The sequence below is a fragment of the Hyperoodon ampullatus genome (assembly GCF_949752795.1).
Source record: "Hyperoodon ampullatus genome assembly, chromosome: 10".
NCBI classification, from domain to species: Eukaryota; Metazoa; Chordata; class Mammalia; order Artiodactyla; family Ziphiidae; genus Hyperoodon; species Hyperoodon ampullatus.
In genome coordinates, this window is record NC_136923.1 from 79,600,722 (window position 1) to 79,672,810 (window position 72,089).

Here is a 72,089-nt window from a genome sequence, read left to right on the forward strand (position 1 = left end):
GTTTTTCAAAAAGTGACCCTTCTGTTGTTGAAGGAAGAATGGGGATGCGGGTGGGGAATACCAAGAGGAAGAAGAGTTAGCAAATCCTAACTGGAAAGGGAAGGGGAGGGACCTTTAGGAAGACACCCAGAGTTGGCACCAGCTGAGGCTAACTGAAGTAAGAAAGGCAAGCTATTCATTTTTGGCTGGCGGTGGGGGGTGGGGGGAGGCAGAGTCTGACCCCAAGCACCTACCCACGTTGCCATGACTTTTCTCCCTTAATATCCTGGTCCTGTAACTGGGTCAAGTTTTCGATGTCTGCCTCCTGCCCAGAATTTGCCTGATTTGGAGCACTCTTCTCTGTCCACCTTGGCTAATCAGGAAAACTGAATGAACCAGGGATTAGGATACTGCCTGGTGGACCCAACATGTTTCCCTTTCCACCACCTGAAGGATTGACACCACCCACCCACCCTCCCACGGTTACTACTGGTAGATGCTAGGAGAACCACACCAGAGTAGGTCCTTGAATAAGAAGACGTTGCTAGGTCATTAAAAGCTTGAGTAACTGTGAAACTGGAGCTTCTTGAGAGAGGGCCCCAAGGGCTCCCTGTGTGGTTGGCTCTTGGAAACCCCAGGTTGAGTTTGTCTTAGACTATCCAGGATGGAAGTGCTCAGAAGGCAGGAGATTCACAAAGAAGTGAGGGCAGAGAGAACCAGAATAAACACCACTAAGATAGGACAGAGCAGTTGTTTACTTTTTTTTTTTTTGAATCTCTAAAGTCACCTCTGCTCTTTATATGCATCCAGAATAAGGAGTGAAAGGGGCTTGGAGGCTTGGAAGGTTAGGAGAAGTACTGATGAACAGATCTACACCTCTTGGTCACTTTGTGAAAAGAACATAGTGGATTTTTCAGTGTTCCACTGTCCTCCTGTACAAGTACCCTTCCAGGGTCTTCGTGATCATGAAAATTGTCTCCTATTGTGCCAGCTCATGTCTGGGCTCTGGAACTGTGTGCCCCACTGGAGCAGAACACACTCGATTTCATTCTTAGACAATGTACATACATGTTCTCTTAAGGCATATGTTTAATGGATTCAATCTCATCTCTACCTTCCTCTAAAGAGGAAGAAATGAGGAAAAACAGAGGGAGGAAAGAAGATACTATGGTTGATGTATATGTATATCCAAGGAAGTATTTTTGGTTGAAAATGCCCAAATAACTACAGTCCTTAACCATTCTACTTCACTTAGAATTATGCAAGCAATTTTGTAGGAAAAGTCTGTTCACGCAACAGGAGAACAAAGTCCATATAAAATCCATTTGGAGGAGCAAAAGAAATCCCAAGTAGGAATAAGAAGAAAGAGGAGGAGGAGAAACACATGTTTAATAAAACTAGGGATAGGCACTTGCTTGTTGCTACTTGTCCACAAAACTCAAACACGCACTGAGTGGCAGACCCTTTCCATGGAGATGCTTGGGATTGGATGAAAACTGGGGTGACCAGTACGGTAGCAGCCTAGAAGCCCAGGAAGGGACCTGAGCTTCCTACACCAGAGTCTGAACTGTAGGAAACCATTCAGAAACTCTCTTCTCTAGCTCTGGATCCTAACCAAAACAAACATGTTAGATATAAAGATTTCTCTGCTGATTCCTAAAGGGACTGCGGTGGAACAATCCCTCCTGGAGTGGAGCGTGGACTCAGAAGGCAGAGCAGAAGCGCTGGGTGCTAAGAGAGACCCTCTCCAGCTTCTAGGGTGCCGGGTTGGCAGGGTTGCTCTGTGCTTTTATGAGCTATCTTGAGTGCGCGGGAGCGGGCCCGGCTTCGGGCTCAGGCTGGGATGCTCACTGCCGGTTTCCCCAGGGAGGGAGCCCCAGGCGATTGTCACTGTGTCTCCAACTCACCGTGGCCAGTTAATTCAATTACACCTCCCGCTGGAGAATGTGTGGCCAGTCGCTCTCCCGGAAAGGGCCAAAGCAGAGAAAGAGGAATTAGCTTTGCTGAAAAGCCCAGACTTTGGGTCAAGCAGGATGGCACTTATTAATTGCTCAAGACTATTAATTGGATGGGAAGGGAAGATGGTGGGGGGGACTGTCTGACAGAAACAAATCCCGCGCGCGCGCGCTCATCACACACACACAGACCCCAAGCACAGCACACACCTGCCTCAATGAGTTTCTTTAGAAAAGGGGCGCGCTGAGCAACCCCAGAGCAGATGGAAGGGAGCTGCTGACCAGTATGTGCATATGGCGCTGATGATTTCCCCAACTTCTCTTTCACGGACAAACAGCTTTTTTTTTCTTTTTCTTTCTTTCTTTTTTTTTTTTTAAAGTTGGGATGAGGCGAGAGGGAGCAGTTGGCCAAATGGGGTTTCCCTACAGTTTAGACGCTGGTGTGGGAAGCTGGGGCACTGGGATGGAAGGAGAGCTTTCCAAAGAAGCCATAGACCCTGGCAAAGTAGACTCCTAAGCTAAAGGAGATGCTCTTTACCCTCCCCGCTTCATCTCCTTTAAATACAAGTTTTTTTCTCGTCCCTCATGATCTTTACTTTCCTCTAATACCACGGGGTGGGGGGGCGGTCAAGAAGCACAGTAAATGAAGCCTGGACGCCTTTTGTCTTGGTACCTAGAAGTCACTCGGGAAAACCGGGTGGGGTTAGGGAATGGAAGGGAGAGGTACGTTTGCCAGTTCTTCGGTGATGTCCAGAAGGGTTCAGACGGCCGGGACAAATGGAGGTCATTCTGTGGTTGTACTCAGCTCCAGGCCAGAGCTCATTATCGGGAGTACCAGAAGTGCGGGGGCCGCGTGTGAACCTTCGCCCCGACAGGGCCAAACGCAGAGGCCAAACGCACTGGGACAGCAGTCAGAGCAGGCGGCCAAGACGTCCTGAGCCTCCTGGTCGTTCCCGAGGGAGAGGGTTTTGCGTCTGCTGCCTGGACCTAAGCCGGGGAAAGAAGGTCCCTTCGCCTTCAATGAAGATGTATCTGACAGTAGGGGAGTTGAGGGAGGGGTTTGCGGCTTGTCTGAGAAGGGGCCGTCCTTTCCCATTTGAGCTGGGATTTACTGGGAAACCAACAAGAGCCACCAGGAAAAGCGCGTCTGGCCATTCCCCAGATAACCTGTGGGCCCTGTACATTCTTCTGGGGGGAGCTTTGTACCTCCGCAGGGGAGGGCGTTCCTGGGGCAAGGTGTTGGGGGCAGGCCCCGGCTGCCACGGATGCGTATTTTGTCTGTGGGTGGAATATGGAGGCCTCTCTCAGTCCTGGCAAACAAAAGATTCCACTGCAAGCATTTTGGGAGTCAGCCTCTCAGTGGCAATGGCCTTCATCTTACCCCTCCTACTTAAAGATCAAGTTGATCATTCTTCCTTTTCATCTTCGTTGGGCTGACTTCATTAGACCAAAATATGGAATTTCAAGAAGTTGGGAGGGGGGCACTTGCGCACCCTGAAAAGGGGAGCAAGTGTTGGCAGCTGATCCTTGCGCAGGACTGAGGCATCACGGATCTCCATTTCAGACAGTGCATTTCAATTCTTGTCGTGTGCCTTTGTCCATTTATATAAAGCAAAGAGCGCTGAGTGACAGCCCCAGTTAGCCTGCATGAGCAGATCCTAATAAACCCTCCCAAACCCCGACCTAAAAAAAAAGAAAAAAAAAGCCACATGCCTGCCTGTTTGCCTGCGGCTTATTATTAAGACACCTTCTCAGCTTAAACACTCAAAAGCTAACCAAATGAAATGGCAATTAAGACGAAATTACCCCTTCTATCTCTGAGATGAGTCTGGGGCCAGCCGGTTCTTAGGAGATAGGCAGGGCTGGTGTGCGGACTCAGCAGAGCCTCAGTATTGCGGGCCTGTAGCCACTGCTACCCGCTCTAGGCGCTAGACCACTTGATGCGGGAAGATGAATTTTGAATGAAGTAAAACTCAAAAACTGTTTGGAAGTCGAGAAATCCACCGAGGAGACAGAGATAAGTGTGCACTGCCTCCTTCATGCCCTCTCTTTGTAAAATATTACTTTCAAACATTTAAGGGTTTTGGGGGGTAATGGTATTCAAATACCTGGTGCCCCTGCTAAATGGTCCATACAACACAGACCCCCCCCCATTCAGCAGTCTTTTCGAAAAGGAAGTAGGAAAACACAAAAAGAGGGGGAAAATGGGTTGGGTTGAGGAGTGGAAGACAACATTTCACCTAAATGTAGAATCTTGTCACAAGTCTTTATTCTCTTATATATTTCTTAAATAGATTGCCAGTTACACTATTTCTTTATGATGGAAACTTGGGACTGTCCATCATGGTTATTTGTTTTAAAGCTGCTGAAAGTGTAAGCTACTGCCAGGTGTTGCCTTTCAAAAAAGGGAAAAGAACCCAAATTCATGTAAATATGGAAAGAGGAGTATTGTTCCCACTTGGGCAAAGGCAGATACCCCAAGTCTGGGTGAAATTGATTTGGGTACTCGTTGGAAAAAGCAGCTTTCAGCATCCAGGGAGTGGAACCAATAGGCATGAACACTTACTTGTGTAAAAGGAAGCTTTAATTAATATATATTTCTATCTCTAATATATACACATCGGGGCTAGATCTCTATCTTCACAATAAAATGTGTACAAATGCTCTCTGCAGAGATGAGTCCCCACCTCAGTCGGTATAGAAAAGCATGATAAAGGTTGGAAAAAATGGATAAAAATGTTGAAAGAACCTCCAGTTCCTTATTAGGCGAAGATACAATATTTATTCCTTGTCTCCTGGGATAAATCTCTTCTGCCTATTGTCCTCCCAGTTCTCAGTGCTGATGCTTAATTTTCAAAACTTCTATATTACCAAGGGACCTACGACATCAGCCAAAGAAATACTCAGCAAGTACAAAATCTGTTCCAGGGAGCTGCTTTTGTGCAGAGGGAAAATTTTGTTCCTACAGGTTTTTAAGTGGGTACGAGGCAAGGAGCTATCTGATCCGGGCAAAGCCATTACAATTTAGATCTCTATCTATAGAACCTTTTTTTTTCCTTAAAAAAAAATTGGAAAATACAAGAAGTTTGGATTTTTTTCCCGATTCTTTTTTTGGAGGGGGAAATTGCATCGTAAGCTTTCGGAGAAACCCAACATGTCAACTACCTTTCCGGGACTAGTCCACGATGCCGAGGTATTATTACTTTTTTTTTTTTTTGAGCGCGCGTGTGTGTGGCGGCGGCGGCGTGGCGGCGGCGGTGGCAGCTTCCCCTGTCTCTAATTTATATCGGACCGTTACGTTTAATTATAATCTGGCTTTCGGGAGGAAGTTAAGGAAGGAAAAGGGAGAAAGTTCGTTATGACATCTGTCGCCAGGAAGGGCAACTCTCTGCCACGTTAAGAAACATTTGGCATAATTAGGGGGAAAAAACATAATCCTAATGATAAAGAAAGGGAGGAGGGGTGAGGAGAGAGAGATAGAGCTGGGAAAAAGATACTCAGGAAGGCAAAGAGACTGATGGGGTGGGGGGCGGTAGGTGGACAGGGGGGTGGGGAACACGCACCCCTTTTGGAATGGGCTTATTCTAGGAGACTAAAGCAGAAAGGGGGGGTCGGATTCCCTGCCCCAAATGGTTAAGAAAATGAGCACGTTGGGCGATTTGCACAGACTGGATTTTTTTTTAATATATCGATAAAGATTTTGAGCAGCTCTGGCAGAATATCCCAGCGTGGACAGCCGCGGCATCTCGTCGTTGGCAGCGGGTTGCAGTGGCGAGGCGCTGCGCCCGTGGACGCTCTCGGTCTGCTGCCCGCAGCCCCGGAGTCAGTGGCAAACCTGGCTCCTGGGGCCGGCTCCCTGCGCAAGTTGGGCAGGGGCTGTGTGTGCGTGTGTGTGTGTGTGTGTGTGTGTGTGTGCGCGCGCGCGTGTGTGTATGTGTGTGTGTGTGTCACCCGCACCTATATAGGGTGGGGGATTTTTTTCCGAGCTCTCGACTGTGAGGACGAGGCCGCCCACCCCCAGTCCGCCCGCTCGCACAGGCTCCCTGGCGAAGGCGCGCAGCCCGGCTGCGGCTCGGCACGAGCCCTGCGCGCTCGCGCCCCTCAGAGAAAGCTCCCGGCTCCGGGAGAGCCGCGCCTCGGTTGCAAAATGACAAACCTCAAGTTTTTCTGCTCTCCCTTTTCCCCCTCTTCCTTCCAGATACGTCACGACGGATCAAACAGCTACCGTTTGATGCAGCTTGGCTGTCTGGAGTCCGTAGCCAATTCCACTGTCGCCTATTCCTCCTCCTCCCCTCTAACTTACTCCACCACCGGCACCGAGTTTGCGTCCCCCTACTTCTCCACTAACCACCAGTACACCCCGCTCCACCACCAGTCCTTCCATTACGAGTTCCAGCACAGCCACCCGGCCGTCACCCCCGACGCCTACTCTCTGAACTCGCTCCACCACTCGCAACAGTACTACCAGCAGATCCACCACGGGGAGCCCACCGACTTTATTAACCTGCACAATGCGCGGGCGCTCAAGTCGTCCTGCCTGGACGAGCAGAGGCGGGAGCTGGGCTGCCTCGATGCCTACCGCCGCCACGACCTGTCCCTCATGAGCCATGGCTCTCAGTATGGAATGCACCCAGATCAAAGACTCCTGCCAGGGCCCAGCCTGGGGCTGGCCGCCGCGGGAGCCGACGACTTGCAGGTAAATAAGCATGCGGCGAATTGGCGCCCTCCCCTCCTCTCCTCCCCCTCCCGCGCCGTTAATAATCCGACTGTAAGCCGTCTCCCCGCGCCACCACCTCTCTCTCTCTCTCTCCCTCTCTCTCTCTCTCTCTCTCTCTCTCTCTCTCTCTCACACACACACACACACACACACACACACGCACACACACCACTTAGGGAAAGTTATCAAAACAATTAAAGGAGGCGTGTGCCACTCTATCCCTCTCATTGGAGCAGGCATTTCACCTGGACGCTCGGGAGTCCAGCTAGCTGCGGGCCCCCCCACTTTCCGGCGGTCTGCACTGAGGTCTTTTGTGAATCCACGTTTCTGTCCCTGAGGCATGGGGTGGGGGAGATCACGTAGGCTGGGGTTGAGCCAACTGGACTCAGAGTAAGACCCGATGAGTTGATGACCAATCGCACCCTCAGTCTCGGCGCTTTGCTGCGTCTACCCTCGTGTTCCAGGCATTTGTCCTAGACTGAGCTTGTGGGGGCGCTTATTATGAATTGGGGGGGCTGGTTTGTTCTCAGAACATTTGGGGGACCCTGAGCGCCAGCGAAAATTCCACCAAATATCCTAGATTGTTGTGGACAGTAAAGAATCGCAAATGTAAGCCTCAAAAATTTACCCCAATGAAAGGCTGTGCACAATGCACTTGGCCGGGGTATGGGCTTGAGCCTGATGCTTGCCGCCTGAGCAGCACCCAATCCCGTCACCTGGCTGAACGATTCACAACTTTGTTTTTACTCTCCAAGCCATTAATTTTGAGAAAAGATGCAACTCCTTAGAAAGAAGGAAAGGAAACAAGGGAAGAGAGACGGGGAGAGAAAATGAATAGGAAGGGAGGAAGAGAGGAGAAAAGGGAGGGAGGGAGCGAGGGAGAAAGTAATAAAGGGAGAAAGAGAGGAAGGAAGAAGGAATTCAGATATGGTGAAGGCCATGACTCAATCAAATGATCTCTCCTACTTTCTCTCTTAATGTATTTTTGCACATTGTTTGCCAACAATAGAATATATGATTATGCAGACATACTGTCACAGCCACATTTCAAACAAATAAGTCCACACATGTCCCAAACAGAACCCAGAAGACACGAATTTGTGCATTCTTTTGGCTGAAAGTACAGCTCTGCCTGCGAGTTCACACGAAGGTGGCCACTTTCTCCAAGGTCCCCAAAATGAAAGGAGAGACACTGGAAGAGCACGAGTCGGAGACATAAGAGATCCCTCGTTGCGCACAGAAAATCTTTCCCCCTCACTTACCTCTGAGCAAGGGATTATTTAAAAATTAAAGTGAAAGCCCGTACAGTCCCAACAAAGAGCCCAAGCCACAAAATCGGTGCACGAGAAAAAAGATTTGGCTCCATAAACCTTGCTTTCTACATTTACATTCACAAAATAATTTTATACGCTCAGGGCATTTTTACATTTTTCACAAGGATCTCCTTATGTCTCAAGAGGAAAAAAATCTGCCATTCAATGCTTAGCTCAACTAAAACCTATTTACTCCTTTTAATAGCCACGTCTGCCGCTGATTTTTTTGTATCTGTACAAATTTTTTTCCTGTGCTAGGCACAAAGCCGGGCATTTTTCAAAAGAGGGGATTAGAACATTTGCAAGCACGAGACAAAGAGCGAATCCCGTGCAAAAGAGCACCGTAGTTTATCCAATTTTCGACTTAGTGCCATTCAACTGGTCATTTATGCAATGTCATCCGACCAAACAACATGTTTTACTTATGAGGGGGAAAAGTTTGTTAAGTGAAGAGACAAAGATTCATTTCCTCTAAGAAAATAAACATCTTAACGGTGCGCCAGAGACCGAGAGGGAAAGTGATTCACTTCCTTGGAGAACTTCCGGCCTCTACCTTTTCCATTTCAGATATTTTGAAAACTTTACTTTCATCCTATGTCTTTTAACATTCTTAACCTCCTTTTTGCCATTTTTTGCTCATACCGAGGGAAAATTCATCATGAGAGAAACACTCCAAGACACTAGAAGAAATAGAGGAGAATGGTATATGATATATTTATGTATCTATGTCTACAGAAGTGTGTATATACATTTTTGATATAGATATAGAGGCAAATTGTAAGTCTGGCAAGTTATTTTCTTCCACTCCTCCTGGACTTAGTTGTCAGAATGAAAAAGAAAAAGAAAAAAAGTCATAGCTACTTTTAAAAAGAGAAATGGGGAGGGGGTGTGTGGGAGAAACCCGTCTCTCTCCTTTTATTTCTTCCTTTTTAAAACATTCATCAGCATATGCCTCATTTCAAATGCAACAAATGTAAATATACTTTTCCCTGCACAGAATTTTAAGTGAAAGTCCAATGGTTTGGAGGGCGGTCTAAGTCTGCCTAACAGATGCAAACAGTCTTGTGGCTTCAGTTCCATCTTTGAGTCCCCTAAAAAGATTTGCTATGGCCAACAAAGGAAACTGTCACACCTTTTCCCATCACCGCTTTAATTTATGCTCAGTCTCCAACTTTTTTTTTTCATATTGATTTGATAATCACTTTAAGGCAGAACAGTTAAAATAAGAAAGAACTCGTGAGTAGGTTGAAAAGGGGGGTCTTACAGGCCTGCCTCAATATGGTGAAAATGGAGAAGCGAAAGGGAGCCAGGGCTGTAAAGGTTGTTTTGTAAAGTGGGTTTTTATTATGCACCGACTCTCTCCGCATTTACTTAACTCTTCACGGGCTGTTGGGTAGGTTAACACCCTTCAAGGCCTCTTTCAAGTCCAATACCTCGTTTGTTTGTAAAGGAAAATGAGCCTTTAACACATTTCGACTCAGAAAAAAGAAAGAAGACAGAGAGAGAGAAATTTTTATTTTTCTTAATCAAAAATCAGCAGACCTTTTCCTCCTTCCCAGCTCAAATGATCCCTCAATCCATTAGGAGGCTGAAGGTCTACAGTGAGTGACACTGAAGGTGTTTCCTCCATAAGACACACTTTGGGTAGCATGATAGGATGCTCCTACATCTGGGGTAAAACAGAACCCTCATAAGATATCTTGAATCCTGCGCTTGAAATAGCTCCTATGAGCTCCCAAGAAACCCACAGTGCCAGACTTGACACTTCTGGTGTAATTTGCTCCACGCAGAAAGTGCCGTGGAAACTGTCTATATATATGCTATGTGCCTTGATGGGGACTCAAAGGGTTTCTCATTCTCTTATGCCAAGATAAAAGGCACTCCTGTGCTTTGAAGTGTAATATTGTATGGTGCTGTAAAATGCATACCTTAAAATTTATACAACTTTTAGATTGTGGTTTTTCTGGCACTTTTTCCCCTTAAAATTGTGTGCACTGCCAAACTTGCTTCAGCTCAATGGTTGCATTTAAATGTCTACTATGGGGTTATGGGGAGACGGGGTTCGGGGTGGGACAGGTTGAAAGACTTAACTAATGTGTCTATTAGTATCTATATGAGTGACTTTCTTTCTTTTTCTTTTATTAAGGGCTCTGTGGAAGCCCAGTGTGGGCTCGTTCTCAATGGCCAAGGTGGAGTGATAAGAAGAGGTAAGTAACAACTTATTACAACTAAACATTCTTCTCTCATCTGTCACTTTGTCTTGAAAGTCCAGTGATGCTTTTAAACATCAGATCCCCATCTGATGATAAAGGAAACAATGACTCTTGGTCAATCACTCTTGTCCCACACAGGCATACCCACATTAGAAAGCTTCTCTTCCTCCACTGAGGCTTGAACCAGCCTGTGTCCAAAAGGCTGTGATAGAAGAGATTTGCTGCTCCTCAATGGAGCAGTGACAGAACCAAAGTTAGAGGCAAAAAAAAAAAAAGGGAAAAAATCCATCTCACACTCCCTTTCCCCATCACCACATCCTCGAGCAGAATTTCTGGTCTCTTTTAGCCCTAAATGTGCCAGCCACAGCCTGGGTGTTTGAGGTAATGGTGTTAGCTTGAGGCTTTGAAAGGTTAAATTCATTGGGCTTCAGGGAAGGCTAATGAAACACCAATATTGTAGCCGCCCTCGTTTTTCTAAGTGTCCAGAACATTTCTTTCTTTAAGGGAGGGTGAGAGGAGGAGGTGGTGTTAACTGTACCGGATAAAGCTCTCTTGTTCCCATCTGTTGAGGGAAACATCTGAATCCAGAGTTACCCATGGAATTGGAAGGTGGGGGGAAGGCAAGGGTGGAGAGCTGTTGATTTTGGCTCAGACACTGATGGGGGCTGCATCTCAAATATTCCATTCTGACAAAAGGTTTTGAACTATGACATTTTAAGGGCCTCAAGGCAGTGCCAATTTTGCTGGCTTCCCCACTTCACTGTACCCAGAGCCTCTGAAGCTTATTTTCCTAGCAAGCTGAGTAACCCGAGGAGCACACAAGGCAAGGCGGACCAGCTGTTATCCCAACTTCATACGAATTAATAAGATGTGGCCTATTCACTAGGACTAATTCCAGCTCCAGGGCCGCAGTTGTCTCTAGTAACCGAACCACTAAAAACTGAGTCACTTCTGATGGCACCAAATAATTGTCCTTCAGTCCTTCTCCATCCCTTTCAAAGCTTGTTAAAAGACTCCAGTGCTTTTCCAAAGAAAGAAATGCATCTATAGGAAGCAGTGGATTATTTCATGTTTAAACTGCAGGTTTTACAACCCAATGTCCAATGTGAAACTCCATTTAAATTGAGGTGGGGAGAAAACAGAGTTTTCCTTTGGGAAACTGACTATTGTCAGAGTGGATATTTGGAACTTCCATTACATGGAAAATGGCTATTTAAATCTGTTGCTTCACCCTATGGCGATTTGAAAATTATTATTTTTTAAACTGCCAGTGTTGCTCCACAGAGATTTTTTAAAATGGGCCGTATTAAGCTTGTCAGCCAGGCCAATACTCAGCCATTTTGAAATAACATGAAATAGGCCCAGACTAGTGAAAATTGAAATAAAATATACATATTATTGGAGAGAGGGATTAAAATACACAATGAAAGAGGGACCAGGTGACGTGCTGATCCGGGTCCGTTGGGGTGTTCACACTAAAGGTGAGGCCAAGCACTCAGGGCGCACGGAGATGTCGGTGGTGCTGAAGGACAGCGCCACTAATTAGAGCCCGGAGCTGCCTCCTCCCAGAGCCCGGCTTGCGCTACTGCGTTTTTGCGTTCAGTTCCGCACTTGCTCCAACATCACCTTCTCAAATGCTTGGCAATTATATCCGATCGTACAATAGCTGGCAGGGGGTGAGAATTATTTGAGGCCGAGGCGGAGAGCTGGAAGGGAGGAGGCTGTGCAATCAGTTGAATTTTCAGAAAGAGATTTAGGGGATAGCCCTCACCACCCGCCCAAGAAAGGCCAAAGCTCTCCCGTCACTACAAGATGGAAGCTACATTTTTATCCTCTCAGGGCCATGGAAATGGTCTTCCTTAGGTGATGTTTGATTGCTCTTGTAGAATTAGGTGTCATTCACCTAAAACTAGGAGCCGAATTTATTTTAAACCAAACATTGATCTTTTAGAAGAACAGCGTGGCTCCAAGGAGAGAGGGGAGGTAACTTGGGGTTTATGTCTGTATTGTTTGACTAAAGCCTAATCCTTCCCCCCTCCATGCAAAGGAATTCAGAATTTAGCTGCTGAGTTTATTCCATTTCCACATGTCTTAGAGAAAGGCCAATTAATTTAGTTGAGCCTCGGAGACCAGGGTGTGTGTCTCTGTGTGTCTGTTTACTCTGAAAGGATCAATGTTCATGACAATTTGTAAATGGATAGCAAGGAAGTCTTGCATTAAAAGGTGATGTTTGTCCTGCCGCCTGCCCAGCTCCGTCATCTCAGGACTCCCCGTTTTTGAAGAAACGCTAAGGAAGTCCTTTCTCTCTATTGTCACTGGTAGCACACAGGATTCTAACATCAACAGCTCGAGTCACCTTTGTTCATCAAAAATCGGGAGGGCTTTAACTCAAGCGCTCTGCTCTGTCGCCATATTGTGCAATAGCTCAGATGGAAAAGTCTGTTTCTCTTCTAATCCATGCTTTACAGGTGACTCGCCAGATGAAACATGATTTCTTGAAAAACAAAACTTTTTGCCATTTTTTCCTCTCCTGCTGAGCTCTCGGATGCACTTACATTTCTAATGATTTCCAGAATTTACTGTGGGAGGAAAAAAATAGATTTCACTTCTCAAGACCCCTGGATGCTATTTTAGAAAAAAAAGACAGTGCCCTAAATGCCCTACACGAATTCACCAGGGAGAGGCTGTCCTGTTTGCAGTGTGGTATGTGTGCTTGTCGGGGGGAGGTGTGTGTCTCAGTTCTTTAAATTTGGCCACTTCTGTTTGCAAAGAACAAAATACCATTTCCCTGACTCACTCTGGTAAGTGGCAGTTACACTGTTCTTGCCTATAATGAAGCCCTATAGCCAAAGAACGCGGAAGAGGGGCAGCGGCGAGGTAATTACCACCTAGATAAAATATTTGCCACCGCGTCGGAGGTGCAGCTCCCCGAGCGCTCACTCTCGGTTAATGGCGTGCGCGATTTTGCCCGCAGCTCCGCCACTCCAGCCATCAGAACCAATAATCTTTACTTTACCCTGTGCTCGCGTATCGATAGCTTCTCTCGCCTCCGGCACTGGCTTTGATATGTTAATATTTCTGAGTAGCAAATTCTGCAGAGATCATATTAATGTTGTACGTACAGAGTGGAGCTTTGCCTTCGTTGAATATTCAGATACTGGGTTTCAAAAGGCATCTCTTGAAGAAATGAGGCTTCTATTTACAGGAGTCGTCTGTGTTTTTAATCATTAAAAAAAAAAAGAAGAAGAAAAAGAAAGGAAAACCCACTCTTCTTTTCCCCTTGAATCTTCTGAGGCTCCCTCATGGCCCCTTCCCCTTTGTCAGATGCTCATCCCTTTCATTTCTCGCTCTGAGAATTTAATAGTAGGAGAACAATGTTGATGACGACGACGATGATGATGAAACTAATAATGAGAGGATCCAGATTGGAAATGCAGGGGTAGGGGTTCAGTTGGCCCATGGCTTTCAGAAGAGGATGGAGATGAGATGAGAAGACCCAGCTTTTTCATATTTGGGTGGAAAGTGACATTTTGGCCCTGGTCTTTTTTTGTGAAATCGGGATGGCAAACTCAAAAAAAAAAAAAAAAAAAAAGGAAGAAAAAAAAGAAAAAAGTGAAGAGGGGAAGCGCCCTTGTTTCGCTTTGTGATCACTCTGCCTTGCAGCCCCAGGCTAATTTCAGAAGCTTAAATACCGCCATAGCCTCTGGGCCACGCGGAGAGGGAGCGGACCCGGCCACGGGCAGGAAGGAGCGCTTACTGGATTGCCCGTGGCTACACAAAATACAAACTACTTTGAATCAAAACATTTTGGGGGAATTAATATGATCTGAACTCTGCACGTTTTAAGAGAGCTGGAGCGCGTCAGATCGCTTAGAGGTGACTGGCACGCCAGCGGAGGCATTTACGCTGCGGTGCAAACACTGTCAGATCTGATTTAATTTCAAAAAAAAAAAGCCTCCGTGAAGGGGGGCTTACCCTCAGTTTCCCAGTCTGCCATTAACCGGGTGGATGGACCCGACCACTCTTCCCGTCTGCAGCCTTCACGGCTGTCCACAGGCGGCTTGAGCAGAAGGATGAGATTTCCTTTGTTTTTTCGGGTTTCGCGAGGGCCCTGGGCTTTGGAACTGGAGTTAGAGAGAGACTTTGAGTCTTTCAGCAGCTCCTGGAAGGAGTAAGATTAAAGGGGAGTGGGGTGGGTGAGAACCCCTGGAATCTCTCTTTACTCAGATCACCAAAACTCATCTCTGTGGCTCATCCACTGTGAAAATATTGTCAGAAATACACCTGGGGCTTCGTTTGCCGTCTTAGTCCCCAAACACAGATGCTGCAGATGCAGAATTCAGTCTCCTTTATATGAAGTATAAAATTCATGTACCAAAGGATCTAGAGGCATGGTTTGTTGGAAATCTATTTTAGGGGGAGGGGAGCTACTTCTCCATAGCCTACTGCTGTCTCTCTAATTTCTTTATTGCTTTGAACATCACCAAAAGCCAAAGCAGACTCTGCACACACGTTACACACCCACCGCTACCTTAAACCAGTAGGTCTCTCCGTGCAGACCTCCCTTTCTTTTGTTCTGCGTGGAATCCCGACGTGGATAAGCGCATTCAGACTTGGTAACCCAGTAATACCTGAAACGACATATCCTTCCCCCAGACAGTGCAACTAGCTGCGGATACGGCATCCGAGGCCTATTTGATTGCAGTTAGGCCCCTTATCCCTTTACTGTTTGATTACAATTAACATCTGCTTTGCGTGGAGGGAGGGGATTACGTGGGGCGGCGGGGGGGTGGGGGTGGTAATTGGGGCTGAGAAGGGCGAGAGGCTAGAGAGAAAGCAGCCGAGAATGCTCCTACCCCACCCCGTTTACACGCGCACCTCACAGAAATGCAGCCGCAGAACAAACAGGGACAGGAAACTCCTGTAACCACTTACACATTTTTTAATGTGTCAGAAAAAAACGAGCGATCACTGGAGATGAAGAAGGGAGATAAAAAAAATCCCTGCCATTTGTATTTCTTTCATTTGAATTGTAAACATCTGTTTGGCTGTAAGGCGAACAGAACATTTATTTTGCTCTCCAGATTTGGTCTAATGATGTCGACGCCGAGGCGGCGGCGAGTGGGGCGGCGCTGCGGCTTTGGAGAGGCTGCGCGCACGGGCCCGCGCCCGGAAGCCCGCCGGGAAGTATTGATCGCACCTGCGGAGCGCGCGGGGCCTCTAGCCGTCCTCAGCTCTGCTCCGAGGCGGTAAGGCACCCAGAGGGGAAGAGTAGCTTAGAGGCAGCTTTAGGGGTTCCAGGGGAGCCGCAGTTCCTGGGAGAGGGCCCGGACTCTTTCCTCTGCCCTAATTGCCTGGAAGAAGAAGAGGAAAAGCGGACCCAGGCATTGGCGCCTGGCTTTCCGATTCCGTAGCTGCGTAAAAAGTGGGCGGGTCTTGTCGCGCTCTGCAGCTTGCATCCAGCGCCGCGGCAGTTTCTCAACACAATGGTAAGGTTGAGTGGCCTTAACTCGGGTGAACGAGCACGCGTGCGTCCGTTTTCCGTTGTACCTCCTCACAATAAATAAGGGAAATAACTGGAGCAGGTGTGAGCATCCCCATTTTTGAGACGGGCAGACTGAGGCCCAGAATTCCTCGCCTAAGGTCGCATGGGTCACCTGTTGGCCAACCTTTTACCTCTTTCCCTCCCCCACATCGTCCCCAGCACGCCAAGGCGGGTGCAGCCCCATCCCCGTGCTTTTTTGGCCCCACGGGATCTGACAAAGTCTGGCCGCTGGAGGATCTGCATCTCTGTGTTTTGTGCTGGTTTTGTTCCCCACACAGGCTTTGGTTGACTTTTCACTGTAGTTTTGGCAAAGTTATCCCTTTTATGATAGCCACGTCCTAACAAGTGACCTTGAGTAGATGATTTCTTATGCTGTTACTATAGCTACCCATCTGAGTTTGCAGCATCACTGGAAGTAGGAAGCTCTATCTCCAAATGTCGATTTTTAAATTAGTAGATCCCATGGAAGTATTGCGTCTGTGCACTATGAATGGAAAAGGGATGTACTCTAGAGAAGTTCGGCATGAGGACCCTAGCTATGGCACCAGAGACACCCCTAACTGGAGTGCTGGGTCTAGAATGAATATTGCATAATTTTAATAAGAGCTGACATGCGACACAGACACCAAGAGGAACTTCAGCTAGTGACACTGGGGAGGAACACTCTAAATGGCTTGACGTAGTTGACCCTTCATGACTTTCCTTCTTTGAAATCTCATCATTGCCGTCTGTAGTCTGGAGCCCCTTAGAGATGTCCCACCTTCATTCCAAATGCAAAACTCTGGTTATGTTGACCTATTACTCTTTTCTTTCTCCTTAAAAAATAAACCACTGGGAGGAAAGATATCAGGTTCCCCACATGCTGCTGTAAGCTCTACAAGTTGCCAAATCTTTAACCAGGACAAGAGAGTTCCCCAAGGCTGCAGCAATGCCAAGTATCAAAGTAACAGAAATTCCCTTTAAAGATGCTGTGACATAAAAAATAAAAGACTCTGGAGTTGATGGCTAATCCTGAATACAAAATAAATCCTCCAGGCAATTTGTGTGTGCATAAAGCATATTCTTAATATGCAGCCTGTGTGACTTACCTAATAAATGCTTATTTGAGCATAAGCCAGAAGGCTAACCTGGATGCAGGAGAGAAGACCCAGGGCCCAGAGAGTTCTCTCTTGGCTAGCTGGCAGACTCGGTGACTTCCCTGAGAGCAGCTGGCTTTCAGGGGGTTCACTTTGCCCAAAGGGGGCAGGTTCCCAGTTGGAGAAAGCCCAATATAACTCCTTCTTTTACAAAAATTATAATCTTCTTCAACTCCCTAAATTTGATTTTTAACCTACCGCAGATTAACAAAGATAGGAAAGTTCTAAAATTGTGCCCTTTCCTTTCCTGGAAAACAACACGTACGTTCATAATAAACTTGAGACCGGTTGGGTGAGATTCTTGTGTTCTCCACTGTGTGTGTACTGGCTAGCATGCAAGAGAGGAAGATTTATGTAAGAATATAAATTTGCTGATGATTCATAGTGACCATGGTTGAAAGCCCATTTTCAGGAGAAAATGTGTGAATTTTGAGTAAAAACATTATTATTTATTTACTTTCTTTTTCTTTTCTTTTCTTTCTTTCTTTTTTTTTTTGGCTGTGCATGCAGCTTGTAGGAACTTAGTTCCCTGACCAGGAGTTGAAGCCGGGCCCCCAGCAGTGGAAGCTCGGAGTCCTAACCACTGGACCACCAGGGAACTCCCTTATTTTCTTAATATTTTTGCTTCAGATGACCTTACTATTGCCTAAGTCCTAAAGCTAACGGGGTCATGATTCTTACAACATGACAATAAAACCCAGATTCACTGATATCTAGCTTACTTTCCTGTTCATCTCAACTTTTGACAGGTCACTTGAGTTTACTTTTAAAATACATTTTGCATCTAGAGGTAAAAAGTGAGAGTATCAGTGAAAGTATAGTGGTAGTTTCTAGACCAGAAATCTGCAGAAATTATTATTATTATTATTATTTGTTTAAAAATTCTCTGTGAGAATGTGCGGTGGGGAAGCACAGTTGAATTTGGTTTTCCAGCTCCTGAGGCAGGCATCTGTACGTTTTTTCACTATGTTGGCCACAAGTTTAACTGCCAAGAAGAAGATTTCAATTCGATCATTGAGACTATGACCTTTCAGGCTTCAAACTGAGGGCAGGTTTCCAGACACTAGCATTGGGAATTTAGCCAAGTGTACAGGACTCATCTTCCAGCCTGTAGAGAGCTGGCTGCTTGGATGTTCTCAATATCTGGTCTCATATTTTGGAGTAGGGGGCATTCAGGGTGATCTCCAGCCTCGGAATGCTTAGGGAGAAAGACCCGGGTCCTAGCACTTTCAGGGGAATCTTGGATAACTGTAGGACAGCAGGAGGAATTCCAGAAAGCACAGGGGTAGAAACACTTTAAGAGTGGGGCAAAGTTAGCCTGTTCTCTGCACCCAGGTCCAGGGCCCCTTTGTCCTTTTAAACATCCTCCCAGATTCCTTAGCCCTTGTGCCTAGAAAACACACCCGAATCTGAATGCCACAGACCTGATCGACATAACATTCCATCTGAGCTGCTTAGTCAAGGAAGGGAAGGCAGGTGATGAGTCCTAGACCAGTGCTTCTCAAAACGTAATGAGCACATGAGTCACCTGAGGGACTCGTTCAAATGCAGATTCTGACTCAGAAGGTCTGCGGTTGGGCCTGAGATTCTGCATTTCTAACAAGCTGCCAAGGAGATGCCAATGCTGCCAGTTGAGAACTACCCTTTGAGTAAAAATATTGGACAACACTCTCCTGCCCATTCTTCTTCCTCCACCTACTTTTTTCTCATTTCCCTCATAGAACTTGACTGTTTTCTGGAGATGGGTCTTAAGATTACCCATAACTGAAGAAATACAATGTATGCTCAGAAAAGCAACCTTTGAATTTGGACTTGCCACTGAGCCTCCAAAGCTCTGCCCTCAGATTGTTCAGTGCACAGGGGGGAGCCTTGGATCCTGAGGCTGTACAGCCGCTGCATTAGCAGCGTGGACACTGGCTCAGGATTTTTGCGTTATAAGGGAGGATCCGGGCAGTAGGAAACCCTCCCCACTGATGATCGCTTTGGGTCCTCGAGTCTACTCCAGCTGCCTGAGGTTAGGGGATGTTCTCTGTTATTCCTGGAGGAGAGGAAAGCTCCAGGGGGCTTTCTGGACCTTGGAGACGGAAGGCTTCTGCTCCAGGAGCCCCAGCAGGGTGAAATTGCTTAGTGATTTTTTTGTTTTGTTTTGTTTTTTTCGGTACGCGGGCCTCTCACTGTTGTGGCCTCTCTCGTTGCGGAGCACAGGCTCCGGACGCGCAGGCTCAGTGGACATGGCTCCCGGACCCAGCTGCTCTGCGGCATGTGGGATCTTCCTGGACCGGGGGACGAACCCGTGTCCCCTGTATCAGCAGGCGGACTCTCAACCACTGCGCCACCAGGGAAGCCCCAGCTTTAGTGATTTTGCTAACAGCAGTTAACTTTGCTTTGTTCTCTACTAGTAATAAAGATAATAACAAATACAGTAATATTATTGGCCATTAACATTTAATGTGTTACTGTTACTATGTTCTAAGTCTGGTGCTGTGTTTGATTGTGTGTGCTGATCCTGAAAGCTGACATATGTAGAGAAATTTGACCAATTATCCACTCACATGGGTTGAGAGTTTCTGGCAATGGGCACATGATTTTTAGTGGTACCTGGGGACTGAATGACTCTGGTGCCTATAGTTGTTAGTTGGACGAGGGGAGAGAGATGGCACTTCTCAAACATTTTAGAAATTAGCTTCAAAAGTTTTGTCTATATAGTAAGTCATGGATTAAAAAAAATCTATCTATTGTGTATATGCGTGCACATACAAAAACATACACACACAGAGCCATGGATATATAATACCTACCCTTTTTGGGTATTTACCTAATTGAAGTGTTTCTTGATGTGGATGATGTCAAAATTAACTTTGGTGGGCCAGCCAACACTCCACAGGATGCTAATTTTGGCTAAAATAGTTTAATTTTTATACCCTCACACATATTTTCTGTGTGATATTTGAAAGGAAAACCTTGAGTGTTATTTGAAAGGACATCTTCAGAGCAGCTTTCTGAGACGATCCAGGTGATAGATGTATAAGGAAAATTGTGCCATGTGTTTCCAAATCCTATGTAGTGTTGTGATAGTAAGTTTATCACATGTGTTTCATGTTGTTATCTGCTCACACAGTCACTAATATATAATATACTTTTCCCTCCAAAGGTGGCACCTGCGTGGTCAACCCCACAGACTTGTTTTGCTCTGTCCCCGGCCGTTTGTCCCTTCTCAGTTCTACTTCCAAATACAAGGTGACCATTGCTGAGGTGAAGAGACGCCTCTCACCACCTGAATGCCTCAATGCTTCACTCTTGGGAGGCATTTTGAGAAGGTAAGAAAAAGGTGTTTTCTGGCACTGCGGTCTTCTAACTGTACTGGCACCATGCTCCCCAACCCTCAGCCCTTACGTTTTCTGTCCCATGTTGAATACCCCATGTGGTCAAGTCTTCTCGTCATTTTACTCCGAATGTCAACTTTCAAAACCTAGCTTTTGTTGGTTTTCGGACAGAGCAAAATCCAAGAACGGGGGTCGCTGCCTGAGGGAGAAGCTGGATAGGCTTGGCCTGAACTTGCCAGCCGGAAGACGGAAAGCAGCCAATGTTACCCTCCTCACTTCCTTAGTTGAAGGTATGACTTTTTAGCTCCGCAAGTTAATGATGGAAGGTTAGCAATTCTTTGAAATTCAGGTTTGTTTGATTACGCTGTGTCATTTTTGTCTATACTGTTAAGATAGTTACAGGTGAATTTCCCAACTAATCATGATAATGAAGATTAAATTCGACTTAATATAAGGCTTAGACATTGATTCATAAACTATCATCTGATTTACTAATCTTGGCAGTAATAGGAAAGAAGATAACAATAGAAGATTTAGGTACTTAGACAAGTATTCCCCACATAACAGCAACAAAAAAAACTCTGCAATTGTCATTTTTATTATTGTTTATTTTAGCGTTCAGATAAATCTGGTTTAACTCATTGTTATTCAGTGCAACATGATCTACAGGATAAATAATAATCCTTTATAGAGAGTTCACAGGAGTCAAGGCATGGCACCAAGCCTGAGAGCACATTGTATTAATCCGATAGACATCTCTTAAAGTACAGTGAAGTTCCACGGCTTTATGTGTGGGTAAGCTGACTCACAGAAAGGTTAAGGTTAGCCAGTGGGGTAGATGCAGACGTGGAAACATACTCCCAGAAGTTTTTTTTTTTTTTTTCCAATTTACCTTTTCCCTTGTTTCTTCTGTAAGAACTAAACTTTACATATTCTCATTCAGTCTTCTAAGAGGTATTATTGGAGACCTTTTAAACTTTGTGGAAGAGCTTTTGAATTCAAAGGAGAGTTCTTCCATAACCTAGAATGCTATTGTTTTAAATATGAATGAAGAAGCCTTTTTGCCAAGCCTTATCTGAACACACCTATGACACTTTTCTTGCATTGGTTTCTCACTTGACCATAAGACACTGTAGGAAGTAAAAGGTAAGTGAAACATACAAACAAACATCTTGCCTTTTTTCCAGATTATCAACACACACTATTTACTGAACAACTCTGTGAAATAGTGTGTTCTTGACCTTGGTCTTGGCAAAATTGCTTTGGTGATTTTGGTTTTTTTTTTTTTTAAATTAATTAATTAATTTATTTAGGCTGTGCCAGGTCTTAGTTGTGACACATGGGATCTTTAGTTGCAGCATGTATGTGGGACCTAGTTCCCTGACCAGGGATCAAACTCGGGCCCTCTGCATTGGGAGCGCAGAGTTTTACCCACTGGGCAACCAAGGAAGTCCCTGATTTTGCTATTAACAGGTATCTTTGCTTTACTTCCTAATTGTAATAATGATAACAACCACAATAATATTATTGGTCATGAACATTTAATAAGTGTTAACTGTTACTATGGTATATATCTTGTGCTGTTTGCCTGTGTGCGCTAATACTAAGAGCTGGCATATGGTAAAGGGAGTTGACCCATAATCCATCCATGGGGGTTGGGCGTACTAAAGGAAGAGCAAAGTAGAAAAAAATGACTAATGGATTGATTCTAAAGAGAGACAGATTCCTGCTTAATATAAGTGAAAACATCATGAAAATTATAGCTATCTAACAAAAGAACAAAATATGTTCAAAATATAAGAGTGGGTTCAAGAATCATATGAATCATAGAACATGATTGGTTCTCAAGCCCAGTTCCACAGTAAAATCATGGGCCTGGGCCCCATTCCCAAACCACTTGAAATGCAATCTCTGGGGGTATGGCACAGCTATCTACATTTTTAAAAACACCCCCTGATATATAATGAGGTTTAAGGATCATTGACTTAAATGTTCCTTGAGATACTTTTCATGTAACTGGTGTGAAAAGTAAAGGCCCTAAGAGAGACCTTTATCCAAGGTGTCTGTGAATGTCCATCCAGTAAAACCTGAAGAACCCTAAAAGGGTGTAGTCAAAATTCTTCTTATTGATTTTTATGTTAGCCCAAAACACCAGAGCACCCTGTGTGGGAATCATTGATGGATGCTCACAGAAAGGATACAGGTTAAAACGTGAAATCCTAGGACCATCTCGTGGTCTTGCCAGCTACTCTTCCAGCAAAACTCTCCTATCACAAAAGTGCTTGGCTTGTGTTCACCTCTGCTCACAGAGGTGTCACATCAGCCTCGGCTGATGGAACTTAAGATTTTAACCTTCTCAGATGCATCTCACTTTAACTGGATGCTTTTGAAATCCCCCAAATATTCATGGTGTAGAGAAATAAATATTTTATTGTTGAATTCCAGGCATTCTGATGGAACTGAGGAAATGAGATTTAGGGGCAAAGGGACCTTTTGCATTCCTCAACTCCCCACATGTTACATTATGACCCTCAAATGTGTGCATTCTCTCTCTCTCACACACACACACGCATGCGTCTTAAGTTTCACTACTATGTACTATGTTCTATGGTATTTTTATTCTATTCCATATTTTTGTATTCTTTTAAAATGCTGATTGTAAACCCACTACTTTTAAATGCTGAATGTAAGCCCACTAAATTTATTTCAAGATTCACTGTTGAGTCATGGGTCATGACCCATGGTTTAAAAAACTACAAGTGGTCTTAGGACAAGAGGAGAACCTAATATTCTGTGACCTTCGTCCTCTTTGTGCTAACATGGATTTGATTCAGTTATTTCAAGTTTGTTTTGCTTATACCATTTTAGCTGGTAAATTAAAACTTTACCATGGTTACTGGTTGGTATTCATAGACCTTGAATTGACCATGTCTTTGGTAATATTTTTGCCCCTCAATCAAACATTTTTGCGGGAGCCAGTGACATTTTAGATTAATTTTTTCCAGAAATTCTAAAATGAGATTTCTAATTGTCAGAAATGGTCCATCAGCTTTCTTATAAACCTAAGGCTCTGTAGGAAAGAATACTAATCTTTTTCATCATTTAGAAACTTTTTATCTCCCTGATGGCCCAAGACATTGCTGGGGTTCAATCCAGCAATGGTTCAGTCCTTCCCCATTTTGGTACAGCACTTGAGACCAAGATAATTCTGACTGGCTTTATTCCTCATTGACCACACTTGGAAATAAATCTCCTTAAGGTCGACCTTCTGTGACTTTTTAGTACTTGTCTCGGCCCCTTTGTGGGGATGCTTTGAATACAGCCTTGCCATTGATGCTATTATGATAAAAATCCCAAAGAAAGAGTAGTGTATGGGGACACTGCTAGACTCTCCATGCAGACATGATTTACCCTTTGTCAAGATTCAATCAGTGAACAGTAAGGTACCTTATAACAGGGAATGAAATTAGCAAATGAAGGTATGGTTTTCAAAAACTACCCTTGTCACTAACCTCACAGTGGTTTCATTGTGATATTCCTGGGTTTCCACATTTGCCTTGGGTTTCCAATCATTTTGTTTTTAATTATTTTATAATCATTTCCCCCTGTATTTCTTTTAAATGGAGTCACTCTACTAATAGTGCCATTCTAGCATCGTTGTCAAATCAACATATTAGAGTCATTATTTTAGGGAATATTTTAGGAATTTATGAGAGGGCTATTTCATGCAAATTTATAATATTTAAATTATCCACAACATTTCTGTTACAAATAGCGTTGCGCCTAATAACCAGTGGGATGAAGAACTCATGACTAACTTTTTTCACCAGATAAAGTTGTTTGAAAAGTGAACATTTTAGTAAGGCACGTATTTAGAGTGGGGATTTTTTTTTGGTCCACATAGCACAGATATATTTGACCTACAATGAGATATGAGTATTTGAATTCAGAGTCCACTGAATGTAATACTAGAAAATATTCCTTTTTTACCCATATGTCTTCAGTTAATGGGGTTTAAATATATAACTAATGGTTGGTACACCTTCTTGTACCCACTTTATCATAAGCCTGGAGTTCTTTTTATTTTCCCTTGTTAATCACATTACTATGACTTCTCCTTTGTCCACTCTGGTATCTATAACATTAGAGAGTTGTCATTTTCTGGAAAATTCAGTGGATTAGAATTGCTTAACCCGATTCGCTGATCTTCCCGAGATCTTGGGATAATCCCAGACTCTTCCAGAGTGGGAGAAATTCTATATCTGGAGAACATTCAAAGAGTTTGACCAATATTATTGTTCTAGTTCTAATACTCTTGCTATGTATTTGTTATTTATGAATCACCAATTAGCTGCTTCCTCTATATTTTATTCCAGAATAATCTTTGCAGCGTTGGCAGTTGTTAAAACAAGTATAAGGAGTCAATTATGGCAGGAATGAGGAGTCATTCCTGTGTATCACTCCCACCTCACTTGAGGTTTTCCAAGATGGCCAAAGTTACGGAGTGTTGCTGGAGGGAAGTTTTGTTCACTTGAGTGGGGTGCTTTCCTGGGACAGTTCTGCTCAATTTACAGAGGCTCATATAGCATTCTCAGGCAACACCAGGAGTTCCACAAGCATAGTTAAGTCCTTAAACATAAATACCTTGGCTTTCAGTTTGTCATGACCAGGTATCAAATTCTGTTTATATATATATTTTAAAAACAGTATGGGGCAGTGAAGGGTATAAATATGCATCAACAAAAGAAAGGGGACCATTTACAAATATTGTGTGTGATATCTATTCACTCTTTTCAAATCTAAACCTTTTGTCCCTTTTGCCTCTTTCTTTAGTTTTCCCTCCCTCCTTCCTTCCTTTCTTCCCTCCTTTCTTGCCTCCCTCCCTCCCTCCCGTCTTCCTTCCTTCCTTTCTTTCTTTCTTTCCTTCCTTCCTTAATTCTTTCTTTCCTTTTTTTAAAAAAATTATTTATTTATTTTTGGCTGCATTGGGTCTTTGTTGCTGCGCGTGGGCTTTCTCTAGTTGAGGCGAGTGGGGGCTACTCTTCGTCGTGGTGCACAAGCTTCTCTTTGCGGTGGCTTCTCTTGTTGCGGAGCACAGGCTCTAGGCGCGCGGGCTTCAGTAGTTGTGGCACACGGGCTCAGTAGTTGTGGCTCACGGGCTCTAGAGCGCAGGATCAGTAGTTGTGGTGCACGGGCTTAGTTGCTCTGTGGCATGTGGGATCTTCCCAGACCAGGGCTCGAACCCATGTCCCCTGCGTTGGCAGGCAGATTCTTAACCACTGTGCCACCAGGGAAGCCCTCTTTCCTTTCTTTTTAAAGTAAGCTCCCAGCCCCTGTCCTGCACTTCTCACCTCATCCCTTGGACTAGTACCTCCACCTCTGCCCCCAGTAATAACACTTTTGACATTTGGCTGACTTTGGGCAGGTTGCTTAACCTGACTGAGCTTCATTTTCCTAATTTACAGATAAGGATCACACTATCTGTGATGTTTAGGGTAATGCTAGCTGTTATAACAGTTAATTTCCAAATTTTCAGTGGCTTAACACGATAGAAGCTTCTTTCTCACTCTTCACAGATGACGTGGGTGTTCCTCCCCCGGGCCCTTCCTTCCTCTTAGTCTCATTCAGGGACCAGAGTACTTCCACCTCTAGCTATGCCCTCCTCTAGGTCCTGGGAGCCCTATGCATTCAGCTCACAATAAGGAAAGACACGATGGTGAAAGGACACAGCTTCCAACCCACTTGGCCAGGAATTGGCCTACGTTGCTACCGTCTACATTCCATGACAACTAGTCCCATGGCTATGCCTAATTCCAGAGGCATGAGATATGCCAGAAAATGTAGTGCCTAGCTGGGCAGAATCTTCTCAGCAACAACTCTATAGTATAAAAGAAAGGACAAATCTTGGATGGTCCAGCTCCCATTTCCGCCACATCTGCTTTGTGTGTCTTTTGTAGAATTAAATGCATTCGCTACATTAAACACTTGACACCGTGGGGCAAAGAGGCACTTAATAAAAATTAGTACCTGTTCCCTTGTCTCTTTCTCCCTAGACAATAGTGTTACTTAGTAGCAGAATTTACTCAGGATCATAAAACTTTAACCCTGGAGGGAAATGGAAGATTGAGTAGTCTAAGGCAGTGGGACATAGCACACATGGTTAAAGAGTGTGCTTCCGGAGCCAAATAGCCTTGTTTGAACCTGCTTCTACCACTTACTAGCTGTGTGCTATAGGGAAAGACTCACAACCTCTCTGAGCATCAGTGTCCTTACCTATAAAGGGGTGTTAATAATAAGGTTGTTGTTGGAGTGAAATCAGAATGTTTATAAAGCAGTTCACAGGGTGCCCAGCAAAAAGTTTGTGTCGATAAATTTTAGTTATCTTTATTCTCAAATGAGAAAACTAAGGGACAGTGAGATTAACCATTTTGCACAGGATCAGGGGAGCAGCAAGGAGGAGAACCCAGGTCTTCTGGTTTGCAACATCACCATGTGTTTTCCACTCGGATTTATGTTAGTGGCATGGATTCTGAACGGTTGCATTGCTGAACTACTTCTGAATTTAACTATATATTTATAGTTAGAGTTACAACAGTTATAACAATATAACTAAGGAATAGAAAGAAGTTATCAATTCCTGAGCCTGTTTTTCACCATGGATTGGACATCCGTGCTGCTAGGAATCCTGGGCAAGCTTGTTGGGCTTTTCTGCATCCAATAGGACAAGCTGTTTTTAACATCCTGATGCACCATCTGCTGCCACTTAATCCTCCAAAGTTAGGATGACATTAAATCTTGCTTCTTTCTGTTTTTCTGGAATAAAATTATCAGTAGTGTCTCTTGTACTTTCAAAAGGGTGCCAGTCTAGTTAGTTAGTTAGGAGACTATCCTACAAAACCTTTTCCTTCCACTTCAGCCAAATCAACCTAAGGTAGGAGACAGGAATGCAATCACTTGGTGCTATTTCCCCCTTTGTCTTTAATCCTGAGCCTATATGATTGCATTTCCAAGAAACCAGGGAAAAGAACGATCAACTTGACAATGAACACTTTCCTATAAATGAGCTATTAGGGAGCAATTTTCTTCGTACGATTAGTCCATGGCTTTTTAATTTAGGAAGAGGTATTGTTCACTGCTTGAGGCTTGTAGAATTCAAATGCCAAAATCCTTTTGCCAAGCATCAGTGATAATACATGCACAGGGCACACTCAGCATTATTTGCTCTTCTCACGGAATTTAGAACAGAGGTGCTATTCCCCTTGTCTTCACACAGGTACCAGAGTGGGTTTCTCTGGGTGTGTGGAGCTTAGGGCTAATCTCCAAGGACGCACAGCATGGCTGTAGGTCTGAAAGGACCATCATCCCAACATAACTCCTTCACCAGCCATTCCAGACATCACATTTCCACCTAAGTCCCTCCTCTGGGATAAAGGTTTCCAGCTTTCTTCTAAAAATGTATGTGATATTAAAAGGGTCATACATTGACCCCTTGTTATATTGTTATAATAGTTCTAATTGGTGCTCACTTTAGTCACACGATAACCTGGAAGAGCCTAATCACTAGGGGACCCTGGTGTCCCCTTTTGCACACAAACACTCTGGCATTGACAATGTCTTCTTGGGCACAGCTTTGCATTTCAGAGCTGCCAGTGGAATTGGACTCAATAAGTAAATGCTAGTGCAGTCTATGTTAGTCAGTCATCTTAAGGTCTTTCTTGGAAAATGGCTTTTTTTTTTCAGACTTATAGGTATTATCTGTAAATTTCTTATTCTTTTTTTTTTTTTTTTTTGCGGTACACGGGCCTCTCACTGCTGTGGCCTCTCCCGTTGCGGAGCACAGGCTCCGGACGCGCAGGCTCAGCGGCCATGGCTCACGGGCCCAGCCGTTCCGCGGCATGTGGGATCTTCCCGTACCGGGGCACGAACCTGTGTCCCCTGCATCGGCAGACGGACTCTCAACCACTGCGCCACCAGGGAAGCCCCTGTAAATTTCTTATTCTAAGTCATGGAATAGTTTCTATCGAGAGACCCTGCTTTGATAATTGATCATTAGGTAGCAATTCGATATTGTTGTCTAATATCTGAGAACTCATGTCTATCAGAATTTTCAATAATTGATCTCAGTATCTTACAATATTATGGATTAATACACATCATCTCAGAGGAATCTTCTTAAATCATTTGCTTACTTCCTAATAGTGCTCCCCTGACCTGCATCTTATGGTTTCATTCATTTTCAGGGAGAAAGGTGTTTACATGTAGGGGGTAGAGGAAATAGGCTATTGCACATATGCCCTTGTGTCTGTCTGTGTGCTTGCGGCGTGCTTAGATTCCTACTCCTATTCTGGCACAAAAAAACAGATGTATCCAAGCCTGTTTGGCTCAGTCCTGCCTTTGCCCCTTTGGTCCAGCATACTACTCACTCTTGCAAATCACAAAGCTTCCTTAGAAGCACGTCTCTGCATGACTTTCCTAGGTTTTTTCTTTTTTCTACTATTCTCTCTTTCAAAGTTCATGCCAACTAATGTGCTTTTCAAAACTCAGTGTCTGCGTTTTTCCATTGTTTACGTTTGTCAAAATTCGTCGGTGTTCTAATAAAATTGTAGATTATAATTATTCCTAATGATGTCTAACTCCTACTGAATAGTAATGAAAGTTTTGGAATTGCTTAGGTTTCCATTTACAACAAGTATTTGAGTTTAGATGAAATCTTTCTAAGAACTGAGTCAGAGGGTAGTTTTGCTTTTTAATTAATATAATTTTAAGTAGGTCATTCGTTAGATGGTAAAAATTCAAAAGTTACAAAGGGTATATAGTGAAATGTCTCCTTTTCACTCTATTCCCCATTTAGATCCTCTCCTGGAAGAAACAAATGTTACTGGTTTCTCTATTTCCTTCCAAGGATATATATGTGTATGCATAGTTTTGGTTTTTATTTTAAAAATTATAGCGTTCTATACACACTGTTCTACACATTTTTTCACACATTATCTTAGTTTTATTTTCAGTTTTTACAAGTTGTTCATTCTTTTAAACATGTACAGTATTCCGTTGTTTGAGTGCATCATAACTTATTTAACCAGTGACCTACTAAATATCATATAGGTGTTTTTAATCTTTGGCTATTACTAATAGTGCTACAATAAGCAACCTCGCACTTACATAAATAATTCTTCAGATATGCAAGTATATCTATTCAATAAATTCCTAAGAATGTGTTGCAGGGTCAAAAGATATTTGCATTTGTAATTTTAAAAGATTATTGGAAGATTGCTCTTTACAGTGGTTGTAAATTTATAATTCTATCAGTGATGGGGGTAAGAAGCATTGATATGCTAGTACTCCCCTATACTCTAGCCCAAGCACGGCGCTATCAATTTTTTGATCTTTGCTAATTTGAGTGGAAAAAAAAATAGACTACCTCTATTATGAAGGAGGTTGAGTATATTCTTAGGAGAATTTTATGAGCTTTTTTGTCTGTTCACTTGCTTTGTACCAATAGGGTAATTTTTTACATTTTTCTCATTCATTTGTAAGTGCTCATCGTATATAAGGAAAACGGGCTGTGTGCCTCTGATATGAGTTGCTAAGCGCCTCCACCCCTGGGTCTGGTTTGTCTGTTTGCTATTATGAGTTTTTTGTTTAGTTGCTTATTTGTTCAGATCTATGTCATGCAGAACTTTTTTATATTGATATAATCATATTTCTCATATATTTTATTCCATGACCTTTCATTTTTATTGTAATATTTTGAAAGTCCTTTTTCATCCCAAGATTATAAAATATTTCTCCCATGTTACCTTCTAATTTCTTTGTGGATCTATATTTTATGTTTAAATCTTTGATCCATCTGGACTTTTTGTTGTTGTTGGATGTATGATATAGATCTAATTTTACTTGTTTTTTTTTCCCAGATGGCCAGCCAGTTGTCCCAACATCTTTTATTGATAATCCATTTTCCCCTACTGTTATGAAAAGCAAGTTTCATCTTACACTAAATCTCCTTAAACAAATATACTTTTTAAATTGACTGATGACTTTGTTCCCCTAACAATATCTCTCCTTTACCCCACCACATAGCCATTTTTGTTTCTAGAGTGTGTATTATATCAGCCAAATAAGGCAGAACTCAGTATGCAAGAACCCAGATAGACAGAGGTCTTTACAGTTTAATATTAACTCCATAGTAACTGTTTTCTTTTTTACTGATATAAGCCACAGAATCGTTGTTTTGGGGGAAGGTGTATATTTCATCTCCACATAATGCTTTCCCTTCACCTTAGGACAACCGTGGCTTGAGATGAGGTCAGGAGCTTTCAAAAAATGCAGATGCCCTGGCTCCAGAGATTGAATGACGGGGGGTAAAACCCTGGTGTGTGTGTGTGTGTGTGTGTGAGAGCGTGTGTGTGTGTGTGTGAGAGAGTGTGTGTGTGTGTGTGTATGCACACATGCTTGTATACACACATATTAAACAAACTCCCAGGCTATGGGAATAGCAAGGATTGAAAAACACTGTCTTCAAGCATAATCTATTTTATTAAATGGCTCCACTGATACAATGATATACTCAACGGGTATTTTATATGTTTCATTCTTTCTAGCAATTTTCTTTTGCTCTAGTTTTTCACTTATATTCTTTGGAAGGGGTGCCCCGCAAGATTATTGTTATAATTAACCAATAAAATATTTGAAAGCTTTTCCATTTAACAAATGTTTACTAAGTACCTATTATGAGTCAGGTACTGTACTAAGCACAGAGTATGGAATGGGGAACAAAACTATCACTCTGAGGAACAAAGTGTTGGTATTTAAACAAAGTCCTCGTTAAATAGGGAAACTACCACATTATAAGACACTTACCTATAGTGTAGATTATATGATATATAGTGTTACAGAGTGCACTCCTTTTAGAATCGTTCTGGAAGCCTGTAACAGGTACATTAAACCTGTCCTTCAGCTCTAGGGTTTACTGAAGCTTGATATTTTTTTTAATAACTTTTAAAATATCTCATCCAGGTTTGAAAATATTCTCAAATTTGCTATCTAATAGATGCTTCTCAGAATAATCCCAGAGATAGATTTGAATGTGCTATTTTCCATACATGTAATTAAAATTGAAATCACAGATATGTGACTGGAATTTAACACATATGAATTGTTGCTTTCATTTAATAATATAGGGTATTACAATAAGAAGTTAAAACTAAGTTCTTTCTAAGGCAATGAATTTAGTGACAGTTGGTGAGAATTGTCTAGTGAATAACAATGTACAAGTATCCTTTAGTACAAATTAGTTTTAGATATTGATTTACAGTTGTCTAAAGTACATTTTCTTCTAAAATACAATAATTCTAAAAGGAGAAAAAATCCTTAATGACTGGATAAAATGTTGAAATGAGGTGTGTTCATTTCTATTTTAAAAATGCATTTAGACCTGCTTCAGGTAAAATAATGTGGGAACCCAGAATCTCAGTAAAATGATCAATCCACTTTCCTCAGAAAACATTTTTCCCATTAACTTTCCATTTCTGGGCTTCAACAATAATTGCCATATAAGTGTTTCCTAATATTTACCCTTAGTTGTTTACTTTTTGCTTTTGAGTGTGAAAAATGAATGCCCTGAAAAAGAGCAAATTCTCTTTTTATGCTCTTCCCGTATTCTGTAACTTTGCTTGTGTTGGTTTTTTGAGAGAGAGGTCCTCAGCATGAGTCATTAACTGCTGCTGTTACTATTGAAAAATGGTTTCCCCTTTTTTGGAAGGGGGGTCTCACTACTTGGCGTAGAGAGCCTAAAGCCTTGCACTTAGAATATCCTGTCCAAGCTCTCAAACTATCCCCCATGTATCCTACTTCTAAAACAGTAATTTTTGGAATGACATGAAGTACAGTGGACGTATTTGCCAAAGTTACTGTGTTGCTTCAGTGGTGTAAAGAAGCAGGGGTGGGGTGGTACTGGTTTCTCAGGTGGCACATTGCATTGAAATAAAGGAAGAGCTTAAATCCTCTCTGGAAAACAGCCACCACGGGGCATCCCATCTCATCGTGCACAGAAATGAGACAACAGCCGCCATGTTTGCTATATGGAATCTAGCCCTCCAGGGATCACACTGTCACCCCAGGTTACTGCACCTACTTGTTCACGTGAGTACTTCGTCTCCCCACAGAGACAGAGAAGCTCATAGTTCTTTATTTTCACAAATCAGTCAAATCCCCTAGAGTCTTATTCACATGCTTTTCTGCTCCAAAAATTTCTATTTTTCTTAAACCTGTTGACTCTAAGGTATCTGTGGTACAGGACTGAACTGTAGATTTGTCATTTTTCCTGAATATCATGTGTCTTTTAATTCGTGGATCCATTAATTCGTTCATTCTTGGGTCCTCACGCACAAAGCTTTTGTGGCATGGTCTACACATTTTAACTACACATCAGAGTGTCTTCACTTGCCACTTCTTTTGATGTAGCATCGCTATACATCCAGTAACAATGTTACGTCGCAAGCAGGAGAAAGCAGTAAACAGAGCTAAGGGAAGGAAGGATCTGGCTGTCAGTGTAAATGTAAATAGCAGCTGTTCCATTCAAACTGTTTTTAAAACTACCACACGGTGAGAGGTTTGCATAAAATGGGCCAGATCCTCAAGAATCAGGTTTTAACACAAAATTTAAGAGGCATGCTGCCATCCTCCTGTTTGCACTGTTTCACTTCTCTTACTATTGCACAAACAGTAGAGGGGGAAAAAATATATATATACACACATATATGCATATGTGTGTATGTGTGTGTGTGTGTATATATATATATATATATAATAGTCTCATATATATAATAGTCTATATATAGAGACTTGTATATATTGTATATATATATAGAGAGAGACTTGTATATATTGTATATATGTAAAAGAATTTCTTAAGTTTTTATTTAAATATCTATTTCTGTGTCAATATTGCAATATGAAGATATATCAGTTCACATAACTCAATTTGCTGTACAAGGATGACGTTATGAACAGTGCTATTGGGTTAGGTGCAAAATTCTTCTGAGTCCTAAGGTCACATGAGCTTATCTTCTGGTCAGGTGCTGTAGCCATTCTTTGATGGGTCAAGCTTTAAGACTTTTTACCTCAGATTTGAAATTTATTGAATTATCTCCCTTCTGTCATTTTCTTAGCAAAAATCACCATCCTACATGGCATTACAATGTCTCTTTTTAAAAAATCTTCATGTCTTTTCTTCTGCCAAATAAGCACACATTTTCTTTCCTATTTGGTTAGGGTGATAAACTGCTGGTAATAAGTGCTTTAAAAATATTGTTTGTACATTGCAATTTATCCAAAAATGTGACCCCCCTCAATAATTAGCACTACCTAGACTAGTCAATATAGAGACACTTTTCATCCACTTTTGTCATCTTTCTGCTTAAAATGGAGGAAAAACGATGTTTTCTACCACAGGAATATAAAAATCTTAACTAAAGACCTGCTGCTGCTTTGAAACAGACTGAGGGGGAAATCATGATTGGATAGTTCACAAAACATTATCTGATCTAATACGTTTACCACATAGTCATATTTTTATTGGACTCTTCCAAGGCTTGGAACAGGGCTTCTCACATTTTGTGAATGAAAAAAAGTTGTTAAAGACTCAGGGAATGCATGAAAAGGATGAATTACAATGTTCGTGTCTCACAGTAACATAAATAAAAATTAAACACACTTGTATAAACTCGAGTCTAATTTTAATGTGTGGTTAATATTTGCACACACTGAAACTTCAAATCAGGGTATTAACTAATATCTGCATAGTCACAGTGGAGATTTCCATAGCCTAAATGTGCCTTTCTGTCAAACAAACAAGGGTGAGAACCCCACCCGTTCCTATTAGCTCTGTGGGCATAAATCACATAAATAAACCATCATTGAAGAGCCCTTAGTCTTGTTCCTTCTTCGCCTTAATACATATAAGGGAAAATTTTTGAGATAGAAGATTTTAGGGAAAAAGAAAAACTCACAAACAAATATTGAACGTCATTATTTACATTTTTTACAATTAAAAATCCTAAGAGGAAAACATATATCCAAGAAAAATTTAAGGGACAAACACTCTTAGGATTATATTTTTTCAGCTCTATACTGTTCTAAAATGTTTTCCTGTTTTCCATTGTTGGTAATTTTTTAGTCATTTTTATAAATATGAGTTTCCCAATCTGAAAGATTAATATTTCTTTGTTTTTAGAGAAAAAAATAGTATCTTTACTAAGGAATGTTTCATTGATATTAACTAGCCTATTGTGTATATCTATAAACTTTTCCTCCTTTTCTATAGTAATATTAATCATTTTTACTTCTTGCTGATATTAATTCATCGACTACTTTGTTATTCTATGAATATAAAGCAGGATCAAATCCATTACTTTGGCCAGTCACCAAACAAGTGTCATGAGGTTTGGTCATCAAACATGACTAGTTTTTAATTTCTTCATGGCAAAATTTGATTGACTACGTAGCTGTTGGATCACCTCTCCATGAGTACCACCTTCTCCTCTTTTGAACTTGTGTCAAACGTTTTATCTCTCACATTTATTTGATACTTGTAATACAATAGCTTGTATTATATATAATATCAATATAATGTCAATGAACATGTACAGACTATAGATAATGCTTATGTAGATGCAATATAACTTATAAAGTGCTACTAAGGTGTTTCTGGATTTGTTGTTGCTGTGACTACTATCATTGATATGATCGTCATCTTCCTAGAAACAGGGACAATCTTTGGTGCCCTTTTATATCTGCCTTTACTCCTCCCTAGCACCTTGCCTTGAATGAAGTAGGTGCTCAATATATATGTAGTGAGAGCTTGCTTTTTTAAAGTTTTAATGGTCAGGTAAGTACTGGCTTGATTGAGCTTTAAAAATACTGTTGTTTGGGCTTCCCTGGTGGTGCAGTGGTTGAGAGTCCGCCTGCCGATGCAGGGGACACGGGTTTGTGCCCCGGTCCGGGAAGATCCCACATGCCGCGGAGCGGCTGGGCCCGTGAGCCATGGCCGCTGAGCCTGCGCGTCTGGAGCCTGTGCTCCGCAACGGGAGAGGCCACAGCAGTGAGAGGCCCGCGTACTGCAAAAAAAAAAAACAAAAACTGTTGTTTTCCAAACTGGAGTCCATGGCCAAATCTTACCTTGCCAATAAGTCATTTTTACCCCATTTCTTTCAGATTTTGTGAAAGAACAAAAGTTATTTATCATTATACTGTACTTAAGAAGCACTGTATTTTTTATAAGGTACTGAAGAAGTACTATACATAGTACTAAAAGGTACTGAGGCTCACCATAAAGCCGGATAATGCTAGTACCATAACTAGGCAGTATAATCTCTTTAGCAACATAATGTGGTGAAATTGATATAATTCAATTATTTCCCTTTCCAAAGTGTTCCCACTTCTTTGAAAATTTATGTGGACCTTTTGCCAGTGTTTTGATAGGTCTCATGGAAAAGATATCTGAATATTTAGGATACATTGAGAATAGGTTGTAGGTTGGGCAGCAACAAAATGACATGCCCTAGAGCTTTTCCCCCAGGGCATTCATGTGTAAGATCTCAGATGCCCATCTGGTCTAATGGTCAGAGCCTCCAGGGGAATCAAAACTCCTAGACTGTGCTTCTGATTTTCCCCCTCAATTTCCCACATACCCCTGCCGGGTAAGTAGCTTCTGTTTCTCCATGTTTCTTAACCCCACCCCACCCCCAAAGCTCCTTTCCCTTGGATTATTTAGAATGAATAGGAAAAATGATCCACATGACCACAACCAGGAATGAGGCTTGAGGAAAGAGAAGGTGTTCCTCTTGTTGAATTTGGACATTAGTGAGAAACGGACTTTTATTGTCTTCCAACGAAATTAGTGAGAAACTGACTTTTATTGTCTGCCAACAGGGGAGGCGTTACACTTGGCTCGAGATTTTGGCTACACTTGTGAAACAGAGTTTCCAGCCAAAGCAGTAGGAGAACATCTTGCCAGACAACACATGGAACAGAAAGAACAGACAGCAAGAAAAAAGATGATCCTAGCGACCAAGTAAGCAGAATGGGGAAGACTGTGTGCGTTCATCCTATTTTTTTTTTTCATTTTCTTTGAATGAGGGAAACAGTTTAGAAAGCACCTGGTCTCTAGGGGGGGTCTCACACACCAGCAGCTAGATGTATTAAACAAGGACTTCCCCAACATTGCACCCATAGCAAGATTTGCAAACTGTATAGTGATGGAGCTACCACTGACACTGACAAAAGTTCTTAGAAAACCTCTTCGGAATAGTAGGAATGCCTAACATGTTTAAGAGATGTAGATTCCAGGCAAATATGCTGGTTGGTTGCTATGCAATTCGGTCTAAGCCACTCACTGTGCCTTAATAAATGAGGAGAAAGATCTTAAAACACTATAAGTTCTCGGAGAATGTGAAAAATTGAGGACCCAGATGCATGAGAGGTAACAGAGAGACCTCTGGGATCAAGGATTGGCATCAAGGATTGGCATCAGTGCCCCATTTTTTCTTGTATATAATTAAGCAAATAATCTCTGAACTGCCCCAGCCCCTGTAGTGATATTGTCAAAAAGAAAAGATAGAATGTGTGAGAAAGCTCCTGAAAATTGTAAAAAGTTCAATTAAAATGTGAATTAAAATAATGAGGGAAATGATGTGGAAAAGGGGAAGCTTTCATAAGATAACTTCAAACTCCCTCAAACTTGAAAGTTCTTTGATAATTAATGAAAGAACTACTATTTACTGTGTGAAAACCCAGCAGAACCTTAAGTACTACTCAAATCACGTTCAAATTTTTAGAGGACTTCTAAAAACAGTGCATGTTGGGACTCCATGCTTCTACTGCAGGGGTTGCGGGTTTGATCCCTGGTCGGGAAACTAAGATCCCGCATGCTGCACTGCATGGACAAAAAAAAATTTAGATGAAAATCTTTCAAGTGGTAGCTAATTCTTGCTCTCTTCTCTTTACTAAAACAAGTTATTGCTACAGATAAACCATTAATAATCGCATTTAATTTCCTAACTCTATATTCAGATTTTAGAACTAAGAGTCCCAGGTGGTTAAATTATCATTTATAAATTAGTTTCTTATTTGGGGAAAACTTTTAAAGAGAAAGTGTGTGGTAGGTAGTGTTAGAAACATTGCTTCTTAGAAACTGATTTTTTAAAATGACTTTACGATATGTTGGCTAAAATGTAAATGTCTCAGAATGCACAAAACCAAAAATAAATATTCCTCCTTCTACTACATCTAAAGTAACATAGATCTTCTTATAAACTTAAGGTTTTGTATGGCATACCTACCACTCAACAGGCTTGCCCAGGAAATGTTAAGTCCATTATTTGGGGTTTGTGCTGCTTGTGGCTGTCACTGTTTGGGTTTCAGATATATTTATTCATTGCTCTTATGAGAGTACTAGATAATTCTCTCATCTTGCCCCAAAGAAAAGGGCAATGAAAGGTGGTGGCAAAAGAAGAGAAAAGACAAAACAAGGAGATAAAGGGGAAAGGAATAGCAGAAAGACAGAAGTAAGACTAAGAGCTAGAGAAAGAACATTATAAGGGATATAACACTTGGATTTAAAATTTTGAGAGGAGCTTTGTGCTAGGGAAGCTGCTGAACACTTGCTAGTAGAAAGACCTAAACCTAGATTTTTTGTGCAGTTTATCTCCCTGGGAGGGGGGCGGGGGGTGGTCTTCACTTCTACTTTGCTTCTACTTTTTCCCTCTTCCAAACAGTTTTTGACCCAGAGGGGTCTTCATCCTCCATATTTCAGTTTTTCCAGAAGGAACTGAAAGTACATTTAGTTCGTTAGTTTGTATCCTTAATGTAAATCTCAGGAGACTATAACAAATTGTTACAGATCAGGAGAAACAGACAGTGCTAGAAGTTAGGTAGTATCTCCTAGGTGTTCCCAAAGCATATCATTCTAGCTGGTAGGATTTTACAAATTTCCCAACATGCATACCCATGTGATACCTCTGAATGATACTATTAACCCAAATACTAATTATCCAAGAGAAAACACCTTCATGTTTCCTACCTCAAAATTACTCGATTGTGGTTTTATCATGCATTTTCTAAGACTTTCACCCCCGATCCAGAGAAATCCTTCTTGTCTTCCTTCCTCCAGATTTTCAAACTGTTCACTCCCACCATCCACAGCAAGGCCACCATTAAATTTCCAGACATAAGTTCCCATTTTCTTGGGAATTCCCATCACTCTGTTTAAGTGTTTGGGAGTCAGTGCATTCAAACTGATGTTGAGATTTTGTTTTCACAGAAGTAAATGTTAGAAGAACTTGGGAGAAGTAAGAGAAGTGCTTTCATATTTGTCAAAGTTGTATGGAGACATCTATTTTATAGTAGTGGATTCAACTAGGGAGTAGTATTTCCCTTTTACATGGGATCTAAGTAATGTATATTATTTTAGGTGATATTTTGAACTTTGATTTCATGAAATATTTCAAGAACATGTAATTCTCTTTGATCCCTCTGCCCATAGCTGGACGTTTGCAGACCATTAAATGTCAAGCAAGAATTGAATTCACTAATTCCAATTACTTTAAGTAAGAGTAAATAGGCTATAAACATCTAGAAATTAGGAGACAGACTAAATGTTTTGTTTTTGTGGTTATTTATAGCCATTCCATCTCCTTATTAGATCATGTGAAACAAGAATTGAAGAATCGGAGACTATGCAGTCATAGCAAACATACTCAATACAAGTAGTCATCAATATAAGTAGATAAATTAAGGGTGTGTGGGAATAAATGCCTTTCTGCAACATATTAATGGCTCCAACATGTATTCTGAGTAGTTTCTAAATTTTCCAATGGTAAAGCATTGGCTGTTTTCAATTAAAATGCTCAGTGTTGAAATTAAATAATCTACATGGATATTCATTACATTCTAATCAGTTCACCTTTGTTCACAAGACTGTGACAATTGTATCAAAAATATATACAAAATTCAAAATCCTTTAGATGAGAGATCCAATTGCTGATCCACATGGGCACAATGGCTTACATATTTCTTTTTTACCTCTATGAATAACAGATTCTGTTGTATTTAATTATATTGCCGAGTATACAACTGTAAGAAAGACTCATTGATTAAGTGCCGTTACCCTCCTAATTCCTCTTTATTCCCAGTGCTTTGTTGAATAACCAAATATTTTCGTGTAATTAGATAATTATTTAAGGGAGTAATAGAAACCGAGTTAGACAGTTTTTGAAATCTAAAAATGTACTGGACAAAACATTTATTTGATTTATGAAAACACATTTAAACCCCTTCATTGAATTTAGAACTAAATATGATGAACACTTGATCTGCATTAGGGTAAAGCGGAATAGTTAGCGAGTTTTAATTTTTACCATAACATTAACAGTCAAAAGGAGAAACAGAACTTTAAATTCAGACATCAGCTAAAAAATTATATCCTTAAGAACAATGACATAAGTGATAAAGTTAGAATTTATGATTCATCGAAGATCACCTTGTGTTATGTAATTCATAATGTGACATTTTGTTTGGAGAAATAAGAGTATTTCTTACTGTAGCTTCATAAATAATAATTTAAATAAGAATAAAACTAAGCATAAAAATAATAACTCTGTAACTGTCATAATGTGATGATGATAATTGCCTAAAGGAAATCTACAAAATTGTCATCTGTTTTTAAGTCTGGAGTCTGTCCGAAGTCAGTGAGTTAAGCAGAAGAATCAAATATCAAGGTTGAAAATTCTGAAACTTCTCCTGATACAGCTTCATGTGTGGAGTAGTTGACTTGCTTAGCATAAGTTACATTTTTCCACACTTGCCTTTTCCTCATTTCTTCCTCAACTTTAAGTTTATTGTAACTTGCTCTGTTGTTTAAACAGTAAAGAAGTTGATTTGCCAACTTATACATTAGTTTATTCAATTATCTGAGAAATTCCCATATCATAACACACAAAGTAAAGCAATGTTTTAACCTCCATTTAAATTTTTAATACATTTTAATTTGATAGAAAATTAAGAGACCAGTCGTTAAACAACTCCAATATTCCTTTGTAATAATGCATCATACTGATGACCTACCATGTAGTAATTCACATTGCTAGTCTGAAAAATGATAGCAAGAGTCTGTATTTTAAAATTTAGTAAGACATCTTCTAAAAATAAAGATAACAATACATCTAACTCTATTAAATAACATAAAGCGCAACAGATAACGATGCCCCACCAAATGTCATCATTTGATGCCAACAAATAACATCAGCATTTAATTTAAGTTGCTACTCGTTAATTAAAAATAGGCAATACACCTGAAAGTCAGCCAACTGAGTCTAACTCAGAACAGAAAAAGTGAGAAGTTCAGATCAAATATTTTCAGTGGAAGTACACACATGCACTGTTAAAACATGCGTTTAGATGCTACATCTGAGACTCAACCAAACATTAGCAGGGGGGTATGGAGGATCCTGTTTGATTTAGAGCAGGTAAAGACTTATCTGTTTGTTTGTTGTTTGGCTTTTCCTTTCCCTATGACCCTCTTTTACTTTCACCTCTGTTCGAAATGAGTAAGGCAAATTCTGTGAAATGATGATATTTGAACACTGGCATTAAAACTGAGACTCATTGCTTGTAAAAAAAAAAAGGTCTCAAATGATCTCCAGAAGAATTCGATAAATATGGGGTACCTTATAATAAACAAGGCTCCTCTGATTTTAACTCAATGGTACGTTATTTGGGCTTCAAGACATTTTGTCCCTTTGTAGTAGTTTTTTGCTTAATGACACAAATGCTTTGGAGAGGACTTAGTGGCTGGGCCCATGGAGTGACTTTCACTTGGAATAATTTGACCCTTCTGTACTTGATTTTGGCTCCATAGGTAATTATAGTCAGGGCTACATTATGACATTTTGTGACTGCCCATTGTAAATCCAGACAAAAAAACCTAATCACTATCATATTATGCCTTGAATATGGAGTGGTTTCACTTAGTTGATGGATTCTTTTGAGCAATTCCTCAGCAGTCTTTTACTTCACTCTTCAGCTTCTGCATTAATCTAGTGTTTTGTTGTTAAAAAAAACCACACACACACGGTTCCTTCATATGTTTGCTTCTTCAGACATATCTTTTGGACTATGTATCACAAGGGCTTTACTGTTATTGAACAATCATGGTAATATGGTAATTAAAACTGAAACCAATGATCAGAAATCATAATCATTTTAATTAAGAAAAGCAGCAGAAAAATGCCCTTGCTGATACTTTTTTGCAAGAAACTATCTTACATGGAGCACAATGTAATCATTTTTCTGAGACAAAATGAGGCTAGTAGACTAAATTTGGGTGATTGTCTACTTCAAATATTAAAACTACAAATTTAGTCCAGAAGAGTCTGAATTATAATGAAATATTGGGGAAAGGGATTTCCCAAAGTCTACTTGAATCATGGCTCTGAAATAAGCCTATAGCCTGATTTAAACTTGTTTACAAACATGATACCCCACCCCCAGAATCACATTTTAATTTTTTTAAAAGGAATTATTAATTGTGATCCTGTTGTATAGATTTTTCCCTTATACTGATGTTAATCTATGAATATTCACCTTAAAAATGAACATTGGTTTTGTCAATGTTCATGGACTGTTACTCACTTGAAAGGTTTCATGATCATCTTGAGAGCATGATCAACTTGAGAGCATAGTTGCTATTGTAACTCATTGTAACCTCATCTGTATGTTGTAGATGGTACTTCAGAGGTTGCTTTATGTTATTTATCTAGTCCTCTTTTAAAAGAGAAAACAAGCCTTTGAAAAAATATCATGGGATGAAATTAAAGCCCCATTTCAAGAGTTCAACTTTAATTTTGAATCTTTTATTTTAGACAAATTTGTAAAGAATTTCAAGACCTCTTGAGCCAAGATAGATCACCGCTGGGATCCTCCAGACCCACTCCAATTCTAGACCTTGACATCCAGAGACACTTAACACATTTCAGGTAAGACTGGTTTTTCAATTTGTTAAGACTCTCTTTTAAATTGTTAAAGCCATCTTTATTAACCCAGACATGTTTGTAGTCCTATCACAGTTCCATTTAGAGATAAAACATATGTATATATATGGTGACTGCCTGAAATTTTTGAAATTCCAAGCACCTAAGAACAAATTGTAAAAATATGGGGCCTCCCTGGTGGCGCAGTGGTTGAGAGTCCGCCTGCCGATGCAGGGGATATGGGTTCGTGCCCCGGTCTGGGAGGATCCCATATGCCGCGGAGCGGCTGGGCCCGTGAGCCATGGCTGCTGAGCCTGCGCATCCGGAGCCTGTGCTCCGCAACGGGAGAGGCCACAACAGTGAGAGGCCCGCGTACCACAAAGAAAAAAAAAAAAAAATAGCTCAAGCATGAAGCACTTTGGATCAGAAAGTTTATATCTTTGTGTGATTTCAAAGAACCTGTGACTGTGAGCACTATTATTTCAAACAATAGCACTTTTAGATCAGGATCCTGAAATCCTTTACACAGTTCTTTACCTTGATTAGGTGAATCGTTGAATGGGCAGACGATGTGACAGAAACTAATGGGACATCCTAGACTGATTTTCCAGGAGTACGCTAATGATTTCTCTGCAGTTAGAAACAGCGCATGGTTCTTAAGTTAGACCACACAAGCATATTTTAAAGAACCCAGGATGTATTATTGAAAGTATATCTTAAATTTCATTTTCTGAAATTCTTTGGAAGAGAATAGACTATTTTTCTTGGTTAATTTATGCCCTGGTTGCAATGTGGAAACGAACATGATAATTTTTCAGGTGCCTTCCAAATGTTAAACTCTAGAATTCTAATGCCTACATGACATTTCTCATCAATAAAAATGTTTATTTATCCGCTTTTTATTATTATCATTTAGTTTAAAAAAACAATGGTAAGGAAAGACCAACATAATTAAATTTCAAAATGCTTTCAATACCTCTCAATGATTATAATGCTTTTGAGGAAGATATTCCATTATACAAAATAGTGGATATTTAAGGAAATTGGAATTTTATCTGCAACATCAGAGACTTTTAAATAAAATACTTAATTTTTCATAATGTCACAATACTCCTCAAGGTGTAATAGACACATCTCTGAAGACTAAAGGATTTGTTTTCTAAAAATGCACCAAATGTAGGATAAGTTCCCAGGACTTTTCTTCTACCATTCAATTGGGTTAGTGAAGGTGAGTGTACTAAAACTGGGAGAAAGCATAGTGCTCAAAAGTTAAGAGCAAAAGACTTTGGAGTCAAGAGAACGGTCTTCAAATCCAGACCCTTAATACATTTGAGCTGGGTTATTTGGGGTAATGTATGTACTCTTCTCAAGCTTTTCTTTCCCTAGCTTTTAATGGAATAAGAACCGCTCCATTACATGGTGGTAGTGAGCTAAAATGAGAAAATGAATACAGAGTAAGCATTCAATAAATGATATACTGTTTACTGCACCACTGATCCAAGTTTAAAAAGTACAATATCTAAATATTGTACTTTTTGCCATATCTATTTAAAATCCTTGCCATATCTATTTAAAAAGTATCATATCTGTACAAATGTTTTCCACATTTTTATTTGTATACATACTTAAAAGATTAATAGTTTTTACAGAAGTTCAATTCACAGCTTAATAATTTTTACACAAGTTCAATTCTGGATTTAAGAAAGTTTGTTGAGTTACAGATTTACTCCAAGAAGGAACTTACTGTTGGAATACAGAGAACTGGGGCTCTGTGTCATGTCTGCTAGGTCATTTCCAATCACAGAGGTCACAGCCTTTATTGGACAGTGAGCTGTCCTTTTTCAGGCTCAAAACAGACTACGGCATCAATGGGTAAATTGGGTATCAGCTACAGTGTAAAATAAATAGGCAAACTATTTGTCTGTTTAGCGTACACACAATCTGCTAATTTGTTGATACCTGAGTCATTTGCCAACTTAATGCCACAGAACTCTTTAGAGAAAACTTTCATTTCTAAACTTGAGCTGAATGTTTCCTACATGTGCTTTATATGCTCTTTGGTTCCTCCCCATGCAAAATATAGTAACAAGCTAGTCTAGAATTACCCAGAGAAACTAGTCTGATGTTTCCCAGAGAAAAGCTAAATATATGGTAAATTGCTCCTCCTCATTCTCTGTAAAAAAGAGAGATTACATTTTGGGTATAAAACTCTCAAGAAGATATATGGCTGCAGATTCTCAGTCACAACAATTTGAAATGTACAGCCATATCTTAACACATTTAACATTACATGGTATATCTACTTATAAATGTATCACCTATAAAACTTTGGTATTATTATTGATATGTTGAGTAGTTTGCTATCAGAAAGTTATGACTCCCATTTATTATGCTTTTGTAATGTTGGTGAGATTTTTTCATATATTTTGCTTTAACTACATTCTGATTATTTATTTAGATGAAATCTTCTGGATTTCACAATGGCGGGTAGTATGACATTAAAAATCACTTAACCAAAATTCACTTTACGGCAAATTTCCTTAATTATATCTTTTTTAAAAATTGTAATTAAAAAAACACAACACAGCATTTACCATCTTAATCATTTCTAAGTGTACAGTTCAGTAATGTTAAGTATATTCACATTGTTGGGCAACCAGTCTCCAGGATTTTTTTCATTTTGCGAATCTGAAACTCTATAGCCATTAAACAACAAATTTCCCCTTCCCCCCAGCCCTTGGCAACCACCATTCTACTTTCTGTCCCTATGAATTTGACTAAATACTTCAAATAAGTAAACTCATACAGTATTTGTCTTTTTTTGATTGACTTATTTCACTTAGCATAATGTTTTCAAGGTTCATCTATGTTGTAGCACATGTTAAATTTCCTTTCCTCTAAGACTGAATAATATTCTATTGTACATGTATACCACATTTCGCTTACCCAGTCCTCCATTAGTGGATACTTGGGTTACTTCTACCTCTTGGCTATTGTGAATAGTGCTGCTCTGAACATGGGTGTGCAAATATCTTTTGAAGATCCTGCTTTCAATTTTTTTGGATATATGTCCATAAGTAGAATCACTATGTCCATGGTCATTCTATTTTTAATTTTTGAGAAAATGTCATATTGTTTTCCAATGTGCCTGCACCATTTTACATTCCCACCAACAGGGCACAGTGTTCTAATACCTCTACCTCTTGTTATTTACTGTTGTGATTTTATTTGCGGGGTAGATAGTAGCTATCCTAATGAGTGTGAGGTGATATCTCATTGAAGTTTTGATTTGCATTTCCTTAATGATTATGTTGCTAAGCATCTTTTAATATGCTTGTTGGCCATTTCTATGGCATCTTTGAAGAGCTCTTTATTCACATCCTTTGCCCATTTGTAAATCTGGTTATTTGCTTTTTGTTGTTGAGTTGTAAGAGTTCTTTATATATTCTGGATATTAACCCCATATTAGATATACAATTTGTAAATATTTTCTCCCACTCTGTAGGTTGCCTTTTTATTCTGTTGTGTTCTTTGATGCACAGGGGTTTTTGATGTAGTTCAATTTGCCTATTTTTATTTTTGTTGCCTGTGTTTTTGGTGTTATATCTGGGAAATCCTTGCCATATCTAGTGTCATGAAGCTTTCCCCCAACTGTGTTTTCTTCTAAGAGTTTTAGAGTTTTAGGTCTTATGCTTAGATCTTTGATCCATTTTGAGTTAATTTTTGTATATGGTGTAAGATGTGTCCAACTTTATTTTTTTGCATGTCTTAAACAATATTCTTTTAAACAAAAGTTTTAAACATGGTTGACATTTCCAATTAAAATCCAAATTTAATTCTCCTGATGTAAACCAAATTTAAATGTGTGGGGGTTTTTTGTATTTACATTGTGCATTTATTAAAAGTAGCCTCAATAAAATATCTTAATAGGACTGTAAAATCAGCTTGTTGCCTGACCTTGGAAAAATACCTCACACTTTAAAAGTGTAGCTCTTAAACCTGGGTTCATAGTGGAATTTCCCTTAGAGCTTTTTAAAAGTCTTGAGGCCAAAAAAAAAAAAAAAAAAAGCCAAAAAAAGAAGACAAAAATTCCCTGACTGTCCAGTGGCTAGAATTCTATGATTTCACTGCCAAGGGCACGGGTTCGATCCCTGGTTGGGGAACTAAGATCCTGCAAGCTGCATGGCATTGCCAAAAAAAAAAAAATCTTGAGTCCTGAAGTACACTTTTAAAGATCTGATTCAATAGGTCAAGTCTAGGATTGGACTCAGGCATCTGTATAATTTGCAAAACCTGAAGTTGATTCTGATAATTAGACAGCTTTAAGAACCACAGTCCTAGGATATTCCTAGACTATTAGCTTCTTTTCCCTTGACATTTCTAATTCTTTTTTTTTTTTTTTTTTTTTTTTTTGTGGTACGTGGGCCTCTCACTATTGTGGCCTCTCCCGTTGCGGAGCACAGGCTCCGGATGCGCAGGCTCAGCAGCCATGGCTCACGGGCCCAGCCGCTCCGTGACATGTGGGATCTTCCCGGACCGGGGCACGAACCCGTGTCGCCTGCATCGGCAGGCGGACTCTCAACCACTGCGCCACCAGGGAAGCCCTCTAATTCATTTTTAAAGTGACATTGAGAATTATGTAAAGTTCTGTCTTATACTCTAATGAATTAAAGAGATTCTACATCTATTATCCTGCTAATAATCTGGGTAACAATGTGTTAGCATGGAAGGTGTCTCTTTCATAATTTCCTACTGACGGTGGTAACTTTAATTTGAAAGAAGCATCAGCTCAAGAGAAAAATGTGTTAGAAAGGAAACATATCACATCTGGCGTTGAAAACAGTCCATTAGCAGAGTCTGATTTTCCACTGTTTTTGCTGAGTGCTGGCTGGGAAAGAGGTAAGGAGAGAGTGTGACTGGATAAGCATAGAGACGAATCTAATTAGTAGCATCAACTAATGCTACTATTTTATTTCGTCAGAATCTCCTTCCCAGTGCAAACCACTTGAATTACATCTTCCAGGGTGGCTGATTTGGTACCTGGAGAACCATGGCTTACTTTCAGCAGATTGAATATGTCTAGGTAGAGCTAGGGAATGATCTGGCCTTGTAAAGCCCAGATAACTACTTCCAGTTTTCTGTGGTAGCTGACATATCAGGGTGCTCTGGGAAACTGTGGGGAGAGTAGTGACCCTTCTTGTGATTGACTCACAGCCTGGAAAGCTGCTTGTTTCTATCAAAATGACAGGAGGCAGGTTTATCCATTATTTATAATTTACTGAGTACCATCCAAAGTGTATATTGCTTTAGAGAACAGAGCAGACACCACAACATCTACTGGAAAGGGGAAGACAATTGATTGAAATCTGCAGAAGTCCCCACAGACACAGTTCCCCGGAATGGTGATGGCAATTAGACCAAGGTGGCGTGGGGCTTCATGGACAGAACAGACTCAGCTCAGATGAAACCAGAGCCCTAATTTTCTGAAATGTTAGGAGTTCCCTTCTTTGAGATCTCAAGAAATCTTAATAACTTTGCCCTTCTTTGTGTCTTATGTTCTTATAATATCCTTGAATCTAAAGTCAAGCAAAAGCACGTTGAACAACGTAAATAAGGGGAGGAAGCAAGACTATTTTTAATGCTCAGTTCAGAGAAAACAACCTGTTGGAAAAATGAGGTTGTTTTCTTTCTCAACACCCACCTTGGGAGCCTGATATTTTACCGTTTCTTGTATTTTACTGTGCTAATGGCAGGTGGTGCAAAGATGGCTAAAGGATTGTCCCATCTTTAAGTACTTCTGAAGTGGAAGACAGTTACATACAAAGACTTAAAATATAACATAGAGAGATTATAAGAGTGTTAAGTAGAGTGCAGGTAATTACCTGGGATAATTGGGAAAGGATTTCCCCCCCCCTTTTTTTTACTGTAAATATTTTTTATTGAAATATAGTTGATTTACAATACCGTGTCAGTTTCAGGTGTACAGTTTTACATACATATGTATTTTTTTTTCAGATTCTTTTCCCTTATAGGTTATTGCAAAATATTGAGTATAGTTCCCTGTGTTATACAGTAGGTCCTTGTAGGATTTCCTCTGTCTATCCACAGTACTTAGTACATAGTATGTGCCCAATACCTATATGTTACTAAATGTAGAATATGATACTAACTCTGTTATGTCTTGCATATATTCTCCTCTGGTTCATTCCCAGGGCCTTGGTGTTTTAATTGGACCATGGGCTGGGGAACTGAAATGTTCAATGTGCTTAAATTCTTCTATTTGAGTCACAAAGTATACTGACATCACATCTTCTTAGAAATAGACCCTCCTACAACTCCCGTAACACTTGGGAAATAAGAAATGCATAGGCTGTCCCAGATGTCTTTGTTTGCTGGAGATTAAATTTTCATCATTGATTCTCAGTGTTGGAAGGCCCCTTAAGTTTCCCACTCTCCTCCAACATTTGGATCTTCCCTCCAACATCCCTGTCAAGCTGTCACCCATCCCAGGCTTGATAACTTCCAATGATAGGCTGCTCTTTTCGTGCCTCAGCATCCCTTCTATCTCTGACAACTCTATTAGAAATGGCTTCCCTCCGTTGGGGCAAGATCTGTCTCCCTAACATCCCACTACTTGGGGGCCCTATAGAGTCAGTTTAATCCTGTTTCCCTCCCAGTTTCTAGAGGCAGCGCTCATGTCTCTCTGAATTTTCTCTTCCTGGGCTGTTCATCCCCCTTCTCTTTGTGTTCTACATATGACATGCATTCCAGCCAACTCAACTAGAATCTTCTAAGTGCTATGTGCTTGGCAACACACTGAAGATAGGATGTGTGTCTCTACTTAAATGTGAGCACGTCTTCTCCAAGGAGCCTAAGATGTGTATAGTTTCTGTTTTTTGTTTTTATTTTTTCATTTTCTTGGGATGGGAAAATGGTGGGGAAGGTAATCAGGAGTGGATGATTTTATTAATCTTGTGAAAGCATTTTTAGTGTCAGAAGAGAAATAAAGAAATTTCAATTAAATCTCTAATCCCAAAAGAAAACATCATAAAATAAATTACATGCCTAGGCTTAGATTTAAGAAACAGAATTATTGACTCCTTCAGGATGTTCTGCCAGTTCAAGGGGACTTCGAAGACCATTTTATTTAAGAATGTTGGAAATAATAGGCCTGAATTGTGAAGGAAAAAAAATCCTATGTTTTCCAAACTTAAGCTCCTTTAGGTAAGGCTGAAATTAAACTTTAAAACTTTAACCTAGACTCCAAAAGTGCACTTACATTCTCAACTGCAAAGAAAAACATACCTGTAAGTGGTCTTATTCACTACTTAAATAAAAAAGGACAGCCTGTATTTACATAAGAGAAAAAAACCTCTTTCCCTTGAAGTAAAACTTTCAATAGAAAAAAATGTAGACTATAAAATAAAACAGGCAACAGTTTTCAATTCCTTAGCAGATACGTAGAACCATGGTGCCCTTCTTGCATAAATCTACATTAAATTACTTACCTTTATTTAACATTAGGCAGGAAATTAAAGTGTAAATCTGTTGCCAGTATTTATTGTACTTCACAAAGTGCGTGGCCCCAAACCAAATGCTGCAGGAGATACGAACATAAAAACATCTATTGCAAGTCATTTGATGACATTTTAATGGATTTTTAGGTTCAGCACATAGGAGACTAGTAATTCAAACAAGAGAAACCAGAAGCAACTGTTTCTAATAAAAATTTGCAAACATTGTCCCCTAACAATTACTTGTGAATAATTTGGTAAATTTGTATTTAAATAATTTCTATCTTTGTTGATCTGTGGGTTGGGGGAGAGACAGCACGAAGTCATGGGAAATACTCAGAATGGATGTCAGGGCGTCTAGCTCAGTCTCCTCTCAGTTTCCAGCTGGAAGTGTGGATTTAGAGCAGACATTTACTAGTCTGGCCTCTGCAGGTTCATCTGTAAATTGACAACAGTTAAGCTGGATGATCTGGAAGGCTCCTTCTAAGCTTCTTTATTCCATTCTCCATTTACTGCTCAATCAATCATTTATGATGTGTTTCCATGTGATCTCACTTTCTCTCTTTATGTTTTAGCAACTTGTTCATTTAAAAAAGTCAACAGTTGATGGAAACTATATATTTGGTAGTGAGCATACTGTTGTATATACAGAAGTAGAAATATAATGTGCACATGAAACTCACATAATGTTATAAACCAAGGTTACTTCAATAAAAAAATTTCCCCAGAAGTCAACAGTTGACTAAATTCATCTAAGAGAGCACAAGTCCTCAGCTTAGCATTTTCCTTCCTGTATTCTACAAAGAAAATATGAATTGTCTGATAGGGAGGAATATAAGGACATGGTTAATTTATCCCAAAAAGCTCTATTTCCATATGTAAAAAATAGGGTGGAGATATTTAAAAAAATGTCTTTACCTTCAAAAAATTGACTTGGATGTGATTGACTTTGGTCTCTCCTAATGTGTGTGCAATGATTATACCCTTAGCTTCCTTTGCTAATGAGATGGAGTGAAGTAAAATGGAATCACAAGGACTCAGAGTAAGTGGCTGAGAAAAACAGGAGAAATGTGACCTTAGAGTGGTGGATAGGCAATCACGTCTCCCAACCTGGCAGAGGTTCAGGACAGTCATAAATGCACTTCTCCAAAGTGAGTTTCATAGTCCCATGAGCTGCTCCTTGAAAGTGTGTCATGGTCAAGTGTTTTTTTTTGGCTCAAGAAACCCTGACTACCATACTCCTCTAGAGGTACGCCAATGCAATTGGCATATTATAAGCTCCCAAAACTGTTTTTGAATGGAAGGAATGCTTAGCTTCCTGTCTCCAAAACTTGATCACATAAACTGTTTTTTTCTCAGAATACCTATTAACATTCCATGGAACTAAGGTTCTGCAGAAGTTCTTGGGGGAAATGCTGGAAAAGTTCATCTTCCTCTTTTACCCAGGGAGGATAACCAACCCGGTATTTAGGTGTCATTTCTTGGCTCTAAGGGAACACGCCTAACTCCCTAGCTACATTTAAACTATTCAGTACTGTTTCTAAAATACTGATGTTTTGGATCCATCCCAAACCAACTAAATCAGGATCTGTGGGGTGGGACCCGCACGTTGGCATTTTTTAAAATAAATTCCCTGGGTGATTCTTGCATGTATCTAGGGTTGAGAACCACCAGCTAAAGAAACCATAGAACATTTGTGGGTGCTGACAAGGCCTTGCTAACAAGTGGGTTGCTACTCACTACCAGAGAACCATATACCTTAATTATGCACCTCAATTAAACTCCATTTTAAAAGCCCCGGGGTCTAGGGGATAATACAATTTATGTAGAAAATAAACACAATCAGTCAGTTTCCTTTTTCTCTGCTTCCTCAACCAGTTTGGCTACAAAGGATAGATGCCATCAAGTTCTGGGTGCATAAGACCCAGCTGCTTTCCTCAGGCTGAGGTCTCTTCCCATGACCTATATTCAGGAGTTGTGCCACTTCAGAGAGATGAAGCATCTTCCCCTCATGATTCTGAAAAGAACTAAGGTTTCGCAGAGAAGCCCCACAATCCTTTGCTGGTGTTCTCCAGGGTCTGTCTCCCAGCCTCCTGCCCTCATGGCTGTTCTCATGAGTGGAAGAAGGCATTTTTCCATCTGCCACGTAAAAGAGTAGTGAGGAGTACAGACTGAGCCTCAGGCTACAGCTGGACCTAAACCTGCAGTCTCTGAATAATCCAGGAGAGAAGGAAAAGGAGGCTTGTCTTCCCTTTAAATCTTGCTGCCTGCATGCCTCCCAGAGGCCGGAAAGCAGAATTGAGGTTGATAACAGTGGCATCTCTATGCTATTCGGAAAATCAAAGGTACATGAGACCAAACACCCCCTGGAATGATGCAACATAACAAAATAATAGGAACGATAGCCCAAACTATTTCAACCTTTACACACACCAAAAACTTTTCCAGATAGAAAGTTGAAATTTGACACAAAAAAATCAACTTTTGCTTTAATTATCCAAATGATGATGGTAGAGTATTTTCTCTTGATTTTCAGTCTTCTAGCTTGTAGTATAATAGTATCTACTACTTCCAGCTTTTTGTATCCCAAAAGCTAGACGAATCCGTCCTTGGTTGTCAGACACAACTGAGTGAGGCAGTCCTCAGTGGCGAATAGGAATGAGACTTTTATTTTCCTTTTAATCCTGTTAAATCAGTGTTCCCTTAGTAGGTGGAAAGGATGTGTTTGAGCCCAGGCCCAACTCTTTTTTTTTAATTCAAGTATAGTTGACTTACAATATTATATTAGTTTCACGTGTACAGCACAGTGATTCAGTATTTTTACAGATTATACTTTATTAAATGTTATTATAAGATAATGACTGTAATTCCCTGTGCTCTACAGTATATCCTTGTTGCTTATCTATTTTATACAAAGTAGTTTTATCTCTTAATCCTATAACCCTAACTTGCCCCTCCCCCCTTCCCTGTACCCTCTGGTAACCACTAGTTTGTTTTCTATATCCGTGAGTCTGTTTCTGTTTTGCTATAGTCATTCGTTTGTGTTATTTTTTAGATTCCACATATAAGTGATTTCATACAGTATTTGTCTTTCTCTGTCTGACTTATTTCACTAAGCATGATATTCTCTAGGTTCATCCACATTGCTGCAAATGGGAGGCTTTAATTTTATGTGTGTAGCTAATACATACCACGTCTTCTTTGTCTATTTATCTGTTGATGGACAGTTGGGTTGCTTCCATATGTTGGCAATTATAAATAATGATGCTCTGAACATTGGGGTACATGTATCTTTTTGCACTAGTGCTCTCCTTTTTTTTTCTGGATATATACCCAGGAGTGGAATCGCTGGATCGTATCGATAGCTCTCTTTTTAGTTTTTTGAGAACCCTCCATATGGTTTTCCCCCAATTTACATTCCCATCAATAGTGTATAAGGGTTTCCTTTTCTCCACATCATCACCAGCCTTTGTTATTTGCAGACTTTTTGATGATAGCCATTCTGACAGGTGTGGGGTGATGTCTCATTGTTGTTTTGATTTGAATTGCTCTAATAATTAGCAATGTTGTGCATCTTTTCATGTGCCAGGCCCAACTCTTGCCAAGATAGGAAGAATTCAAGGGAAGATTCCATAGGAATTTGCTTTAGGCTATGTTTTAGAAAATTGCCTGAGTGGTTTAATTTGAATTCGTTTAGACAAATCAATTGAAGTGATGATAAAACATTTCTGAAGGACAATTAGAGCAATATGGAAACAGCTTTGCACCATGTCTCTAGCGGACAAGAAAGCTGGTGAAATGTAAACCATATTTACTTAGATTAAGGAAAGTTAAGCAGCTCTTGTTCCTCTGGTATATGTTCATTCAGAATCCTATATTAACCTATATTCCAAGTAAGCACTGAAGCTTTGGAGAGTCTAAAGATAAATACGTGAGGCCTTGTCCACAAGCAAAAGAAATTCATTTAGCCAGAGATCATAGGGAGTTTGTGAAATTTCTATTATATGGAAGTCTCCTGATAACTCCTCATCATTAACGTCAAATAGTTTGTAAGTATAAATACTGTTGGAGTTAAAGATGGGTTGTTAATAACACCTTATTAGCAAAATTACATGGGGAAAAAGGAGAAAGGATTATAATTTATTCTTTTTCAAATAGCAATCTCTTTTCTACCATCCTCTATTTTCTCTTTCATTTCTGTCTCAATTTCATTTTTAATCCCACTGATAGAGAATACATTTTGAGCTGTTGCAATATATTTTCCTTTAAAAAGTTAAAATCTATATCTATAGGATGTATTCAGGTTAATAAAAACAGCATAAGTCAACAACATGTACATGTGCACGCACACTCAAACAAACACCGTCTCCCTAGAAAGGGCGGTTCTACCCTGTGGTATCTCTCCAGTTGCTGAGATGTGAACACACTTTAACACTTAGGGGGAAAGTCAAAAGTAGAGCTTCACCTCTGGATCCAGCAAACAGCCAATTTGAAGAGATGGTTTATGTGGAAGAAAGATGCTCTAAAGAATGTTAATTAGGAAGTCTAGCAAAATAGGAGTTTTTAAAACCATGAATAAAATTAAGAAGATGACTTAAATATAAGTTACATTTTCTAGAACATCAGGTGCATAAACTTCAACAGTCTGGATTTTCTCAGCAGGTGTCTGTCAGAACCTTCCTGCTCCTCAGGGTGAAATTAGTAATAGGAAAATTAAATCAATGAGCTGGAATCTGCTTAGACAGAGAGAGAATAGTTCAAGGTAAATGGAGTTCTAAGCCTGACTAGCTATGATCCGAAGCTCACATTTTGATCCTCCCTTCATGGTTTAGACTTACTGACTTGGTGTGCCTTTTCCCTAAGAATTGCTTGAGTCAACTCTCTCCCTCTTTCAACATACTGCAAACAGATATGTTTTCCTTAATCTTTCCTAAATTTCACATCATTGATTTAGCCCACCAACTAAGCTTTTTACCACATGAAGGTATTTCAACACTTTGGTTCTGCTAACCAGTGCAGGAATTTTTCTCTCTGTTTTAATAATAGCCATTAAGTTACAAATCCATGACACTGTCAGTCACATTGTCAATTAAGATGTGGAGCAGAGTGGGATTAATGGGAAAGTCTTGCAGCACTCCACTGGAAACTGAGGAACCTTTAGCCCTTGTTAACTCAATTATTACTGAAGCCATGCAGCACTTCAGCGATCACTTCTATTTCTTAAATATTAGCCCTTAAATTAGTAATAACCCATTACATGAACAAATTGCAATAATCCCATTCAATGGAATACCTACCAGCAATAAAAAGAAATAATCTATTGATAGAGGTAAGGAAGGCCATCAGTCAAGAAGGGATGCCAGCCTGAGAAGTTTTCATTATGGCAACCACTCTTCTCGACATGGAAAAGTAAAACATTTATACAGACCCATCTACTTTGTATCTGGCCTTTTAGAACCTTGGTCTTAGACAGGAAAGTGAGTAAGAATGATCTTCCAGGTCTACGAGCCTGCCCATAGAACAAAGTTAAGTTAGAGAAGCTGAGCTAAAACTGCCAACAGAATGTGATTTCTCACAGTGAAGATGTAAAATGCACCCACAGCCTGAGAGGAACATAAATAAGCACAGAGGCAATACGGAATTTCTCAGGCAGATTATTTAACATTTCTGGATATCAGTTTCTTCACCTGTAAAATGGAAATAATAATACTTACTTCTTACAGTTGTTGACAGGATTATGTGAGGGGGTACAGAATAAAGCATTTAGAACAGGGCCTGGCATATGGTCAGGACTCAAATATTGGCTATTAACCTTAATATTTACCCAAGTGGAACTAAATTCTGTATATTTAGCCTAGATGAAAAGGGGAGTCACAACTAAGAGAACATGGTAATAGAGAGGAAAAACAAACTATCTAATGGTACAAGGAGCCCTGAACAGGAATAAAACAAGAGAAAAGAAGCAGTTTGTGCCCAGGGCCAAGCATCTAGACACTAATAAATGGCTTTATTTGGTTCTTTTTTGGGGGTGTCGCCATGATTAGTTCTTCTATCACTTCAGTTAATTCCATTTATGTCCCTCCTCCCTGATTAAGTCCTAAAACATTTGGATTCCCCTCTACTTATATCATTGTAGAAATAGAGCTGTTTTCTTGCTCAGCAATGCAACATCTGCATATGCTTGAACTATGATGATGCCTTATATTACAAACTTTGGTATACATAGTTGGCAAAACATTGACCAGTCTTGTTTTCTAAATAATTGGAGACTGAAATCTTTTTTTCTTTTTAACATATGTTAATTATGACTTAGGCATAGGACAGGCTTTGTAAAATGACTGGATGAAAGATGGTGGCGGGCTTCCCTGGTGGCACAGTGGTTGAGAGTCCGCCTGCCGATGCAGGGGACACGGGTTCGTGCCCCGGTCCGGGAAGATCCCACATGCTGCGGAGTGGCTGGGCCCGTGAGCCACGGCCGCTGAGCCTGTGCATCCGGAGCCTGTGCTCCGCAACGGGAGAGGCCACAACAGTGAGAGGCCTGGATACCGAAAAAAAAAAAAAAAAAAAAAAAAAGATGGTGGCAACCTATAAAATATAAAGGACATGGAGAAAAATTTACTCTCACCATGAACCTCCCACAGCCAACAATAGCTACCATTTATTGGAGCACTTCCTGAAAGTCTGGCATCATCTTGAGTCTTATGTGTGTATTAACAGAGCAACAACTCCATGTGCTAATATTATTATTATCACCACTGAGGCATATCAATAGGCTGCCTGATGGGCTTCCCTGGTGGCGCAGTGGTTGAGAGTCCGCCTGCCGATGCAGGGGACACGGGTTCGTGCCCTGGTCCGGGAAGATCCCACATGCCACGGAGCGGCTGGGCCCGTGAGCCATGGCCGCTGAGTCTGCGCGTCCGGAGCCTGTGCTCCGCAACGGGAGAGGCCACAACAGTGAGAGGCCCGCGTGCCGCAAAAAAAAAAAAAAAAAAAAAAGGCTGCCTGAGATCCTAAATCCCTCATCTGAAATATTTTAAGATCTTGTGATTTTTGCCCCTAAAGATTACATACCCTAAGAAGGATAACTAGCTAGTTAACAGATTGTGAAGGATGGTACTATCTGATTTTAAAACTGCTAATGGGACTTCCCTGGTGGCGCAGTGGTCAAGAATCCGCCTGCCAATGCAGGGGACACAGGTTTGATCCCCGGTCCAGGAAGATCCCACATGCCGCGGAGCAACTAAGCCTGTGAGCCACAACTACTGAGCCCACTCCCCCTAGAACCCAAGTGCCACAACTACTGAAGCTTGCTTGCCTAGAGCCCGTGATCCACAACAAGAGAAGCCACCACAATGAGAAGCCCATGCACCGCAACAAAGAGTAGCCCCCACTCGCCACAGCTAGAGAAAACCCACATACAGCAACAAAGACTCAACGCAGCCAAAATAAATAAATTAAAATTAATTAATTAATTAATTTTAAAAACTGCTAATATCACACTAACTGTAACAACCTAGGACTTGTAAGCAATTAATGGCTTCATATATTGAATATACAATATATATGCCATGTTATTTATAGATAGATATATGCATGGTATATGTCAGTCATGTTTTTCTATATTTTACAAGATATGAGTTATGGAGAGAACCTGGCAGTGTCACTTCAGAAACAGTGGACGCAAATGAACCATCTGGGTGGGTTTTGTTCACAGAAAGAGTGAATCTACACTTATATATTTGTTCAGCTAGAGATGATATTTGTTGTGGTTGGAAGGGCTACCGATGCTGAAGTTGCTACAACCCTCCCTATGCTGGCTCACTAGTTATGATTATTAATGAATTAGTTAGCTGCTGAAACCCCCCAAAAGAGTGGCTTCCATTAGATAGAATTTTATTTTTCTCTCATTTAGGAGACTGGAGGTGAGTAGGTTCATGCCATCTTGTTTTGTCCTCAGCTGCACAGCTCCATAGCTATTTTGAGAGGAAACAGAAGGCACACCCTTTCCTTTTAAGCAGATGGGAATTGCAAACATCACTTCCTCTGTGGTCTATAGTGGAAGGATTAGTTCCGTGTCTAAACTTAGCGGCAAGGGAAGCTTGGGAATGTTGTCTCCAGCTTGATGGCCTTGTGCCCAGATAAGACTCCATAACCTTGAAGAAGAGAAGAATGAAGTTAGAGGAGCAGCTAAACATCAGGCACACTCAGCCAATTTTGATCTCTTCTTGTGTGATATATGCTTATATAAGCATATGTGCCATTCTTAAAAACGAGATGATTCCCACACCATAGAAAGTTGTATTTTCTGGCTTTCTGAATGAGATAGAGACTCAGAGTCAAGTCGTGTGTTAAACACTCAGACCTGCTAATAATCAGTGCCTATCAAGTCTATCAGTGATGTTTTCTTCCAGATAGTCCCTGAATTTCTTATTGTTCAGAGCAATACACTGACTTGCGTCTACCTTCCACAATGCTTGGCGCCGTTTAGGATCACAATAAATGCCTGTTTAATGGACTGTTCTGGATTAAATGGGGGGGGATTTGTTGCCCCATATCATACTGCAAATTGCTCATCTCTTTTTCCTACCGCTTCTCATTTCCAGTTTGATCACTCATGGCTTTGGGACCCCAGCAATATGCGCAGCCCTAAGCACTTTCCAAACAGTCCTCAGTGAAATGCTAAACTACTTGGAAAAACACACTACTCACAAAAATGGCGGAGCGGCGGATTCTGGCCAAGGACATGGCACCTCGGAGAAAGCCCCCCTGCGGAAAACTTCAGAGGCTGCTGTGAAAGAGGGCAAAACAGAAAAGACAGACTAGCTACATCAAACAGAATCTATTTCCAGAGAGTCTTGCTGCTGATATTTTTTCTAATATATATCATTGAGGGTGATTAATCTTCAGTGGACCAAATCTCTGCCCTCCCCCAACCCTCCATAAAAAACAAAAATGGAAATGAAAAATGAAACAAAAAAGGACAAAACCAAAAAAAAAAAGACAAAAAAAAAGGAAAAGAGCAGTGTAACTGTGTGATGAAATTGTCACTTTTTCATTTTATGTTATGATAAACTTCTTTTGTGCACGTAATTTATTGTTCCGAATTATATACATCACAGTTTTTAAGCACTTCTGGACTTTGGAGAGGCAGCACATGCTTTTTCACATCTAACTGATGCACTTTCTTATCCAACTCTGTAGTTAGGGATCAGGAAGCATGACCAAACTGGACTCCACCAGAGACCAGTGACTCCACCACCAGCGCAGACAGCGCCAGGCTTTCTTGACTTAATTCCCTATAACAAAACAGTGCCTCCTTCCATTAAATAGACCAATCTGGCAATCAATCCATCAATAAATGCTTTGGGAACTGAAAAGGGCAGTCATGAATCTTTGTCCTGTGAATTGACAGCAAGTTAAAAATTTCGGTCACCGCTAACCCACTTAACTACCAGTGCCTTGGTGGTATTTAAAAATTCCAGAAAAATCTGTCCCCTCTTTGTGTGACTATTCCCACCCCACCCTACGTCCATTTTTTTAAAGAAGAGACTCAGCAGAATATTGAAGAGAAAAGAGATGACCTCTCCTATCCATTCTCCTCACTTCCCCAACCTAACAGTTCAAGGAAACAGACTGCAAATAGTGGGTCAGGGCAGGCTGGATATAGGAAAGGGTAGTTTTGCCCCTTGGGGTCCTGATGGAAAGCTGTGGTATTGTCTTGCCTGGAAAAGCAAGGGAATAGGAACAGCGATCTTTCCAGGAAGCCCTGCCCCTCAGAGACAGAAGAGGAGCCCAGGGAACTAGTGGAGGCCCCTCAAAGTGTTCGCAGCCAATGATTGTATGGTTAAAATGACAGCTGTTATTCTTTTTCTACTTTTGTGATTCTGCTACCTGCCCGATAGCTGTGTTCTAAACCTTTAGAGGCACAGAAGCATTCAGGTCTGTGTTCAATAAAGAAAACAAAAACAGAATGATCAGAGAAGGCTTTTGCTTTTAAGATGCTTCCTTTTTTCATAGCTTGTTCTTAAGCTTTATTGTCCTGTAGTTAAAATACTGAAAACAAGAGGCTCCTGGCTGCAAAGGCCAAGGGCTAATTGAATGAAAGTTCAGACCATTAAAATCTGAATGTGAAAAAACAAACAAACAAACAAAAAACCTGAATGTGTCAAGAAACCTGATTGGTACCACATAGTACTAACCTTTCTACTGTTAACAGTTTTCGAAGTTCTAAGCAAATAAAGATGTAGGTCATCGTCTATGATAAAAATCATTTTAAAAATATGTGGACTCCAGACGTTGTTTAGCATGAAAATATTCTCCTCTCATTAACATATATCAATTACTTTCAGGATGTCTCTGCCACATTATAACCCCATGAGGAATATTATTATTATTTTTAATTGAGAGAAAATTGCTTAAGAGTTTTCATCAAGAGATCACAAAAAATGTTTTTATCTAACAATAATTCTTAAAATCATTCAACTTTTATCTTCAATCTTATACAGAAAAGAGGAACATAATTAATGAATATCTAAATTTTCTAGACTAAATTCAATTAACAAAACACACTAGTAAGGAATTCTATAATAAAGGGGTTTTACAGTTACACAGTAGAAGAATTTAAAATAAAGAAAATGTAAAAGTAATGAACTGTGACTTCATGAGTTTATCTAGTTCCATTTTTTAAATTTTACCGTTATTCATGGCTTTAAATTTTTTGAAATAAAATAGAATAAAGCTGAGATTCTGCTGCAGTTCCAAATTTCATCACAAAATAGTTTCCATTTACATGAAAATTCTCATACTGTAAAATATACATGTGAAACAAAAATGATGAATATTTCAGTTTAATAAGTAGTAGAAAGCTATATGCATATAATGTGGGCTACTAATATTTCCTTAATGAAATTTCCACATTGACTTTTATTCCTTTTATTATTAACAATACATATGTATTTAATATGGCATTTTCATATGCATATATGTGAAGTACTTAATGTAGTTATATACCATGTCAAATGTTTACCCATAATCAGATAAAAAATTAGATCTGGCTTATAGTACCAGCTTACTTCTCAACCCATAGTTGTGACTAGTTGGGGTTCTTAACACCTCAATGGGGTGTTATTATTTATTAGCCTTGGAAACAGAAGTATAACTATAACTACAGTGCATATTATTTACCAGGATTTTGGGTGTCTTCAGAGCCTTAAATGGACAGCACCCATCATTTAACTTAACCAGCCATTAGGACATAAATGAATTAATGGACTGGTCATGTTTAGAATAATTATTTATTATCATATTTAATAGACATTGTTAACATACCTACTTTTGCCTTGTATATAAGGTACTCAACACTTTTTAAATAAATGAGTAAATGAATGTGTGTGTGTTCTCTGTCCAAAGTGGGCCAAAGGACTTTTTACTTTTGATTTTTTTTTTCTTTGATACCCATTGCTTCAATCTGGTTGGCTTCTTCCATGGTAATTTATGGATAACACATTTTAATGAATAGGGAAATATTTCCACTCTATCACATTAGTTGCACCTAGATGCATTTAATATAGAACAATAAAAACAAGTAGGTAAGTATCATAATTTCAACAAAAGTAAAGTTATAATTGTTATCAGTATCATAGCTTATAGTTAAGGAAGGTAGGTCACCAAAATCTGATTTTCAGTGTTGCAGTCAATAATAAAGCAATGAGGGGCTTCCCTGGTGGCGCAGTGGTTGAGAGTCTGCCTGCCGATGCAGGGGACACGGGTTCGTGCCCTGGTCTGGGAAGATCCCACATGCCACGGAGTGGCTGGGCCCGTGAGCCATGGCCGCTGAGCCTGCGCGTCCGGAGCCTGTGCTCCGCAACGGGAGAGGCCGCAACAGTGAGAGGCCCGCGTACCACAAAAAAATAAAATAAAATAAATAATAATAATAATAATAATAAAGCAATGAAAAAGCTTTCCAGATTAACTATCACTGGCCAAGACAATTTGTCCAAACCTCTCATACTTACTCAAAATTAATAAACTTATGAAAAATTGAGTCAAACTCCTATAAAAAGAAATGTTCATTTTAATGCTGTTTCAATAACCAATTTAAATGTCACTTCTATGGCTATTTCACTAGAGTTACCATTTGGCTTAAGTTTGGTGGTTCTCGAAAAATAACGGAAAACTCTGAATTATTCTATATCTTCTTCTCTGGAAAGATCAGATTACTGGGAAGATGCCTAGTCTATTCTCCTGCAGCCTTCTTTTCAGATGCTTTAAAAATGGGCAATTCTTTCTGGCTTTGCAGTTCCTTTTTCCTTTCCCTTCTTTGAGGGTGTGTTTTCTTCACTGCCTAAGACACAACATGACCTTCTAGCACCTATGAGCATCCTGACCCTAGTGTGACAGTGATAAGAATTTGACCTTTTGTCACTTGGCACTTTTAAAGTAAATATGTCAATGAATTATCCTTGTTAAAATGAGTAAAACAATATAATTTCATTACCCTATATTTTCTTCCTTTTGGGCTTCTTTGGAGGCATTTTTGACCAGTGCAATTTTTAAAATGTATCAGCATCCTTTACACAATGAATATGCCATCTCCCTACAAAGGCCAAGTCAATATATGAGAGATGACCTGACATAGAGACTAAGAGCATAGACTCTAAAGCCAAATAACCTGGGTTCAAATCATGGATCTTTCGTTTGCTTCTGTGTGGCCTTGGGCAAATAGGTGAACCTCTCTGGGTCTCCATTTCCCCATCTGTAAAATAAGGATAATAATAGATACCTACTCACAGAACTACTGTCAGAATCAGAGTTAATATATATAAATTGCTAAGAGCAGAATAGGGGCATGGTTAGTGCTATGTGAGTGTTAGCTATTGTCATTAATACTTAGAGTTGGGACAAACCATATTTTTTATCTAGATATCAGTTTCTCCTCAGTTTATTGAATCCTTCCTATATGTCAGGCTCTGTCTTAGAGACTGAAGATAAAGAGAGGAATAAAGCATTTTTCTTATGAGTTTCTCGCAGTCTCCTATGAAGATCCCAGCCATTATAATATGGTAAGTGCCCTGATGTAAATGTGCACAAGTTATCCCAACACAAACCAGACCCAGGTCCTGGGAACTGAGGGGAGGAGGGGGAGAGGGAGAAATCAAAGGAGGGTTTGTAAAGGGGGAAGGGAAGGGAAAGGTGGAAACCAGCAAGAGGAGACTTTACAGTTCTGGGTGAATTAAAAATATTTGGGGCAGGATGCGATTTTGAAAACTAACCAATGCCATTTGTATTTCTGGTTATTCCTATACCTCCGCTCCATTTTCGACGGCACCTAACATTTTGTCCATACTGCCTCAGAGAATGAACGTGACCCAAGGGAATGCAGGCAACAGAGGAATTGAACTTTTATACAAGTTTTCAGTTTCAAAATCCTAGGCCTTAAGGAGGACTTGAGGTTTAAAAGTATATCAGTCCAAACCTTCTTCCTTCCTCCCCACAGACACACACACACACACACACACACACACACACACACACACACACACACACACAGACACAGACCCAGACACATTGGAGCCCATAAAACAGTTCCCAGTTTGGTGAAAGAAGGAGAGGATTAAAGAAGAATTGAAGAAAGGGTAGCTATCGTTGCATCTCTCTGAGAAGGGGCCACATCCTGGGGGTGTGTTTGGTGATAGAGGGAACCATGTCTTCACCCCAGAGGAAGGTCCAGGGAGGAAGACCACCCAGCATCATGCAGAAGCAGAGGTGCTGTCTATGTGGGGTGTGTCTAGGCAGATGGTTCTCAGACAACCTCACAGGGTTTCTCCCAAGGAGATTCTCTCAACATGGCCTGGAGAGACCAGGATGATGTGTGTGGGAGCTGAAAACAAAGAAGCAGCTATTCCTGCAACCCATAGAGATGCAGCAAAAAAATGGATATTTCAGGCCCAGCCAGAAGCAACCCAGGTAGCGGGCAAGCAATGCAGGTTGGACCCACGTACACACAGGAGGAACATGACACATGTCAATCAAAGACCAGATGGGATATTCAGTTGTACCACTTGGAGTCCAGTCAGGAGAACAAAAACCTTTTTAGGGATTTCAAAGAGAGAGGATTTTTTTTTATTTTATTTTTTTTTATTTTTTTTATGGTACACGGGCCTCTCACTGTTGTGGCCTCTCCCGTTGTGGAGCACAGGCTCCGGACGTGCAGGCTCAGCGGCCATGGCTCACGGGCCCAGCCACTCCACGGCATGTGGGATCTTCCCGGACTGGGGTACGAACCCGTGTCCCCTGCATCGGCAAGCGGACTCTCAACCACTGCGCCACCAGGGAAGTCCCATACATACTACTTTTAAAAACTGTATTTCAGCTACTTCCCATGTGCATCGCAGAGGATTGAAAAGGACCAAGACACTTAAGAAAATTTGAAATAACCCCCCATAAAAGGCAGAAAAATATAAAAATAAATAAACATGGAATATGGACATGTGAGTGAGTTATTCCCAGTTAAAGTCTAATGTAACTTTTCAAAGCTATTTTTCTTTAACATTGTATTTCCCTAATTATTTCTTTCATGTCAAGAGCTATTTGGAGAAAGAGCACTAAGATGATATTTAAGTTTGTGTTTAGTCTTCCTTCCAAGTTCAATCATGATGTTGTTGTAGTCAATAAAAGCTAAATGTATGTATAAATATTAGTATCATTTATCTTCCTACCACATCCATTCTCCCTGGGCAATATCTTCTTGTATAATTTCAACTATCATGTCTTTTCTTGTGGCAAAGACCAATAGCCATCTGATGAAAGTCCATTGGACATTTGTCCTGGGTGTTTACCTATTTCAAGGGTTGGCAAACTTTCTCTGTAAAGGGCCAGATAGTAAATATTCTAGGCTACACAGGCCATATGATCTCTGTTGCAACTACTCTGCCATTGTAGCATGAAAGTAGCCATTGACAATATGTAAGCAAATGGCCATGACTGTTCCAATAAATCTTTATTTACAAAAATAGGCATTGGGATGGATTAGAGCATGCATTCCTGTAGTTTGCTAACTTCTAACCTAGATTAAATTTCTCAGCATTTCCTACTGTTTGTAGCTATATGATTAAGTTCTCTCCATTAGAGGAATAGAAGTGATATTTGCCATGTCCAGATTTTACCAATAAAAACCAGCCCTGTACTTACTTTCCTTCATGTTATGTCCTTTTCTTCCTGCTGCATGAGATGACAATGAGGCCCTAGGGCAAGAATTCTCAACCTTGGCTCTCTACTGGGCCTTCATTGTGAGGGGCTGTCCTGTGTGTTGTAGGATGTTTAACAGATCCTTGGCTTCTATGTACTAGATGCCAGTAACATCTCTCCTGATTGTGACAATCAAAATTGTCTCCAGACATTGTTAAATGTCTCCAGGGGGAGAAAATCACTCCTGGCTAGGAACCACTGTCTTAGAGATGCCAGAAACACAAGATGGAAAGTACCTGGATCCCTGAATGACCATATGGAAGAGAAGTGCACATTACTCCAAGCTAAACTTCTACTACATTAAACCACTGAAATTGGAGGTGGGCGTGGAGGGAAGGAGGGTCTATTTGTTAGCCTACCCTAACACAGTACTGATGAATTCCAAATCCATATCTCCACTGGTTTTCCAGCCTCTGGCCTTGCTCTTTTTTATTCCATTCTCCACACCGCAGAGAATCATTCTGAAAAGCAAATCTGATTTGCACATCGCAAATAAAACACTTCATGGCTTACTGTTGCCCTTACAATAAAGTCAAACTCTTCTAGAAGATTTACAACATCCTTCTGACCTGGCGTTTGCACTCTTCTCCAGCCTCCTCCAGCTTTATCTAGTATCTCTGTTTCCCCCATCACATTCCCTCCTCCTCCCAACCACACACACACTCCACGGTCCAGACACATAAGCCTTTTTTAAATTCCCGAAACTCTCCATGATCTAAGATTTAGCTTATTAGTCCTCTTAGCTTGAAACATTATGTTCTACCTAACCTCCTTCACAAGCCAGCTCCTGTTTATCTTTGGCATATCAACTTTGAATTCACTAATTTGGTGCAACTTTTATGAGTTTTCTATTGCTACATAACATTTTGCCACAAACTTAGTGGCTTAAAACAGCATCCATTTATTTGAGCACATTTCTATAGATCACAAGCCAGCCAGGCTTAACTGGATTCTCCGCTTAGACTCTCAGAAGGCTGAATTCAAGAAAGCAGCCAGGCTGGGAAGAATCCACTTCCAAGCTCATTCAGATGGTTGGCCAAATTCATTTCCTTGTGGTTGTAGTATACTGAGGTCCCCATCTCTTTGCTGGCTGTCATCCGGGGTCACTCAGAGCTCCCAGGTCTTTATCACATGCCTCCCTCCATGTTCAAAGCCAGTGACAGCACATCAAATCACAAGTATCTCTGTGACTTTTCCTTCTGCTACCAGCTGGAGAAAACTGCTTTCAAAGGGCTCACATGATTAGATTATGCCCACCCAGGTGATCTTCCTTTTGATTAACTCAGCATCAACTGAGTAGTGGCATTAATTACTTCTGCAAAATTCCTTGATCACCCAAGTTAATATGCTTATGAATGTGATATCACATTATATTCAGAGTCCCTGGGGATTAGGGTGGGAAATCATGGGAGTTCATCTTTAGAAATGGTCCTACCACAGAGGCCTTTTCTGATTCCCTAAACCAGGTTGCTTTTCTCTCCTTTGTGCCCTCATACCGTCATTTATCCCTATCATGTCACTTATTAAAGACGTTTTAATAACAATTTGCTCAATTATCTGTCCTATCAGACAGATAATCCCCAGTTTCCATAACTGTAAAATGAAGATAATTATAGCATTCACATCAGTAGGTTGTTATAAGGATTAAATGAAAATGTCCATGTAAAACAATAACTGAGCCTGAGACATAGTAAGGGCCCAAATGATGTTAGCTGTTAATATTATTGCAAATATTGGAATTGTTAGTATTAAACATCATTAGGTTTTGAAGTGGGAATCCGTGTATCTTGCCTATTATTGTGCTCTCAGCAACTAGCCCAGCGCCTACCTGGCATACGACTGGTAAGACACGAATGATGGGCAAATGAGGCAAATTCAAGGACTTGTCCAAGGTCTACAGAGAAAATATGTAAGGTTCTTTCTAAGAAAAGAGACAATCGTAAATTACTGGGAGCCCCAGAAGCGTTTTCAGATTCACAGTGCCAGAAAGAAAAGTGATAGGTGCAAAATATCTCCTGCATTAACCCAGAAAGTCATTGTCATATTCAGTCTCCAATGTATAAACCCTGTAAGCATGTTGCTAAAACCAAGAGTTTGAATAAAAGAGCAATGCAAAATAAAACTGACAACTTGGGCTTCCCTGGTGGCGCAGTGGTTGAGAGTCCGCCTGCCGATGCAGGGGACACGGGTTCGTGCCCCGGTCCGGGAAGATCCCACATGCTGCGGAGTGTCTGGGCCCGTGAGCCACGGCCGCTGAGCCTGCGCGTCTGGAACCTGTGCTCCGCAACGGGAGAGACCACAACAGTGAGAGGCCTGCGTACTGCAAAAAAAAAAAAAAACAACCAGGGATGCTAAAGCCCTCAGTGAAGACACCCAAATAAAGATCATGTCAGAGCCACTTTCTTTGATGTCGAGGTTTCGAATTCCCTGGAAGGAGCTTGCTGATAGTGGATCTGGCAGTCAATTGATATTTGGGTATTTGCCACATCATGTTTTATCTTTAGTATATGGCTTCCTTAGTAAGTGAACTTGACATTTTATATGTATTCCAACCATTTTTGTGAAGTATAGTCAAGTGTGTTTCTGTTTTGTTTTTCATTGAGATATAATTGACAAATAGCATTATATTGCTCTTTCCCCGTTATCGCAGCCCGAGGCACCGTGAGCAGCAAAGTCTCCAGCGACTCCCTCTACGAGGTGGTGCGGGAAGTGCTGCAGGGGAATCAGCTCGAGCGCTGGAAGTTTTTGGAGACAGTGTAGCTTCAGATCTGCCTGAAGAACTATGACCCTCAGAAGGACAAATGCCTCTCAGGCACTGTCCGGCTTAAATCCACTCCCACCCCAAGTTCTCCGTATGTGTTCTGGGGGACCAGCAACATAGTGATGTGATGAAGGCTGTGAGTATTCCGCATATGGACATCGAGGCACTGAAGAAACTCAACAAGAATAAGCAACTGGTCAAGAAGCTGGCCAAGAAGGATGATGCCTTTTTGTCTTCAGAGTCACTGATCAAGCAGATCCCATGAATCCTGGACCCAGGCCTGAATAAGGCTGGCAAGTTCCCTTCCTTGCTGATCCACAATGAGAACATGGTGGCCAAAGTTGATGAAGTGAAGTCCACAATCAAGTTCCATGTGAAGAAGGTGCTGTGTCTGGCAGTGGCTGTTGGCCACCCGAAGATGACACACGATGAGCTTGTGTTCAACATCCACTTAGCTGTCAACTTCCTGGTGTCATTGCTCAAGAAGAACTGGCAGAATGTCCAGGCTTTGTACATTAAGAGGACCATGGGCAAGACCCAGTGCCTGTACTAAGGCACAGCTTAATAAACCATACTCCCACCATTAAAAACAAAAACCAAAAAACATTATCTTGGTTTCAGGTGTACAATATAATGATTGAATAGTCATATGTATTGTGAAATGAGCACCACAATAAACCTAGTTAACTTTCATCACCATCTACAGTCAAGTGTTTTGAACATGTCTGTGAACTAAACTTAATTTTCCATGTAAACAAGGTTGACAATTTCCTTGCAGAGAGGTGAAAAGAACAGTATTGGAGACTAAACATGTGTTAAATAAAAACTAATCTGGGGGCTTCCCTGGTGGCACAGTGGTTGAGAGTCCGCCTGCCGATGCAGGGGACATGGGTTCGTGCCCCGGTCCGGGAAGATCCCACATGCCACGGAGCGGCTGGGCCCGTGAGCCATGGCCGCTGAGCCTGCGTGTCTGGGCCTGTGCTCTGCAACGGGAGAAGCCACAACAGTGAGAGGCCCGCGTACCGCAAAAAAAAAGAAAAAAACAAAAAACAAAAAACTAATCTGGGCTTAGTTAAGGAGAAGCTTCATTCAAATGGGTCATTCAAAGGGGTCAGGAAGGGAAGAGGGCCTCTTGCAGTAGAGAGAACCCCCCAACTGGAAGATCTGCGGGATCTCAACGGTCCAGCAGAAAAGGATTTTTCTTTAATACAGGGTGGGGAGTAAACAAGGCTAGAAAGAATCTGGTGTGGGGAAATAAGTGGAGTGGAAGGACAGTTAATCCAGGAATGTCTTTCCTTTGGGTCAGCTGATTCTCAGAAGGGTGGTTAAGGAAGGCTTGTACACTGGCTCAGAATGAGAGTAACTCAGAGTTCAAGGGCTTGGGGGAAAGAGACCAGCTTCACTCTAGTTTGATCAAGTCAGGTATTTTGTTCAGATTAGTCAGTGGGTACAAACAGTTCAACCCATCATTTATGAGACAAGGAATGAGAATGTGGAGGGTATGTGTCTGGCATTGCCAAAGGTCAGCAAGGGGACATCTGGCTCTTATCTAAGTCATATGGGGAAGAATGTTTCTTGACAGTAAGGCATTTCCCTGAACATAGAAGAGTGGGAGGATTTCTTAACCATTGCTGTTTCCCAAGAACACAGGGCTCCCGTAAAGTTTAACATTGTCACATGAATGAGATTGTTCCCAAAACTGATGCACAAAATAAGCAAAAAACACTGAGACTAGCCTAAAGAACTCCAGTTCATGCTGTGTTAATTTTTTTTTTTTCACATTACGCGGGCCTCTCACTGTTGTGGCCTCTCCCGTTGCGGAGCACAGGCTCCGGATGCGCAGGCTCAGCGGCCATGGCTCACGGGCCCAGCCGCTCCATGGCATGTGGGATCTTCCCAGACCAGGGCACGAACCCGTGTCCCCTGCATCGGCAGGCGGACTCTCAACCACTGCGCCACCAGGGAAGCCCCTATTTCTGGGTATATTTTATCCTACCTTGTTCTTATCTTTTTATATAAACACATAAATGGCCACATAAACAGAAAATGCTGCCTTGAAGTTTGCTAAAATGTGTAACAAACTTCCAGCAATAATAAAAGGGAGTATATAAAACCCAAACCTCCCAGCCCCTCAGAACATGTCTGTAGGCAGGACTAAACTCTGCAGATCTAATGTACAGAGACCAGCTAGTCACAAAAGCTCACCTGTACAGACCCACTAAGGATAGGTCTAGATATACTGTTTCTAATAAAAGGAGCAGATGAAATTCAGTCTTAGTTTGGCCATGTAATACTATTGGGGCCCAGGTTTTAAGTTGACTAAAACAAAGACAGATCTGTTGGAAGACTGTTCTCCATGAGTGTCCTGTGTTTCTCTCTTTTGCACTGACTACTCTGGTCTGAACTAGCTCTTCGAGGTTGTTTGTATTGTAAACATTCGTGGGAGATAAAATAGTGTCTCCTGCTGGGGCAGGGGATAATCATGCTTCTGTTTACTGCCCTTTATAAAAGATGTGTTCCATGGGCTTCCCTGGTGGCGCAGTGGTTGAGAGCCCGCCTGCCGATGCAGGGGACACAGGTTCGTGCCCCAGTCCGGGAAGATCCCACATGCCGCGGAGCGGTTGGGCCCGTGAGCCATGGTCCCTGATCCTGCGCGTCCAGAGCCTGTGCTCCGCAACGGGAGAGGCCACAACAGTGAGAGGCCCGTGTACCGCAAAAAAAAAAAAAAGACGTGTTCCATGAGCTGAGGTTTCCTCTCTTATAACACAACTCGCTGCATGTACAGGTATCAATGGACCCTCTTCACACTGACCTGTAGGAACTGGTACAAATGCTTACATTCTAGTTCCTGCTATTACCATGAGTAATAAAGTCCTTTGTCTCTGACCCAGAAGTCTCATGTCTTCCGCCAGCTTATATGAAATCAAGCCAAGCTAACTTGTTGGCTTGCAAGTAGGGTAAAATCTCAGACTCTACACAGTACTTAACAAAACCATTCTCTGGGAAATTTTCTTCTAATTTATTCCTTCAAATGAACTTCCATGTGTGGGAAAATTTAATGTTTTTTTCACTGATGTAAGTGTTCACTCAAATATTGATGAATAAATGAAATGAAAAGTAATCTTTGGAAAATACACATTTGAAACAGGGTCCTTACAAAAAACTGTTTCTGCCATCCCTTAAGTAAGAATTCACGAAGTAGAAAATAGCACCCAATACCAAAGTGCATCCAGAAAATATTTCTTAAAACTTTAAGCAATTCTATTGAAGTGAATATTAGCTTTCCACTACTCTGTGGCAAAGTCCAAATACCTTGACTAGCCATAGGGACCCTTCAATTATTTTGCTCTGTCAACCTCTCCAATTCCACCATCCACCACACTCACTCAGAGATCCTGGGAAGATTCTGAACATTTTCAACAATCTGAAAGAGCAAGTCATACCATCTAGATCCTGAACATGCTGGAACACTCTCCATCCACCACCTTCCCTTTTACCTTTCACACCTGTGAACCCTTTGGGTCTTCATTTACATATTATATCCTTTGGGAAGCATTCTCTGATGTCCCTCACCACCACCAAAACTACCACCCAAATCAAGGTTGAATGCGATCAGAGCATATGCTTCTCCCATCCACTCCATATTGTATTACTCTGATTACTTTTTTCATAGCACTTACCACTCTTTGATAGTATCTTATCTATTTGTTTAGTAATTTGTTTCATGTCTCCATGGGAGTGGGGTACCTGACACAGAGTAGGTCATCGATACATGTTAGTCAAATAAATAAACAAAGGCTAAATGAAGGGGCAACACTATAATCCTTGATTAGATTTATCTATTCACTTGTGAGCTCTGATGAGCTGTAATGTCCACGGGAGAGCAGGGTCTTCATCTGTCTTATTCCTACACTGCCTAGGACAGCAGGAAAAGTTGTTGAAAATATTGCATCAAACAACTCAGACAAACTCTTAGGTAAGAGCAGCTAATTAAAGAATAGGGAGTTGGAATGAACCATATGTGTAATACAATTCAGTCTCTTAGTCCTAAAAATAAGAATGAATACAGTATTTGAGGTGATACAGACTTTAAATCTTAGCGAGAACAGCTACTAAAAACTGTGTCACTTTGTGACTTTGCTCAGCAAACCTTCCGTCTCTTCTATGGTGGCCCATCCTCCTTTCCTCCACATTGGTTCCCCAAATTCTAGTTTCACCTTCATCACGGCTAAGAAGCAGCTGAGTGTCTCCAGCACTAGGAGACCTCAAGGAGCTGTGATCTGGGGGAACAGTTCCATTTTCTTAACTCCTTGCGCTTTGTCTTCCTAATCGAGACTTGGCACTGACAGTGATCACTGCAGT

At 40.8% G+C, this 72,089-nt stretch overlaps 1 protein-coding gene and 1 pseudogene across 3 annotated transcripts; both read left to right on the top strand.

Annotated features, from left to right (window-relative positions):
• Window positions 1–5,088: 5,088 nt before the first annotated feature.
• On the top strand, window positions 5,089–58,543 carry TFAP2D (transcription factor AP-2 delta; the record flags this gene model as incomplete). 2 transcript variants are annotated; one of them, XM_079713786.1, is made up of 8 exons in its annotated part: window positions 5,089–5,127; window positions 6,133–6,630; window positions 10,111–10,171; window positions 20,010–20,175; window positions 20,353–20,471; window positions 36,112–36,253; window positions 42,099–42,212; window positions 58,324–58,543. In XM_079713786.1, the coding sequence occupies 8 exons, from the start codon at window positions 5,089–5,091 to the stop codon at window positions 58,541–58,543; spliced, it is 1,359 nt and encodes a 452-aa protein (XP_079569912.1). The 2 variants fall into 2 exon arrangements, with proteins under 2 accessions (XP_079569912.1, XP_079569911.1); XM_079713785.1 differs by lacking the exon at window positions 5,089–5,127 and having other exon boundaries at window positions 6,082–6,630.
• A 9,335-nt stretch (window positions 58,544–67,878) lies between these two features.
• LOC307059796 (large ribosomal subunit protein uL1-like) lies at window positions 67,879–68,280 on the top strand (annotated as a pseudogene). Its single transcript has one exon. The product of its transcript is annotated as a large ribosomal subunit protein uL1-like (transcript).
• Window positions 68,281–72,089: the final 3,809 nt, after the last annotated feature.